Source organism: Drosophila albomicans, chromosome 2R (assembly GCF_009650485.2).
Source record: "Drosophila albomicans strain 15112-1751.03 chromosome 2R, ASM965048v2, whole genome shotgun sequence".
NCBI classification, from domain to species: domain Eukaryota; kingdom Metazoa; phylum Arthropoda; class Insecta; order Diptera; family Drosophilidae; genus Drosophila; species Drosophila albomicans.
The window spans coordinates 24,862,498-24,927,059 of NC_047631.2; the positions used below are offsets into that span (position 1 = coordinate 24,862,498).

At 39.3% G+C, this 64,562-nt stretch overlaps 17 protein-coding genes and 2 non-coding genes across 24 annotated transcripts; 11 read left to right on the forward strand and 8 right to left on the reverse strand.

The window, feature by feature from the left end:
- The first annotated feature begins 8,448 nt into the window (after positions 1–8,448).
- LOC117575027 (chitobiosyldiphosphodolichol beta-mannosyltransferase) lies at positions 8,449–10,261 on the forward strand. Its single transcript, XM_034259106.2, has 3 exons — positions 8,449–9,155; positions 9,216–9,785; positions 9,851–10,261. Exons 1-3 carry the CDS (start codon positions 8,593–8,595, stop codon positions 10,068–10,070), a joined length of 1,353 nt encoding a protein of 450 aa, XP_034114997.1. The 5' UTR covers positions 8,449–8,592; the 3' UTR covers positions 10,071–10,261.
- LOC117575028 (uncharacterized) lies at positions 10,096–11,049 on the reverse strand. The gene is made up of 2 exons (XM_034259107.2): positions 10,714–11,049; positions 10,096–10,640 (listed from the first exon to the last, which is right to left on the reverse strand). The coding sequence occupies exons 1-2, from the start codon at positions 10,911–10,913 to the stop codon at positions 10,325–10,327; spliced, it is 516 nt and encodes a 171-aa protein (XP_034114998.1). The 5' UTR covers positions 10,914–11,049; the 3' UTR covers positions 10,096–10,324.
- Positions 11,050–12,591: 1,542 nt separating this feature from the next.
- Positions 12,592–13,485, reverse strand: LOC117575014 (uncharacterized). Its single transcript, XM_034259091.2, has 2 exons — positions 13,020–13,485; positions 12,592–12,959 (listed from the first exon to the last, which is right to left on the reverse strand). The coding sequence occupies exons 1-2, from the start codon at positions 13,214–13,216 to the stop codon at positions 12,629–12,631; spliced, it is 528 nt and encodes a 175-aa protein (XP_034114982.1). The 5' UTR covers positions 13,217–13,485; the 3' UTR covers positions 12,592–12,628.
- Positions 13,486–13,615: 130 nt separating this feature from the next.
- Positions 13,616–16,016, forward strand: LOC117575012 (arfaptin-2). Its single transcript, XM_034259089.2, has 5 exons — positions 13,616–14,147; positions 14,449–14,968; positions 15,029–15,197; positions 15,260–15,367; positions 15,428–16,016. Exons 1-5 carry the CDS (start codon positions 13,943–13,945, stop codon positions 15,470–15,472), a joined length of 1,047 nt encoding a protein of 348 aa, XP_034114980.2. The 5' UTR covers positions 13,616–13,942; the 3' UTR covers positions 15,473–16,016.
- LOC117575015 (diphthamide biosynthesis protein 3) lies at positions 15,978–16,574 on the reverse strand. The gene is made up of 3 exons (XM_034259092.2): positions 16,366–16,574; positions 16,228–16,302; positions 15,978–16,159 (listed from the first exon to the last, which is right to left on the reverse strand). The coding sequence occupies exons 1-3, from the start codon at positions 16,471–16,473 to the stop codon at positions 16,082–16,084; spliced, it is 261 nt and encodes an 86-aa protein (XP_034114983.1). The 5' UTR covers positions 16,474–16,574; the 3' UTR covers positions 15,978–16,081.
- Positions 16,575–16,602: 28 nt separating this feature from the next.
- On the forward strand, positions 16,603–17,772 carry LOC117575013 (dnaJ homolog subfamily C member 17). Its single transcript, XM_034259090.2, has one exon. The coding sequence runs from the start codon at positions 16,693–16,695 to the stop codon at positions 17,608–17,610; it is 918 nt and encodes a 305-aa protein (XP_034114981.1). The 5' UTR covers positions 16,603–16,692; the 3' UTR covers positions 17,611–17,772.
- A 402-nt stretch (positions 17,773–18,174) lies between these two features.
- On the forward strand, positions 18,175–20,637 carry LOC117574544 (GRIP and coiled-coil domain-containing protein 1). The gene is made up of 3 exons (XM_034258414.2): positions 18,175–18,480; positions 18,535–20,341; positions 20,395–20,637. The coding sequence occupies exons 1-3, from the start codon at positions 18,399–18,401 to the stop codon at positions 20,573–20,575; spliced, it is 2,070 nt and encodes a 689-aa protein (XP_034114305.1). The 5' UTR covers positions 18,175–18,398; the 3' UTR covers positions 20,576–20,637.
- On the reverse strand, positions 20,578–22,133 carry LOC117574545 (protein arginine methyltransferase NDUFAF7 homolog, mitochondrial). The gene is made up of 2 exons (XM_034258415.2): positions 21,676–22,133; positions 20,578–21,621 (listed from the first exon to the last, which is right to left on the reverse strand). The coding sequence occupies exons 1-2, from the start codon at positions 22,009–22,011 to the stop codon at positions 20,629–20,631; spliced, it is 1,329 nt and encodes a 442-aa protein (XP_034114306.1). The 5' UTR covers positions 22,012–22,133; the 3' UTR covers positions 20,578–20,628.
- A 752-nt stretch (positions 22,134–22,885) lies between these two features.
- On the reverse strand, positions 22,886–23,907 carry LOC117574383 (antigen 5 like allergen Cul n 1-like). The gene is made up of 2 exons (XM_034258216.2): positions 23,733–23,907; positions 22,886–23,675 (listed from the first exon to the last, which is right to left on the reverse strand). The coding sequence occupies exons 1-2, from the start codon at positions 23,838–23,840 to the stop codon at positions 23,001–23,003; spliced, it is 783 nt and encodes a 260-aa protein (XP_034114107.2). The 5' UTR covers positions 23,841–23,907; the 3' UTR covers positions 22,886–23,000.
- Positions 23,908–24,112: 205 nt separating this feature from the next.
- LOC117573271 (antigen 5 like allergen Cul n 1-like) lies at positions 24,113–25,156 on the forward strand. The gene is made up of 2 exons (XM_034256352.2): positions 24,113–24,279; positions 24,338–25,156. The coding sequence occupies exons 1-2, from the start codon at positions 24,157–24,159 to the stop codon at positions 25,010–25,012; spliced, it is 798 nt and encodes a 265-aa protein (XP_034112243.1). The 5' UTR covers positions 24,113–24,156; the 3' UTR covers positions 25,013–25,156.
- Positions 25,157–25,336: 180 nt separating this feature from the next.
- On the reverse strand, positions 25,337–28,344 carry LOC117573269 (60S ribosomal protein L3). 2 transcript variants are annotated; one of them, XM_034256349.2, is made up of 6 exons: positions 28,233–28,342; positions 27,773–27,965; positions 27,407–27,575; positions 26,746–26,884; positions 26,041–26,430; positions 25,337–25,821 (listed from the first exon to the last, which is right to left on the reverse strand). In XM_034256349.2, exons 1-6 carry the CDS (start codon positions 28,233–28,235, stop codon positions 25,465–25,467), a joined length of 1,251 nt encoding a protein of 416 aa, XP_034112240.1. In that variant the 5' UTR covers positions 28,236–28,342; the 3' UTR covers positions 25,337–25,464. The 2 variants fall into 2 exon arrangements, with proteins under 2 accessions (XP_034112240.1, XP_034112241.1); XM_034256350.2 differs by lacking the exons at positions 25,337–25,821; positions 26,041–26,430 and having other exon boundaries at positions 26,849–27,146; positions 28,233–28,344.
- Positions 27,233–27,317, reverse strand: LOC117577009 (small nucleolar RNA U83). Its single transcript, XR_004573004.1, has one exon. It is a non-coding gene; the product is annotated as a small nucleolar RNA U83 (small nucleolar RNA).
- On the reverse strand, positions 27,646–27,725 carry LOC117577008 (small nucleolar RNA U43). The gene has a single exon (XR_004573003.1). It is a non-coding gene; the product is annotated as a small nucleolar RNA U43 (small nucleolar RNA).
- Positions 28,345–28,555: 211 nt separating the features above from the next.
- On the forward strand, positions 28,556–29,783 carry LOC117573270 (nucleoporin Nup37). The gene is made up of 3 exons (XM_034256351.2): positions 28,556–28,825; positions 28,885–29,293; positions 29,352–29,783. Exons 1-3 carry the CDS (start codon positions 28,682–28,684, stop codon positions 29,765–29,767), a joined length of 969 nt encoding a protein of 322 aa, XP_034112242.1. The 5' UTR covers positions 28,556–28,681; the 3' UTR covers positions 29,768–29,783.
- Positions 29,784–29,880: 97 nt separating this feature from the next.
- Positions 29,881–31,071, forward strand: LOC117573273 (mediator of RNA polymerase II transcription subunit 7). Of its 2 annotated transcripts, none has more exons than XM_034256353.2 (2): positions 29,881–30,319; positions 30,631–31,071. In XM_034256353.2, exons 1-2 carry the CDS (start codon positions 29,990–29,992, stop codon positions 30,958–30,960), a joined length of 660 nt encoding a protein of 219 aa, XP_034112244.1. In that variant the 5' UTR covers positions 29,881–29,989; the 3' UTR covers positions 30,961–31,071. The 2 variants fall into 2 exon arrangements, with proteins under 2 accessions (XP_034112244.1, XP_034112245.1); XM_034256354.2 differs by lacking the exon at positions 29,881–30,319 and adding an exon at positions 30,478–30,573.
- Positions 31,072–31,290: 219 nt separating this feature from the next.
- Positions 31,291–33,796, forward strand: LOC117573268 (synaptic vesicle glycoprotein 2C-like). Its single transcript, XM_034256348.2, has 9 exons — positions 31,291–31,417; positions 31,479–31,908; positions 31,965–32,146; positions 32,200–32,381; positions 32,445–32,828; positions 32,929–33,046; positions 33,107–33,266; positions 33,333–33,460; positions 33,531–33,796. The coding sequence occupies exons 1-9, from the start codon at positions 31,372–31,374 to the stop codon at positions 33,584–33,586; spliced, it is 1,686 nt and encodes a 561-aa protein (XP_034112239.1). The 5' UTR covers positions 31,291–31,371; the 3' UTR covers positions 33,587–33,796.
- Positions 33,797–34,883: 1,087 nt separating this feature from the next.
- Positions 34,884–37,968, forward strand: LOC117573267 (probable metabolite transport protein CsbC). The gene is made up of 9 exons (XM_034256347.2): positions 34,884–35,167; positions 35,703–36,132; positions 36,187–36,368; positions 36,429–36,610; positions 36,672–37,064; positions 37,136–37,253; positions 37,322–37,481; positions 37,548–37,675; positions 37,744–37,968. The coding sequence occupies exons 1-9, from the start codon at positions 35,122–35,124 to the stop codon at positions 37,797–37,799; spliced, it is 1,695 nt and encodes a 564-aa protein (XP_034112238.1). The 5' UTR covers positions 34,884–35,121; the 3' UTR covers positions 37,800–37,968.
- A 1,692-nt stretch (positions 37,969–39,660) lies between these two features.
- Positions 39,661–42,806, forward strand: LOC117576169 (synaptic vesicle glycoprotein 2B). 4 transcript variants are annotated; one of them, XM_034260749.2, is made up of 10 exons: positions 39,661–39,962; positions 40,038–40,200; positions 40,285–40,463; positions 40,524–40,705; positions 41,427–41,623; positions 41,839–41,989; positions 42,054–42,168; positions 42,233–42,392; positions 42,453–42,580; positions 42,642–42,806. In XM_034260749.2, exons 1-10 carry the CDS (start codon positions 39,734–39,736, stop codon positions 42,695–42,697), a joined length of 1,560 nt encoding a protein of 519 aa, XP_034116640.1. In that variant the 5' UTR covers positions 39,661–39,733; the 3' UTR covers positions 42,698–42,806. The 4 variants fall into 4 exon arrangements, 3 of the variants coding, with proteins under 3 accessions (XP_034116640.1, XP_034116641.1, XP_034116642.1); XM_034260750.2 differs by having other exon boundaries at positions 39,819–39,962; positions 40,022–40,200; XM_034260751.2 differs by lacking the exon at positions 39,661–39,962 and having other exon boundaries at positions 40,066–40,204.
- Positions 42,807–46,822: 4,016 nt separating this feature from the next.
- LOC117576085 (tachykinin-like peptides receptor 86C) lies at positions 46,823–63,043 on the forward strand. The gene is made up of 8 exons (XM_034260633.2): positions 46,823–47,286; positions 57,944–58,089; positions 58,409–58,622; positions 58,721–58,855; positions 60,606–60,686; positions 60,754–61,101; positions 61,808–61,926; positions 62,012–63,043. Exons 1-8 carry the CDS (start codon positions 47,105–47,107, stop codon positions 62,353–62,355), a joined length of 1,569 nt encoding a protein of 522 aa, XP_034116524.1. The 5' UTR covers positions 46,823–47,104; the 3' UTR covers positions 62,356–63,043.
- Positions 63,044–64,562: the final 1,519 nt, after the last annotated feature.

The following is a 64,562-nucleotide window of genomic DNA, read 5'->3' on the forward strand; positions in this document are numbered from 1 at the left end:
ATTTGGTTTTCATTATTCCAAACTGAAAATGATTTATTACAAAGCAAATTAGTTTTATTTAAATTTATGAAACATTTCTAACATATATTTCAATGCTTCTTTAATTACTTGAAATTAATTTATGGTAATTTGAGCAACAAAAATATGCAACTGAAAATCTATTACCATAAATAAATCTATTCTTTAAAATTGAAACATAAATTAAAACAACATTTTTGTACATTTAAAGCAACCGAAATACCCAACTGAAAATAGATTGCTCTAGTTAAAACTTTATCTAAAAATGCAAAGTTCACTGAACAAAGAATTTGTGTATTTTGTTTTCTACTTTACAAAGCACTGTTTCATTTTTTTTGAAAAGTATTGTTAAAGCCATTTTATTGAAGGGTATCTCCACAGTCCATTATATTCAATAATGGCTTAGTTAAAACTTCCGCTTCTGTTTTTTTGCGCGACGATTTGGTTGACAAATGTCACAGCAACAGCGTCCAACTATGCAACGCGCATTCTTCTCCTCCCTCCTCTCGCTTTGTCCCCTCTCTCGCTTGCAGCCTGTCAACTGCCAACAAATGTAAAACAGCATAAAACACTCGTCGCTCCAGCACAGAGAAGAGAGATGCAAAGCATCCCACAGACGACCCCCCGCATCTTGTGTACAGACAACATGAGTTGTTGTTCGTGAAAAACTTGACACTTAATTGTCTTCCTCCCCTTCCCTTCTCCGTCCCGTCCCTTCCCCTCCATTCACTGGCTGCTGTTGTTTTTCCTGCATAGTTGTTGTTATCTATGGGATCGTCTGGCGACTGTTTCTCTGCTGTTGTCAATTGTTGCACATTTGCCTGCCGCTGAAATTCTAAAACTCTCTTTCTCTCTATCTCTCTCTGGGCCAATGCCCGTTGCTTTATGAGGCGATACAAGTGGAGTGTGGAGCGTTAACACAGCCAACCAACTTCAACTCTAGCTCCAACTCTGCAGTTATTCAGCGTGCACATCAGGCAGTCAGTCATTCAGTCATTCAGTCAGTCCTGCCATTCAGGCAATAATAATAAGTAACAATAATGCATTACACTAACGGAAACAATGCGCAAAGAAAAAGCATTTCCGCTGCAGGTGCAACAGCAAGGAAGAAATAGATTGAATGAAATAAAGTTGCTTTTATGGTGGCTAAGGGAAAATGCTTTACTGAAAGCTAGTAAATAGTTTATGCTGGCAACGATAGTGAGGATTAACATATAAAATCATTAAATCAAAGGGAACCTAAACAACAAAGCAAAAGTCCGATGAGAGGAATTAGTCAGAGAAACTACAACCAAACATGTAAAGTAATTTTCCGAAAAATTAAATGAATTTAGAGTCTCAAACAATGACGATTATTAAATAATTGCTTAAGTAAACCACAACGAACAACTTATTTAAGACAAACCCTTTCAATTAAAGCAATAAAATGTAATGAAATCTCTTGAATTTATGCCTCGATTGAGAGCAATTAAAAGTATTTTAAAGACATTTTCCGGTCACGCTTAAGCGTAAAAGCTTAAAGGATTAAGCTCTTAGAGAAATATACAAAGGGAGTATATTAAATGATGACTGTGTTTGGTGTCCTTTGGGCATCATTTAGTTTTTGGCTTAATCGACGGGAATGGCGGGACTTAAATTGAAACCGAAAAATTGTGAATGGAGAAGGGAGAGTGGAGAATGAATGTGTCCTTTTTGTGTGTGTGTGACATCTAATCACATTTTAATAGTCCTGCCAAAGGACGTCAGGCCGTAGATCAAACGGCAGCAACAACTAAATATCCACATTAATGGATGCCGCCTGCCTCAAGAAACTTTTCCGCATTGCCGCACGGCCAAAAGACATAAAACACAAGAAGTTGACCCCTCCACCTCTGCGTGCCTCAAAAAGTTGCACGCAATAATGGCAAAACACCAACACAAAAAAAGGGGGGCTGCCAATCAAAAGGGAAAGAGAGACACACAGAGAGAGGACTCCAAGGAGCTCAGCTGGCGCTTGGGGCAATGTCACAGAGTGAAATGTTGAGAAATCCTGGGGAAACAAAATAAAACATAAAATAAAATGCCGAAAATTAACGACAAATTGCGCATCATTAAAAGCGAAATGTGAAGGGAACGGCAAGAATTTGAGAAGAAACAATAAGAGAGAGAGAGGGAACACAAAAGAGCAAAGCCAATAATGAAGACAAGGCAAAGCGCCAGCTGACAAGGGGCAACAAGGGGACAAGGGGAGAACGCACCTGGGTGCAGTCATTTATTTGATTACAAACCAGAACGCGACAATGGAGCCACCGCATCAGCCGAACAACAAACAAGGCAACAATGGGAGGTGGGATGAGGAGGAGGAGGAAAACTCAATTCCTTGAAGTGAACCGTAAATGAGACACAAAATATTTGCGATACATTTATTTTTTTTTGGCAAAAGTACGGAAAATCGAAACTCTGAACGCGAGTTGATTTAATAATGTCAGCGAAAATATCGAAAGCTTCTGTGTGTGAAACGCAAGCCTTAATTGTCAGACAACACAGCACAAACACTCCTCCCACTGGTGGCATATGCCACACACACACACACACACACACACACACACACACACAAGGCAAAGTCGACTACCCAAAAAAACTCAACTCTACACTCCAAATGACTCACTTTGCGGTGTTGTTGGTGGAGCTGCCTCGACTCGTGTCGTTGTCGTAGGTGCTTTCGGTTAACCTTCCTCCTCATCCTCTTTCCGTTCCCATTCCTCCCCACTCCCTCTGCATTCCCTACACATGCGCGACGCCCGCCAGACAAAATGACAAGCCGTCAAGGTGCACGTGAGCTTCACTTTGGGTACGCTTCCTTTCTCACTCTCCACTTCACCTCATCTCCGTCGCCTCCTTCATTTTTCACAATGTAATTTCTCGTGTTTCTCGTTAAACTTTAATATGAACATGTTTTTTACTCATTTTATATCGGTTCTCTTCGTCTCGCATCGTTTTCTTGACATTATTATGCATATTTTTAATTGGCTTCTTAAATTTTAGCATAATAACATGGGTAAGGGGCAGTAAATGCCTACGCTTAATGGCTTCAATTAATATTTAAACATTCCAGTACATACAAAGTAGAGCTGAGCCCAGAAATAACTAGATTAAAACTCTGTATTGGCATCAGCTCAACTTACAACACTTTCGCAACTAAGTCTGTAAATGAACTCCTTTTAATCCTATTTATGAAGTATAGGTTTTACGTTTAAATATATCGCAAATATACTTCTAAGTAGGTTATTAGCAAAATTTGACTTAGTGCAGCCAACTTAACAGGCAAAAAAAAGTTCAGGCGCAGCCAACTTAACAAATACTCATTTCACAGTGGAAAAGGTTTACAAAGTTAATAGTTTTATGACTTTCTTGACTGCAAAAAAGTACTTAGCTTCGCGCTCATTTTCTTTTTTTACACTCCCTCGCTTATGAACCATAATATTTTATCATGAAATCATCTTTTTTCGAGCATAGTCACCACATCTGTTAATTTCCATTTGCTGAGCATTTTAATCAGGCAAATTTTCCACTGGACTCCCAACAATCTTTCCAATCTTTTCACCTCCCCACACTTTGTAGCAACAACTTTTCTCCTCCTGTTTACGGCACCGTGTTATTTTCTATTTGCCTTTTTTGTCCAGGACTGCGGCTCGCTTTTAATCAAAACAAAATGCAAAGGATCCCCCCAAAAAAAAGAAAGCCAAATAAAGGAAGAATGGAGCTAAAAAACAAATGAGAAACAAAACCAAACCAAACCAAAACACACAGAAAAAGTGGCTGCCACTAACGGAGCCGCCTCTAGCAGCTTTTAGACCTCTGTCCTTTCTCTACTACTCCCCCACCCCCGTTCATAAAGTCCCTCTTTACCCAGCAAAGAGAGATCCCAAACAGCTCCATTCCCTTAGTGCTTGTTGCTCTAAAAAGTGTTTGCTTTGTTTCCACTGTAGTAGTTGTTGTTTGTAGTTGCTGTTGTTGTTATCCATTATTTAAAGCATAATGTCACAATAAACGTGAAAGGTGCAAAATGTTGCCCAAAGGCAGCTGCACCAACAACAACAACTACTATAGTGACAACAGCAACTGCAACAAGAACAACAACTCAACTTAATAACACTTTTGCAGTTGACGCCACTCGAGGCACTCACCCAGCACTACCCACATCTGTGTCCCCTCTGCGCCTCCTTCGGCTGGACTCTGCATAAATTCTGTCGCATGCAGTTGACAGTACTATCCCATTGCCCCTCCCCCTCCCCCTCCCCCCAGCTTTACACGTGCCAGGCAGAATAACGTCAATGGCCGTCGGCAACTCGGACACAACTCGCATCATTGCGAGACGCCTTCAATGTTGTTGCTGTCGCCTTTGGTCTTATGCCAGTCAATTTTGCTGTTGTTCTTGTTCTTTTTGTTGTTATTCTTGTTGTTGTTGTTACTGTCATTTATTCAGCATTTCTGCTTGCCGCGCCACACCCACCTGAGGCCATTTAGGGGGCCGCCTCTCAATTGTTTTCCAAGAAGCCAAATTTACTTGCAATGATTTTATTTGTCCCTCTTCGTTTACAGCTAATTATGGAAATAGCCAGTTTGAAAGACCAGTAAAATTGTTCACTGCGAGAAAAGCAGGCTAATTATTATTTTCATTATCAAAAATAATTTGATTAAACAAGAGTTTTCACAATATTGACATTCTTTTCAACGTGATTTTACTTTGAAATTCACAACATAGATTCTAGAAAGATTCTTTAGTTTAATTACAAACTTTAATATTTACTTAATTTGATTAAACAAGAGTTTTTTCAATATTTTCTTTCATCTAAATTGTTATTATGAAAAATTAATGTTACTTTAAAATATACTGCTCTATTTTATTAAAAGGTTTTGTTCTAATGAAATTGGAACTTTTCAAACGCCATATTTCCATAAATATAAAAATTAATAATAATAAATAATAATATAAAAATAATAAAATATAAATTCACATAAAAACTGCAAATTAACTGCATATTTTTCTCAGTGCAACTTTGACCTCGACTGTCTTTCAAACTGAGAAAAGACGTTGAAGTTTTGAGGTTCTCGAATAACAGTTCTTGAAGACTGGAATAGAGAGCAAATGTTTGTCACGTGTGTGCCACACACACGCACACTCACACACACTTACACACACATGTGAGTACACACACGCACACTCTTCAAGGCAGTGACCGACAACATCCGTTGCTAAATTTGTACTCAGAGAGTGTTGAATCCCTAGTGCAACTGATAGAACTCTCACTCTACCTATCTCTCTCCCTCTGTCTTCCTTTCTTTCTATTTATATATCTCCCTCTCTATCTGTATATCTATCTATATAGTTAGATCTAAGCGCACATGTGTCGTTTGACTTGATTTGGGCAAATGTCAAAGGCACTTGGCGCCAATTGTTAGCTCAGCGTCGCCTGACAAACAACAAAAATAACCGCAAAGAACTGGGCACTGCACTTGTCGCTCCCAATCTCTATTGCTCTCTCTGTCTTGCCTTCTCTTTCGCTCTCTTGGTATTCCCTAATTATAGACAAGCTATTTGGTATCTGCACCGCTGAGGCGGAAGTTTGTTTAGGATGCACGAGCATTTGTCATTGTGTGTGTGTGTGTGTGTGGATGCCGCTCACCCAGCTGCACACAGCAGTGTCGCCTCAAGCGACTCCCGCCTGTCTTCCTGCCCTCTGAGTCACTCTCTTTCGCTATTCGTCGCATTGTTCGGAGTCGCGTCTAGACACACGCCCAATTCTGCACACGCATTATTCAAATGAATCTCTGCAACGTGGCATGCAACGCACACAAGTTGCACACACACACACACACATTGATGCCGCATTAATCGACTATAAACTTACCCGTTTGCCGTTATGTCAAAACGCATCCACTCCAATTAGTCGACCCAGACGATTTTATTGCTGTGCGTAATTCACAGTTCAGATAAACACTTTCTTGAGCTGATTTTCCTCAGTCTCTGTGGCTGTAAAAGAAATAACACTTTAGTTGACATTTACGAGCACACACACACACACAATGAGACATTTAAAGTGTGGTTGGTTGAAGGATTTTACGGGTGTTAGGATACCACAATTTATTTACTGCTGAATTTATAATTAAGTCACAGACTATTCTAGTGAAATTGATCCTATTAAGCTTTCGTTTTTGGGATGCAAACACTTTTGTTTCCTCCCCAAGAACTAAGCTTATTCGGAGATGCTCAACAGAAACTATTCTATAAAGGAAGACTATAGAATAACTTGCATATGACTAAATTGGTCAAAAGTTTTTCATTTGTAATTTTAAACAACTTTCATTGTTTCTTTATCTAAGAAATTTGCTTTTGTTTCGGAATTTCTACATTTATATTTCTGTTAAGATTTCTGTTCTTCAATATGTACATTAACAAGGAAGTTAAGATCTAAACTTGTTTTTTGTTACATACGTAAAATATTTTAAATATGTGAAAATAAAAGGTTCGATATAAGAAAAAAAATAGAATTTCATATTATATTTCATGGTTAATATTTGTTAAATATAGATATAAATTGTATCAATCATTTTATAGTTATCTAATAACTGTTCTATTATTTTCCTTATTTTCATATTTTCAACTCAAATTCCTACAGTGACAGCAATCGTGTAGTTGACATTCAATTTGGCTATGAAACACACAACGCATACAATTACAGTTACAATTGAAGGACTCCTGTGTATCGCTGTTACGTTGTGTCTAAAGAGTCTAGAGTCTAGACCGGCGACGACGGTCGAGGTAACTTTTGTATGCCGCATGTGGCAACAAAACGAGGCGCACAGAGAACTTTGCCCACGCAATAAAAAGCCGCACAGAAATCAAAAATCAACGGCGTAAAGTTGCACGCCAACCCCAGCAGCAAGCAACTACCCACCAAACCACCCACCGCCTGGTCACACAGTCAGTTCGTTGCTGTTGGGGTGGCTCTGCGTCTCTGGGCGGCTTTTGGGCTATTTGCCTTCGCTGCGCCTGAGCGAGCGGCAAGTGGTGGGGAAGTGAGGAAGTGCTATAGGGGGGGAGGGAAAGGAGGCGCGTCTCTGTGCTTGTGTCTCGTCTGGCGACGCAGACGCTGCAGACAGTATTTCTAATGGGATAAACTATGTACACACACATACATATACACTGCAGTATGCATGTGTGCGTGTACTCGCTCGTAACATGGCGCGTATATCCCGTTATACGATACACACACAAACAGCTGCAACATGACGGTTGACAAAATTTTGTACCTTATGCGGAAATTGTTGAAAAAAAAACATAGTACTGCATTCTTTATTGGTCAGAAATAACCGATGGCAAATATGGAAAAATTTATATTCGAAATTGCACACACTCATACATACATATTCTAGTAGACGCAGTAAATTGTAATTTTTGTGCTACGTCTAACAGAATTTCGACACAGACACTTTCGCACACACATACTCCCACGCACACACACACACAGCGACGGCGCCAACCTGTACTCTTGTGGATGGAAGGAGTGAACGGGTGGGGGGCTAATGGTGGTGGAATTGTTGTTGTGATTTAGGCGGCAGCTTTTTGTTTTGCCGGCGAAAATGCAGATAAGGCAGAATACCAAAACAAAATGCGTATTTATGGTCCATTCACTTACCGGCAAATTTGCCGCATACAAAATACAGTAACAAATACTGTCTGTGTGTTTTTAGCAGACAGATCCAACCTGCCGCCTAAGCACTTGTCTTATTTATTTTATTTTTTTTTTAACCACACACTTGACACTTTTGCATTTCTTGAGCATTGGTTTTGCTGTGCATTTTTATAGGGTATTCAGTAAATAATATTCACCACGCACACACTTGCAACACACAGTTGGGACACCTTATTAAACACACACGCACAATACAATCAACGGTTAAACGATTTGCCGCGAAACGTCCGAGCGTGTCAACATTGAACCAACATTTGAAGTATTGAAGGAAATGCTCTTAACATTCAACTGCATGCATTTCTGTTAACGGTTAACAGACTGTAAACGGCTCACTACCGACTGGTTTGGCTCATCTGAACTGTTAACCTAATGTTAAAAAGAAAGGTCACACAATTTGTAGCCAACAGCTGTTGCTCGTTCAATTTCTATAGCTTTTACAGTTTCATTGGTTCACAATAAAGGGATAATTATGCCGAAAATTTAATTTGTGTTAAGTAACTACCCTATTTATTAAATAAGATCTGTAATTTCATATGAAATCGATGCAATAGAACATGAGTTCAAGAAGTGGCGCCATTGGTCACGAATGTTTGCAACACTGTCCCACACCTAACAAAATATGACCAAAGCAAGCTTGGTATATTTGCCTCAAAAATTAGTATTTTTTGAAAATGCAAGCCGCGGTCACGCTGTTGCCCAGCAACAAAAAAAGGTTGCAACGGAGATTTAACGACTCAATCAATGTACACATCACACGGCTACCACTATATTGAGAAACAAGTGCGGAATATAATCAAAATACATTAGGCACTCAAAGAAACACACACCGCGCACAGGCATGGCGGAGCGTCAGCTGAAGAAACGCAACGCTTGCGTCATTGTACTGGGCGACATTGGACGCAGTCCACGTATGCAATACCATACCCAAAGTCTGCTTGAAGACAATTACAATGTGGACATTATTGGCTACCTGGAGACACGTCCCCTTGACGCCCTAACAGTCGCCCAGCCCAAGTGCAAAATACACGAGCTACCCGCGGTGCCAGTGACAAATCTAACGCCAAAACTCAAGCTGCTCTTCAAGGCGATCTGGCAAACGTTGAGTCTGCTCATTGCATTGATCTCCATACCGCGTCCCAATTTTCTGCTTGTCCAGAATCCACCCGGCATTCCCACACTAGTCGTTTGCTACTTGTACTGCGCTCTGACCCGTACCAAACTTGCCATCGATTGGCACAATTACACATACACTGTGCTCGCTATGGGCATGGCTGGTGGCGAACAGAGTCGTCTCAGCCGGCTGACGAAGCGTCTGGAGCGCTACTTTGGCTCGAAGGCGCACACACACTTCTGTGTCACAAAGGCTATGAAGGAGGATTTGCAGCGCAACTGGAATATTGGGTAAGCGGTGCCCAATTCTCTCCTTGCTCTCTAACTAATCTTATTTAAGTTTCCTTGCAGGCCAGTTACTGTGCTTTATGATCGTGCACCTACCCAATTCCATCCCATTGAGCTCGCCCAAAAGCACGACCTGTTCATGAAGCTATCCAAAGATTATGCGCAGTTCATGCCCCAATGCTATGCGGATCTCAAGCAGTCCGGCGTACTCGAGTCCACAGCACTCACCCAAAAGATGGCCAATGGCAGCGTGCTGTATAAGCCACAAAGGCAAGCCGTTCTTGTCTCCAGCACCAGCTGGACACCCGACGAGGATTTTGGCATACTGTTACAAGCTCTTGAGTCGTATGAGCGCATTGCGCTGGAACAGCCGCAGCTCTATCCCACATTGTTGTGCATCATCACGGGCAAGGGCCCGCAGAAGGCGCATTACGAGGCCCAGATAGCAAAGTTGCAGTGGCAAAAGGTGTCTATTGTGACGCCCTGGCTGGAGCCCGAAGATTATCCCAGCATTTTAGCTAGTGCTGATCTGGGTGTCTGTCTGCACTGGAGCACAAGTGGCTTGGATCTGCCCATGAAGGTGGTGGACATGTTTGGCAGTGGACTACCAGTCTGCGCCTACAATTTCAAGTGGTAAGCAGTAATTCGTCCGTTTCGATTGCCTGCATTTTGATATTAATCTCGCTCTCTTTTTGCAGTTTGGATGAGTTGGTGAAACATGGCGAGAATGGCTTTGTGTTCAGCGATCATCAGGAACTTGCCGAGCAGCTGCGCATTTGGTTCGAGAACTTCCCCAACAATCCGAGCATCATCGAGACACGCAGTCGTTTTGGACGCAGTTTGCAAGAGTTCCAAGAGCTGCGTTGGCGCGAGAATTGGAAACAACACGCGGCTCCCGTTCTGGAAGCATTTCTTTAAGGATTTAACGAGACGACAGACAACATGAAGTAAAAACTGTGGCTGCATTTTATTGATAAACTCTACTACAAGAAGGCACTTAACCTATTGCTGTTTATAGTTTCTATATGTATAGTATATTCTATGAATCAAATTTGTGCCGCTTCATCTAGTAGCTTAATAATAAATGTTTGTTTTTATAGTACTCAGAATTACAATGATATATCATTTAATTTATCGATATTGCTTCAATTGTCATTGTTTTCAGATCCTTTTTACAATTGCCTGACGCACACAGGACATGTCGTGTAGTTATTCTTTTTATAGTTGCTCAAGCAACTGCTGTGCAAGGCGTGCTCACACTTCAGATACTCCATGGTATCCTCCTGCATTGGTTCACAGCAAATCGCGCAATCCTCGCCTGGCAAATCGATGCGTATCACCAACTGATTGCAATACGGACACTGACGACGCCACGTGCGATACTCCTGGAAACAGGGAGACTCGTGCAGAGCGTGACCACAATGCATGCGGCGCATCGTCTCGTTAGTCATCACTTCGAGACACAAGATGCACTTGTCGCCGGTTCGGCTAAGAATAATAGATAAATCAAACATTTGGAAACACTCTTCGAAATGCATTGACTACAAGTTTGTTTGCTCACTTTTCACGCAGACGCTTTCTATTGCGTATATCCCCCTTCAGGCCATTGGGATCGAAGTTTGTGTTATCTTCATCGTCGTCTTGCCGTCTTCCTCTGTGTGTTTGATGGGGAGGCACGGGACTGGACATAGAAAAATAAACAGCTGCGGCTGCAGCAACGACTACGCAGCCAATGCCCACGACTAATTGTAAATAAACCATTTTCACAGTTCTATATTACTAATTAAGTGAAAGCGATATATGTATAATTTGTATTTTTGCACACAACACACAAAGAGCTGCAGATCTTTTGCCGAAAGTCCCCAATAAAGATATTGCGTTTGATGTTTTTGCCATTCACAATAAGTGTTGCCACTCCGTTACATTATCGCAGACATCAGTGTTGCCTTGTTTGTTTTTAATTCTAATCGAGTGCAGTGTGACCAAATGTTTGCTTTTGAACTGAAATGTTTTAAACAGCTTTTAACCTTCCAAGAAAATTTAAAAACAATTTTCTCTGAAAATATTTGATAGTCGCCTTTTGATGACTCCATGCTGAACACCAAAGTGATTTAACAAATTGCAATTCATATGCTTTACAATAAGAATTATATTGGTTTGTGAATATCAGACTCAAGCCGCCGATTGTTTATAACTGCCTAGCACACACAGGACATTTTCTGTAATAATTCCTTTTGTATTCGCTCAAACATTTGGCGTGCAGGGCGTGCTCACATTTTAAATATTCCATGGTATCCTTCTTCATTGGTTCACAACAAATGGCGCAAGCATCGCCTGGTAAATCTATGCGTAGCACAAACTGCTTGCAATAGGGACAGAAACGCCGCAATTCACGATACTCATCAAAGCATGAAATATGAAGTGCATGGCCACAATTCATGGTTCGCATCGTCTCATTGGTCATCACTTTTAGGCAGAAGATGCACTTATCACCGGCATGACTAAAATAAATCGTGCATAAGAAATACTTTAAAATGCATTGGTAACAAGTTTTATCTCACTGTAAAGGCAGTTGATTCCCGTTGTCCATATCTCCCATAAAGCCATACGGGTCTATATCTGTGTTATCGTCGTCTTCATCATGTGTGCAATGTGTCATACGGTGCGCGTTAGACATAGCAAAATAAATTACTGTAACTGCAACTACAGCTACAATACCGAATCCGACTCCGACCGTAACTAAGAAGCAAACCATTTTCACACTTCCTAGCTCACAAGATTACCAGTTAAAAGGAACATTAATTTATAACTGTGAAACTCAGGAACACTACGATTGAGGATCGCTTTTTGAAAGTGCACATTCAATTGCGTTTCTTTTTTTCGCTATTCAAGGTGCGAGTGGCGATCGCAGAGTTGCTTTTTCCCATTTGCACTTATCACTGGCATGACTAAACTAGATCGTACATTAGAAGCACTTTAAAATGCATTGGTAGCAAGTCTTATCTCTCTATATATGCAGTTGATTTAAGTTGTTCATATCTCCCACAAAGCCACACGGGTCTACATATGTCTTTGTTATCGTCGACTTCATCATCATAGTCTTGTTTACCAATGTGTCATAGAAAAATAAAAAAAATTGTATCTGTAACATCCGACTTCGACCGTAACAAAGAAGCAAACCATTTTCACACTTTCTAGCTCACAAGATTATCAGTTAAAAGGAACATATATGTAAACCTGTGAGACTCAGGAACACTACGATTGCGGATGCTTTTTGAAAATACACACTAATATTAAAGATTTGAACACACACTGTTTCAATCGACGTTTTATCATTAAAAATAACGCGTTACAGCTAAAATTTGATGAAAACAGTTTATTATATGCATTTCACTTAATAATAATGGATATATATTATTAGAATTTTATAGTACTTAGTATCACAATTTTAATTTACTGATATTGTCAATATAATTTTAAGCATTGCGAGGGATTATTTGAATGGAGCATCGGGGACACTTGTCGGTGATGCTAATGTTGTTTGTTATCAGACAATGTAAGTGAAAGGCATGCTCGCATTTGACATACTTCATATCATACTCCTCCATTGGCTGATTACAAATAGCGCAGTTATCCCCTGGTAAATCAAGACGTAGAACATATTTTCCGCAATAGGAACAGTCACGTCGCGTCCGGCGATAGGCCTCAAAGCAGTCACCATTATGAACTGCATGGCCACAATTCATGAAACTCATTGTCTCCCTAGTCATCACTTGGAGACATATCCTACACTTATCACCGGGACGACTTAAATAAACGGTAAATTAGCAATACTCCAAAGTGCCTTCTCAACAAGTAATCTCTTACCTTGGACAATTTTTCTTGCGGTTATCATTCCTGATGACTTGGTTTTGGTTTTGATTATCATTATCGTCATTGTTTTGAAGTCGTCTTTCGCTACGATTTCGTAGGCCGTTATTGCGATCTATCAGACAAATTATGGTAATTGCAGTTGCAGCTAAAGATACGAAGCTCATTGTAATCATAACAGTCCAGAAAACCATTTTTCACAGTTGTGTCACTATTTTTCGCCCTTTAAAGTGGTATTTATAATGATTGGCGCACCCCAGTTCCGAGACGTGAAGATCGTTCAGAAATCCCCTAAAAACTAATGCTTTGTTGCTTTGCCATTCGCAATTAGTGTTGCCACGCTGTTGCATTATCACTGTGCTCAATGTTGCTTGCTTTTGAGTATCTTAATTAATTTCAGTGTGGCCAAACGTTCTATTTTGTAATATAAATTGTTTAAAAAGGTTTTAAGCTTAATTATGAATTTATATGCCGTCATTTATGGTTGACCTTAATTTATGAAATTCAAGTGCATTATTAAAACTTAATTGCAATGCAATAATGAATATTACATCTAATAACAAAAAAAATGGTATTTTCAATAGACGTTTCATCGGCCACACTAGACACTTTTAATTCGATGCTTTTTCTCTGCTCAAAATAACTTTAATTTGCAATTACGGCTACACACTGCACCGTGCCACTTACATACATTGAAGTGCATAATAAATAAATAAACACAAAATAATACCAAACGCGGTATCTAAATTCTGATATTGCGAGTGTAGAGAAGCGTACAAAGTGCTCGCCAAGTTGTCGCCAACCCCCTTTGCAGACCGACCGCAAGGAAAGCAAAAGTAATCAAACGATTTTTCTGCTGAAATTAAAGTGTATATTACTCACTCATCGATAAGATTCAAACGGTTGACGATAAAATAAAAATGACCGAACGCGAGCGCAGCATACATGAAATGCTCAAAGACACGCCATCCATGAATGACAGTTGCGGTGCCGTTCACACCGGCACCGAGGGCGTAAGCCTCGGTGGGGCCATCGGAGGGTTGAGCGGCAGCAGCAGCAGTCACAGTATTGGCGCTGCTATTCCATTGAATACGTCCAGCAATTTGCCATTGCGAAATCATTCAGGTAAGCAATTAATCAAATATCAATTTGCCTGTTTAAGTCGCAACTCAGTTTAAAACTACAACTACAATTGACTAAACTTAATATGTCGTTTGTGAGCCTTGTGTCTTCAATAAACATTAGTTGCAGAAATACCCTGTTTCATTCCCGTTCTATTGTTAATATACGCTTTTTAAAAATTGAGATTTGAAATTTTAAGCAATTCCTTTTAATTGTCCAAATCTTGACGCGTCACTCAAAAAATTTTTTTATTTTTTATATATATATATCCTTCTATATTGAATTGCAAATCTATTTATTGCAGCGCCTACGACGCCCATGACAGCGACCACATCACAAACTGGCAACGGCTATCTAACATCCACAGACGGCAGCAGCAGCCTTATACGGACAAGCGCTTCCAAAATCGATAGCATCAAGAACTGGAGCATATCCACGTACAAGTGTACACGGCAAATAATGCTCGAGAAATTGGGTAAATCACAGCGAACCGTCGACTCGGAGCTGGAGGCGCAAATTGAACAATTGCGAGAGACTCAACGGAAATATTTGTCCATTTTACGCTTGACACGCGCGTTTAGTTCGCATTTTCAACATGTTGTGGTCACCCAACAATCGCTAGCCGATGCCTTTGCCGATCTGGCACAAAAGAATCCAGAATTACAAAAGGAGTTCATTTGCAATTCGGAGACACAACGAAATCTGACCAAAAATGGTGAACTACTCTTGAATGCATTGAACTTTTTCATCTCGTCGGTGAATACGCTGTGCAACAAGACCATTGATGACACCCTGCTGACGATACGACAATACGAAACGGCCAGGTAAATGTTTAAGTTGAAGTATATTATATATTGTTTACTAATTTTTCTGGTTTTATGTAGAATCGAATTCGATGCCTATCGCATGGACTTGGAGAATACGAAACCAGAGTTAACTCAAGCGGCGTCGACGCTGGAAGAAACGCAACGCAGCTATGCACATCATAAGGATCTCTACGAGAAGTTGCGAGGCGATGTTGCCATTAAAATGCAATTTCTCGACGAGAATCGCGTAAGTTGCTGACTCCTTATGGATGACGGAAACATGATTAATTATGCATTATTTCTACATAGATCAAAGTGATGCACAAGCAGCTCATCTTGTTGCACAATGCGATTGCCGCTTATTTCTCGGGCAATGCCATGGCACTGGAGAGCACTTTGAAACAGTTCAACATCAAGGTAAACTACAACTGCAATTAACTGTAAAGATTGCTTCTAATATTTCCAATTTGTCAACAGCTTAAATCACCGAATAACGTGAGCGGATCCTGGCTGGAACAGTAGTAGAAGAACATGCACATGACCCACAAAACACCAAGTATTATCCCCTGTAGCACATAAACCCCAATTTTTTCACCTACATGCCGGCATTTATGCATAATATTCCAAAACAAAACAAGCTGAATGAGCACGCTCTCTAAAAAAAAAGATAAACAAATGCATGACTCGTAACAATATTAAAAAAAAAAAAAAATTGCTTATGTTTAAGTCGAATTCCTAATCTATAAGCAGAAAGTCAATATGAATTTAGAGATATGTATTTGTACTTATCGTTTTCACACTCTACTTCACAATAGTTCCTTGTGTTTCCAAAATTAACTAAACGAAATTTATCGTAATGGTCATTACTTAAACGATTCCTTAGTTTACAAATGCTGAGTGCAATATTATACATATACACATATATATATATATTTTAATGTAATCCAATAGAGAAGCATATACACATATGGTTTCTCCTTCTAATCATTTTGTACATTTCACAAACAGAAACAAACTCGAAATAATGTATCATTTAAATTAATTGTTTACTAGTCAACGTATTATTTACATTAAAGGGAATTATACAAATAAAAGAAAAACTATTTAATTACACGAAATTAAATCGATAGCTTAGTTCTTCTCCAGCTTTAAATCGCTAAGTTTTTCGTTTAGCGCCGCTGACTCATCCTCCTCCGCCTTAAACATGTCCTGCAGCCAAAAAGGATCGACATTTAATGAATTAAACTTGTGCTGGGAAATTTAATCTCTTCACTTACCGGATCATAAATGACCTTAACAATTAGAGAACAACTGGGACAAGTGGCAACCTCCTCGCCCTCCATCAGTTCCTCCTACCAAATACCAACAAGATAAATAAAAAATACAAATTTTAGCTAACGTCTCGTTCAGTTTACCTTGGATATTTGAAATCGATCGCCACACGGACAGGGATAATAATACATCTCCTCCTCTTCGTCGTACTCGAAATCCTCAATCTCCACTTCGTCGTGATATATGCTCATATTATATCGCTTAATTTCAACTGTGCATAATATAATGCGCGATTTAATCGTATCACAATGAACAACTCACGCCAATTGCGAGACACACACGTTGTGGACAAATGGGGTTGCCAACCCGCTGCAATGAACAGCTGATCAGGCAGCCAACCGACGCCGCACATTGTAAACAAATCGCTAAACGTTTGTTAGTCTATTCGCGATTTCATATCATTTGGAAATATGGCCAACAATACCAAGAAGTTTAGTGATGTGAATCTCTACGAACTGCTCGGCGTTTCCATTGAAGCTGAGCAGTCGGAAATACGCAAAGCGTATCGCAAACGTGCCCTCGACTGTCATCCGGATAAGAATCCCGATAATCCGCAGGCAGCCGAACGTTTCCATGAGCTGTCCAAGGCATTGGAAATCCTCAGCGATGCCACAGCTCGAGCCGCCTACGACAAAGTGCTAAAGGCGAAAAAAGCCGCCGAGTTGCGCACCAAACAGTTGGATAGCAAGCGTCAAAAGCTCAAGGAGGAACTGGAGCAACGTGAGCGTGCGGCGTTGCACAAACTGCAGGCAGGACAGCCGTATAGCACAGTGCGGAAGAGTGATGAGGAAGTGCTGCAGGAGCAGATCGATCGACTGCGACGCGAGGGCTCCAAGCTGCTCGAGGAGGAACAACTGGCGATGCGGGAGCAGCTGAAGCGCAGCTACAACGAGCAACAACAGCGTCAACAAGCGCCAGCTGTATTTGATTCAGCGCAGCATCGCATTAAGATCAAGTGGAAGGCGGACAAGACAAAGGAAGACAAGGACAATGGCGGCTATACGGAGCAGCAATTGATGCAATACCTCAAGAAATATGGCGACGTTGTGGCGCTGGTGATGAACACCAAAATACCTGGACGCGCCATGGTCGAGCTCAAGACACGCGAAGCCTGCGACATGGTATTGGCCTACGAGAAGGGAAATCCCGCGAATCCGCTGCACTTCAAATGGGTCACGCCGCCGGCGGAAGAAAAGGCGAAGGGAGCGGGAACAACAACCACATCGACATCCCGGGACTATGAGGATTTGGTAATGAGGAAACTGCGTCAGGCGGAGGAGCGCAAGCGTTTAATTGCCCAAATGATGCAGGACGAGGGGGATGAGTAATCATCGTAGCTAGTCTATAATTTAATTTAAATGTAGCATACGTTTGTAGTAAATAATTCAATAAAAACAAGTTGGCAGCACTGCCAACAGCTGACTGGCTGCTAGTACAAAACAAGAGAGTTGTATGTGCTGCAAGTGTAGTTTGTAACACCAAATTAAAGCAATTAACTTGATTGAATTTTAAAATAAATTTTTATGATTATTTAATTAAAAAATCATTTTCTAAAACATTAAGCTGAATTACTTCATACTATTTCAATTTATTTTTTAATAGTATTAAATATTATTAATTTCCAAATTTTTGAGCTGCTTAGCTGTGTATTAAAATAACCCAAATGCTGCAAAATTGTTCTGTATAATACAACTTATCCTCATTTCAATTAAATTGCCAATAATTGCATTTTAAACTAAATAACTAATTTCGCTTTATATGATTACTTATTTTATAATTAAAATATTTCTAAAAAACTAAAATCAAATTGGAAGCTTTCTAAATAAGGGGTGTTTAATTTTCGATAATAATAAAAACAAAGACAAGGAATACTGATACTAACAAAATTCAAAATTTATTATTTACATTTTCGATCAAATTGAGTTGCCTATTAAAATGACGCATAGCCCACGCTTCGACCAATTATAGGGTATTTGGATGTCATTGCGAACCAGCTGTTTTTGCTGTTCGTCACTTTGTTAATTGAGTGTGCAAAAATGCCACGAGCGAAGAATTAAAAATAATTCAACATTGTCACCAAATTGTCGCAATATTTTGAAGTCAGGATCGAGGCGAAATGGAGAAACGACAGCGAGAGCTGGAGGCGCTCGTGACCACACAGAAGGAGCAGCTATCGCGCTACGAGAAACGACTCAAAGGTACTTTCTAAATGCATAATCAACTGATTTAATTAAATGCAATTCAAATTGCAGACGTGGTCACCGCCTACAAGGGACTTTTGAAAGAGAAGGAAGCACTCGAAACGAGCCTGGCAGCTCATGCCGAGGCCACCTCCAGTGTCGTCAAGGATGCCACTCAACCCAGTGAAGACAGCGATGCTTCCGGTGCTGCTGCAACCGAAGCAGATGCTGCTGATGGCAGCGGTAGCGATGTCAATGTTGACAAGGGACAGCTGCAGACACAGATCATCACGCTGATGAACTCGCTGGCCACGCTCTCGGCGGAAAAGTCACGCATGGAAGCCTCATTCCAGGCGGACAAGAAGCAGCTGCGCTCCCAGATTGCCCAAAAGGAGCAGAGCATACAGGAGCTGGTGGCCAAGGCGAAGGAACAGTCGCAGCGCGCCAAGAGCGATGTGGACGAGGTGAAGGCCAAGTGGATCATTGAGCGACAGGAGCGCGAAAAGGAGACCAACAATCAAATGATTATGTTGCGTGAACTGCAAAAACTCTACGCGGACGAACGGCATCTCAAGGAGAACATCGAGATGCAGCTGAACAACTTCAAGACGCAATTCGCCAGCAACGAGGCAGAGAACAGTCGTCTACGTGAACTGCAGTTGCAGCTGAAGGAGGCGCGTGCCCAGCTCAAGCAATTCCAGGTGAAGTCGGAGCAATCTTTGGCCGCTGCCACCGCCGCGGATAACAGCGCCCTGTTGCAACAGGTGCGCCAGGAGATGCAACAGCTGCAGGAACAGCATGCGGTGGCCATCAAGCAGGAGCAGCGTCGCGTGCTGCGCGCCGAGGAGCAGAGTCGTCGCCAAGCGGCGCTGCACGAGGATCGTGTGGCCAATTTGGAGGCACGTCTCGCCGAACTGAGCAGCTCGGTGGGCAACTACGATCGTCTGCGACAGCAGGATCAGGAGAACATTCATGCACTCAAGCAGCAGCTCCACGAATTGGAGCAATCGCATTCCCGCCAAGCGCCTGCGGTAGCTTTACTAAGCGACAGCGATGCCGACATGGCCGGACTGGTGGATGAAATTGTGCGTCTCAAGCAGCTGCTAATCAAAGCCAATGCCCGCTCCGCACATCCACTCGATCTTAGCCATGTGCTGGGCAGCAATTCGACTGCCGCCACAGCCGACAGTCATGTGCATTGTGAGCAGCAGCTGCAGAGCTTGCAACAGTCGCTGGACTCGGCCAAGCAGCAGCGTCAGCAGCTGGAGCAGAAGACGCAGTTGCAGCAGACACACATCCAAACGCTGCAGGATAAGGTGCAAGTGCTCAATCGCAACATAGACGAGGCGGAGCAGGAGCTGAAGCAGCAAGGCGACAAAATGCGGCAAGCCCTGAAGCAGGAGCGTGCCAAGTGGCAGGAAGCGAAGGCAGAGCTTGAGAATGAGACGCGTTGCAAGCTGAATGAGCTGGAGCAACTGTTGCAGAAGCAGCGCCAGAGATCGCTGCAGTTGCTCGACGAGAAGGAGCAGGAGATTAAGACACTGCAAACATCGTTTGAGGTCTTTCACAAACCGACTGCAACAACGCCACTCGAGGGTAACGAGCAGTTCAACTATTCGTCGGATGCCGACAGTGTTGAGGTGGAAGCTGCTGGTGAGTTGCGACAGCACAAGGTAAAGCCCAAAAAGTTGTCGATCAGTGAGAACTGCCATATGCTGCACTATGCCAACGAATTGGCGCGCAAGGACATCGAGATTACAACGCTGCGCAAGTCCAAATACACGGCGGAGTCGACGCTTCGCAAGGCCATCCAGGACAAGGTGACAGCGCAGCAGGAGATGCACGAGAAGATCGAGTGCTTGGAGGAGCAAGTGGATAGGTGGGTTGACCACCCGAAAAGTGTCATTAAATCAATTGTTATTTCTATTGCAGACTGGAGCGCTGCAAGACCCGCGAAGGCGCCAATTTGGAGTACCTGAAGAACGTCATCATCAGCTTCATTGTGACCCGCGATGCGGAGGGCAAACGTCACATGCTGAATGCAATCAGCGCTGTGCTGCAGTTCACCAATTCGGAGATGACAACCATTAATGCCGCATTCCAAAAGAAATAGCGAAACACATTCAATTCAATCCGTGTATAACAATGAAATCAATATATTGTAGCTTAACTGAATCCTGCCACAGGATATTTCTTTAGATAATCGTTGAGCACAGAGGGAAACATGGACAGAAACTTGAAGCGTGCGCCCATCTGCTTGGGATCTGTTAGCATCTCGTAACCCGACTTAATGAGCTCCTTGTTCTCGGGCAGTGCATTCGCTAGTAGCTGCTCCAATCTAACTTTTCCCTGCATGCGCTCCAGAAATTCGCCCTGCTCCACCGGTCCATAACACTGGATGTGACCACGCGACTCGGCCACATGTTGTAAGTGCTTAAAGTCCACATCCGCTGTCAGGTCAGCGGTGCCCGGCTCCAGCAGTGGTTCGTGCAGCGCATGCTGCTTGAAGCCACGAAACGTGTCCGTCTTCTCGCCCAAATGTCCGTAGTCCATGATGAGACCTACGCCGCCATGCTCCGCCAAACGTTGCGCCAGCAAATCTACATGACGTTCCGCTTCCAAAGAGTATTCCAAGCAGGTGCGTGTTTCATTCGGCAGTGGTTTAAACAAGCGTGAGACGGGTGTCTGTGACTTGGATATCACGTATCGAAACTCGGGCAGCAGCTTGGACTCTGGCTGCTCCACCACATCGATGAGCACCTCCTGCCACAACCCCTCGATCAGCTGCAACTTGTGGATAGGAAGCGCATCAAAGAACTCGTGCGCCAGCACCAGCGAGAAACCCGGCGGCACATCCTCCAACCGACTATGCCAATACGCCTTGATGCCCGTCGCTGTGGTGCCCACTTGATAGTGTGGCAACTGGGCATCCTCTGGCAGCTTCTGGTGCGTGTAGCAGAAACGTTGCGCCTGCTGCAGACTCAGATACGGACTTATCTCGACCATATGCATGCTGAACTCGGCGCCCTGTTTGAATTTGGTCAACACCTTAAGTACATCACGTGCCAAAGTGCCGCGTCCCGGACCTAATTCAATCAGCTGAAAGGGCGACGGACTTCCAAGTTTGCGCCATTCACTTGCCAACCACACGCCCACCAGCTGCGAATATGGATTCAGTTACGATTCCTTGAATGCTGTGGAAACTTCTCTCACCTCTCCAAAGATTTGTGATATTTCAGGGGATGTGATAAAGTCACCTTCACGTCCAAATACATCACGATTCATATAGTAACCGCCTTGGGGATTTGTGAGCACTTCACGCATATATTCGGCCACTGTGATGGGTCCCGTGGCCAGAATTCGGGCTCTCAGCTGTTTGCTGAGACTGATCTCGCCATGTGCGGGGGATTCATTCGCCGCCGGCTTTGGCTGCGGTGTCTGCAACTCTTGACTCTTGGCCGCGGAAACAGCGCTCAAGTTTGGGCGCCGTACAGACTTGTAGCTGTAGCTGCGTCGGCTTCCAATTCGCAGCAGCGCTTCGCGTAACATTTTTTTGTTATCAAAAGTTGAACGGGAGCTGCCAAGCTGATGGTAAAAGAAGGCAACAGTGCAGCCAATTACAAAAGTCTGAAAGTGCTGCCCTGCTCCCTCAAAGTATTTTACAGTGCTGCCCAGTTGACAGAAAAAGAATATATACTTGCAGCACTGCCAACTGGTATTAGCATGTTTTGCATGTTTTATTTGAGTAAAAAATATAAAAACCTTAATTGCCAACTGTTACGCCGAATCAAAAATGCGTAATCGGAATTCATATTATTATATTTCTTATGTGTATGTAAAATCGAAATTAGCTAAAACGACCCAATCAGCAACAGTGCAACAAGTTTTCAAAATCTTTTTATCTTTTAAACTCAACTTAAACTTAAACATAAAATGCAGTTTGGAAAAAAAACTTACCGGTGCCGCTCGTTAGATTTTCATCACACTTCACTTAGCATTTACTTATGCTTCTATTTCTCTCGCACTCACTGCACTTTAAAGGCAAAACTCTTTTTCCAGAAAATTTGCCGGCCACATAAAAAAAAATTTAATTCTCACTTCACTTGGCTGCTCTGCATATATTTTATATAAACTATATCACTTTTGCACGCCTATTAATTAAGTAGTAGATCTTAGATTACCGAACATTTATTAATTAAAAAAAAAAAACACTTCGCGTTTTGCGACTACAATTTTTTCAACCGCGCGTAGTCATTGTTAAAAGGAAACTAAGAAGCTTTAAGCTCAGTGCTCAGAACCAATCGAAGCTCAGCTTTAATCTGCGCTCTGCCTGCTAGTGTAGGTTATCGATAAATTAAGATTGCGCGCTTCAGTTTAAATTTGAATATAACAATCGTTAAAGAGGAATAAAGTGGGAGTTATATTTAATTTAGTCATTGCCACTGGCAAATAAATGTTTGCATTCTTTATTATAATTAATTGGGCTTCAATATTACATAATCGGTGACCATCATTATTCCACAGTTAAATGACATCCATTAGAACAACCTGATGTCGGCCACAACCTTATCGTTGTCGTAGATCTCCTTGGCATAGCACAGATTGGGAAAATCGAAGGCGGCGCCATAGCGATTCCTGCATCCAGTGGTGGCCTTATCGCCAGGAGTGTACACAGGCTGTCCAATCACATTGGTGGTGGCAAAGTTGCAAGTGAACACAAAGTGGTTGTAGAAATCTCTAGAGAAACGCACAGCGGCACAGCCCAAATGGGTGTTCTTCTCAGCAACTGCAATGGTAAACTTGGCCACATTCTTGTTGGTCAACTCCTCGGGGAAACTAGCCAGGATCTCGGGGGAAGCATTCGCACGCTCAGCAAACCATTTCTCAATCTGCTCCTTGATGATCTCCGCATCTGTGTACTCCGACTCGGCGCCACTATAACTGAAGATGGCATTGTTCTGGCCAGCATAGGCAAAGCGTTCCGTGCTGCGACACTTGTCGGGCAACGACTGGCAAGTCTTCACATTGAAGAGGGCCAGATGGGTGAGTTCCTCGCACCAAGTCATCTTGGCCATACGGACAGCTTTAGGAAGTCCCTCAATCTTGCCACCAGCTACGTTGTTGCGCAGTTCATTAAAGAGAGTCAGGATGAGCTTCTCATGTGGCTGAATGTTCACTTCTCGCACATCCTTGGGGCAGTCTTCGCTAAAGTTCTAAGAGGGGATTCGATGGGATGGCGTTACTTGGTTATTAATGGGATTAATACTCACTCCTTTATTGTTGCAGGCAATATGCTTATCTAAGCAAGTAGGCAAGGCACAATAATCGATTGCGGAGGCGATTCCAGCCAAGGCAGCCAACAGAAGAAACACTTTCATTGTAAAGAGGATGTTGTGGCTTTCACTACAGTTCACAATCAACTGCTGACTTGGCTGGTAGAGGAGTTTTTATTTATATAGGCCGGTTAGTGCCTGGCTCCAAAACGCAGCTTGCAACAATTGTTTACATACAACTTCAGCTAAAACTTTCCACAGCTGAGTCGAGTTCTGGGCAAAGTCTGTTTTCTAATCCGCTGGAACACTTGCGTATTGAGTCACTTCTGGGCAAAAAGTGTGCCTCAGTTTGGGGTATAAATGAAGGCACTTTGAAACTCTTCATCAGTTACAACTTGGAAAGCAACAAGCAAGTTTCAACATGAGCTTCAAGATAACTGCCTTTTTCCTGCTGACCACAGCATTGGTTGGTTTCGTCGCCTCCATTGACTACTGTGCCTTGCCCACTTGCCTGGACAAGCATATTGCCTGCAACAACAAAGGAGTAAGTAGGAATCCCGTATATAACACATCCATTCCACCCTATCATATGCCTTGTTCAGAACTTTAGCGAAGACTGCCCCAAGGATGTGCGAGAAGTGAACATTCAGCCCCATGAGAAGCTCATCCTGACCCTTTTCAATGAACTGCGCAACAACGTAGCTGGTGGCAACATTGAGGGACTGCCTAAAGCTGTCCGTATGGCCAAGATGACTTGGTGCGAGGAACTCACCCATCTGGCCCTCTTTAATGTGAAGACTTGCCAGTCGTTGCCCGACAAGTGTCGCAGCACGGAACGCTTTGCCTATGCTGGCCAGAACAATGCCATCTTCAGTTACAGTGGCGCCGAGTCGGAGTACACAGATGCGGAGATCATCAAGGAGCAGATTGAGAAATGGTTTGCTGAGCGTGCGAATGCTTCCCCCGAGATCTTGGCTAGTTTCCCCGAGGAGTTGACCAACAAGAATGTGGCCAAGTTTACCATTGCCGTTGCTGAGAAGAACACCCATTTGGGCTGTGCCGCTGTGCGTTTCTCTAGGGATTTCTATAACCACTTTGTGTTCACTTGCAACTTTGCCACCACAAATGTGATTGGACAGCCTGTGTACACTCCTGGCGATAAGGCCACCACTGGATGCAGGAATCGCTATGGCGCCGCCTTCGATTTTCCCAATTTGTGCTATGCCAAGGAGATCTACGACAACGAGAAGGTTGTATCCGACATCAGGTTGTTCTAGAGATATGAAATGAACTTTCTTTAGACGGGCAATGATACAATGATGCGAAAAACGTTTGAAATGTAATACAAAGACTTGGATAATAATAAAATTGCAACAACAGATTCCATATGAATTGTTTAATGAAACAATTTTTTGAGCAAAGCCAACAACACCGAACCACAAAATTAATATGCATAAATCATTTAGCAAATAATTAGTAGCTCCGTCTGGAAGATTAGTTAATCTTCCCAAGAATTTCTAATTAAGGCGAGATTTTCGTACTAGTTCAACTTTTAAAACCCAACTACAAGCATAGTGAACTTTTATCCACATAAAAAGACATTTGTTAAGTTGTTATTAGCTTATTCAAAACCACATTTATTGATTACATTGACCATACCGCGATGGAAGCGGTAGAAAAGCCAACGAAACACCAAACAAGATTGTGTATTTTATGAAATTTTCGCCATTTAGGCGGTGGTTGCTGCGGTAGCAGCAGCGCTGGCGGTGGCAGCAGCCTCCTCCCTGAGGCGATCCTTCTTGAGGGGACCCATGAAGGCCAGTTTGTCGGCAGGAGTCTGGAAGCGACCATGACCCATCTTGGACGAGGTGTCGATGAACTTGAGCTTGATCTGTTCCAGAGCCGAACGCTTGGTGTGACGCAGCAGCGACTTGCGCAGAGTAATGACGCGCTTCTTGGAGCCAATGCAGCAGCCCTTGATCATGACGAAGTCGTTGTTGACCTCACCGTAGTGGGGGAAGCCACCCATGGGGGTGATGCTCTTGTCGGTCAGATCGTACTCAGTGGAGGCGTTGTTCTTGATGACCTGCAAAAGGAGAGTTGTCATTGATTAGTTGATTGAACAGCAAGAAAATCTATTGTAAATATGGGAGGTTTAAACTGCTTTGTCAGTCCTATCATTATAAATATCACGGTTCATCAAGTTTTTTTATTTTTTCGATGTCGTTATATTAAATGGTTTTTATCATCACTGAGCAGTAAATAGGGAATAGTTAAAAAACGGGATATGATGACGTTTGTTTACCTTGCCGTCCTTGGTATGGATGCCAGCACCGATGCGGTAGATCTTCTTGTTGATCTCGGTACGGTGGTGGTAACCCTTCTGACCAGCACGTGCCACAGTGGTGGACACACGAGATGGATGCCAAGCTCCAATACAGGCGACCTTGCGCAGACCCTTGTGCGTCTTGCGGGGCAGCTTCTTGGTGTGCCAACGCGAGGTGACACCCTTGAAACCCTTACCCTTGGTCACACCAACGCAATCGATCATCTCATCCTGGCCGAACACATTGCTGACCTGGATGGGCTTCTCGAGGTGCTCACGAGCCCACTTGACCTTATCTTCGATGGAGCCACCGTTCAGCTGGATCTCCATGATGTGGGCCTTCTTTTGGCGTTGCTTGATCAAACGGATCTGTTTGAAATAAATAAGATAATAGCATTTGATTAGCAAACCAAGTTATTAAGTAATAATGTTGGGACTGTGCGTGATATGGTTTAACCGAGCGATCATCGCCTGAGCGGCTGCGCACCGTTACTGGAATATATCAAACATCGCCACCCGAAGGGCAATTTGATCTGCGACGTTGCATCCATGAACCGTGCATTGAGGGCACAGCGCGAATGCTTTTTAGGCCAGGCGCACCGATCACACCGAGGTGCAATCGGCGCAACAAGTCCAAGGACGTCGCGCGGTGAAATATAATGAAAGATCAAAATGAGAAATTACCTGCGAGTGGGCAATGATGCGGATGACCTTGCAGTAACGCAGCATCTTACGGAAATCGTTCTCGATGCTCTTCTTGCCGAGATCATCGGTCCACTTCTTGCTGGCCTTGGTGAAAGCCTTCTTCTTCTCGCTGTTACACCTGATTAATTGAACGAGTTGTGTTTTTTTGATTTGTAATTAATATACAGCATCACTCTGAAGTCCAATCGAAGCCAAGCTAAAGTCTGTGCGGGGCGAGATAAAAACGGGAAGCGCACCTCATCGCAACATATCTTTCGAATGGCGAGCGGAGATGGCATCTTCCATGACGTGATCACTCATCAATTGGCTACAAACGTGCCAAAGCAGCTCACACGACTTGCATTGATTTTAAAAGCTCTCTCAGCGAACTGATCCAAGAACTTTATAGTTTTCGATTGTCATATTTAGTAAAAATGTCACATGAATTTCATGAGCGGCACACACACGTGGTTTGCTGGCATAAACTGTGATCAGAAGGAAGGCAGCAGAGATGGTAAAAGGCTTTTCAACAGTGTTTTTTGCTCATTCAGATACCATCTTATCATCATCCAGCAGTTATGCAGCAGCCAATCAAAATCGACTTCAAACCACGTGCGCGCCCTCGACCAAAAAACAAAATGGCGTCTCATAGGATACATACCAGTTCTTATAGAAGCGACGACGGCACTCCTCGGACAGATGCTGAGCCCAAACATTGACCAGAGCACGTAGACCGAATGGAGTCTCGATGTAGCCGACGGCACCAACAACAATCATGGGTGGCGTCTCCAAGACGGTAACGGCCTCAACGACCTCCTTCTTGTTGATCTCTGTAAAATGCAATTAAGGTTAGGTTAGCACGTGTTTTACAAACATTACAAATCTTTTTTTTTTTAATGGCATATCAGTCCGCCCTAGTAAGTATTAATCACGGTTGATCATTGTGTTCTAACCATAAAATTTTACTTTTTTCTCATCATGAAAATTAACAAGTCTTATTTTGATATATAGAAATGTGGATACTCACTTGAACCAGGACGATCCGCCTCACGCACAACGTGGGTCATACCGGCCTTGTAGCCGATGAAGCAAGTCATATGGACAGGCTTGGTGGCATCATCCTTGGGGAAAGCCTTAACCTTACCACGGTGGCGAGCTGAGCGCTTCTTGGGGTAGAAGGCCATGGAGCCATGACGGGGTGCTGAGAATTTACGATGAGACTGTAATTAAACAAATGTGAAAGCTGCATTATTAATCTGACAATCTCGTATTTCGTTGCACATTTTTTTTAGGTTATGTTGAATTTTACTTTTGAATTGCATTACACGTGAGCGATATGAAAAAATTATTAATCTGCTTTAGCACCAAGTTTAATACTTTCGTTTACTTTTTTAATGTATTGCACTTTGATTTTGTTATTATATTTTAAACACCAATGCACAAAATAAATTTTGGATATTTTAACTATCTCGCGGAGAGAAACTTACCATGACGTCCGTTCGCTTCAGACGTTGAAACAAAAAGAAAGGAAGTGACTGCGTAAAACGTGAAGTCGGCTTCGTTGCCGACGTATAGGGCTGCCAACCTACTACAATTGCTTAAAGTTGACACCGCTTTTGGAAAATTAGTGTTGTAAAATCGGAATAGACGGGATGACATCGTGACCAATTATTTATGTTACTTAATTTTATATATAGAAAATAGAAATGAATGTATTTTATGCAAATATAAATAATTTAAAATTATTTATTTATTCCGACTGTACAAAGCAATTGATGAAGTATTTATAGTATTTTAAACCTTTCAGTTATTAGTATGCTATTTATTGTTCAAAAGTATCGGTGTTTTTATCGCCGTGTGGTAACGCTGTAAACAACATATTGGCGCCCGGCGTTTGTTGCGTTTTTGCAATTTGTTATTAAAAAAGTAAATTAAAATGCGCACATCTACAGAACCGGACCACACGGTCTTGATGAATGAGTCTATCAGTTGCTATGAAATATGTTCCAATGACTTTGCATACAACCTACTTTGCGTGGCTCAAAAAGAGCATCTCTCGCTGATTCTGATAAGTTTGCCGGTGAGTTATAAATTCTAAATTAAACAAAATCACATATTAACAAGTGGTACAACACATAGGAGGAGAGTGGCGAGTTTATGTGGAACCATGTGCAAGATCTAGAGATCATGGAGAAGGATCCACGTTGCCATGCGATCGCCTTCTCACCAGATACCTCGCTGAACACCACGCCAAACAAAGTCTCGATTTGCGCTGCTCTCGGCAACTGTGACATCAAACTGTTCCACACCGACCTGAATCAGTACAGCAGTGTCCACAATCTGAAGGGACACACCGATTACGTCAATGATATTGCCTGGGTTTGTGATGGTGAGCTGCTTGCTTCTGTCAGCGATGATTACTCCTGCAGGTTTTGGAATATTTCATCTGATTTGGAAAACATCATCACATACTATCTGACATCGGCGGGCATGTCCGTGAAAACGCATCCTGAGGATCCCAACAAAGTGCTCATAGCTGAAAAACGTGGTATGTTTATGCTAATAATGCAAACTAACAATACCCAAGCACTGCTTTTGTCTTTCAGGTGTTGTCCATTTATATAATGTGCGCAGCAAGCAGACAGTTGTGTCTGTCGAATCCCCAAAGTTTCCATTGATGTCTGCCGATTGGGCCAACAGCAATCGTTTGTTTGTCACCGCAATTGCAGGAGGAGACATTGTCAGTTGGGATCTGAGTCGCCCATTTATGCCCGTTGATGTGAAGCAGGTGCACGAGGATGGTGGACGCATTGTGCGTTTCTCACCCGGCAGCTCTGAGATTGCCATGGCCAGCATCGGACGTCCGGATCTTACTTTGAAAGTGTTTTTGGCCAAATCGACAGTTCCGCTGATCGAGGCGGCTCTTAAAACATATGGCGGTCTCGCTTGGCATCATCGCTTGCCGTATATAAGTGCGGCATCGGATAGAAAATTGTATTTCTGGAAGGTGCAAATCAAATAAGCTATTTAAATATTTGTATTATTTCTAATAAACGATTTTGTTTGTAACTGCTGCATTTCATTATTTTCTTCAAGTGTTTGGTATATTTACTTCGGGTATATTTTAATTCGACCAGTAACGGTCACACTTGGAACAGTTGCCATTTGTTGCGGACCACAAACAAAACAAAAGTCGCAAATATTGCAAGTTAACAAGGATTTATATAAACGCTAAAGCCAAATCATGTCGAATGCAGAGACTCAAGTGTCCAGTTTGCCGATGCCACCAGAGCGTTACATCAGCAACTACACTGAGGAGAATATACGACGCAATCGAGCACCGCGTCCGCCGCCGCCACCTTCCCAACATGAAGTTTATAGCATGTTTGGCATACAGTATAACAACGACGAGATGATACGCTCTCTGGAGTCTCAAAACATTAAGCGTTTAATACCCATACATTTCGATCGGCGCAAGGAACTAAAGAAACTCAATCATTCGCTGCTTGTCAACTTTTTGGATCTCATAGACTTTCTCATACTGAATCCCGACAGTCCAAGGCGGACAGAGAAGGTAAAGTGAGCCCTACTTTTTGTTTACCCTTCACTGTTAGCTATCATTGGTAGCTAACAGGAAATGCGTATAACAGACCGACGCAGTGCTACATTTAACAGCACTGTTATTTAGCATTCTACTGCGTCGCCATGTTAATGTTAATGTACTGCTAACAATAGTTTTCGACTTCTGAAAGTGCAGCAGCATAGAATTGGGCATTTTTTTTTACTAAAATGATTTCTGAAAATGGAAAGCGCGTATATCACAATAATGTAGACTGTAGTTTTCTTGATTGTTTATAAAAAATAACAAAGTTTGTTTTTCTGCAGATTGACGATCTGAGTTTGCTGTTTGTCAACATGCATCATCTGCTCAATGAGTTCAGACCACATCAAGCGCGTGAAACATTACGAGTCATGATGGAAATGCAGAAGCGTCAACGTGTCGAGACAGCCTCGCGTTTTCAGAAGCATTTGGAGAAAGTGCGTGAGATCGTTAACACTGCATTTTCTGCGTTGCCAACACTTTTCGACGAGGACGATGGCTCAGCCAAGATCAAAATGGAAGTGGATCCCTTGGAATCGAATGCAGCGGCCAAAAATGATCCCAGCTATCAGCATGATCGTGTAATGTGCAAACTCGTGGATGTCCTCGACTAGACAGAATATCCGAAATATTTGCAGAATTATGATTAGTCTACCAACTATTATATACCATTATTCTAACTAAATATATTATAAGCAATAAATTTGTAAACATTTTATAACATACGTTACGCATGTCAGCATGTCATTTAAGATTAACTGAGGAACTCCTAAAGATTATGACGATACTTGTTGGTATATAGTATCTATCATGGAAAACGTTTAACACGTTGTTAATCTTTACAATTGTGTCCATGTTGTCTCTATGATAAGCCATTGTGATATCTGAATGAATCTTCACTTTTTTGCAATTTGATAAAAACTCTGTGGCGTTTGAGAGAAAAGATCATTTGCAAGTTGAAGATCGAGGAGTTCGCAGAAAAACGTAACAAGAAATTTGACAATTGATTGAACTATACTAGGATAATGGCTGACAAAAGTGATGAAATTTCCACTACTCCTAAAGTGAAAGGTAGCTAAACTAATAAATGTATATAGAAAGAATGAATGGAATTCACTTCATAACATTTTAGACATCGAAACAGATACAGATGGTCATTCTAATAGCACAGTTGAGGCAAGCGTTGGCTCTCCAGAGAATGCTCCAGCGGATTTCGATAAGGCCATTGATGCCTCTGGCTTTGGACGTTTCAATCTAATACTTTTCTTTGTGGCAATATTTGCCACTTGTGCCAATATGTTTGAGTCTACCACGATGTCATACATTCTGCCCATAGCTGAGTGTGATCTGCATTTAACACTGACGGATAAAGGAGTCCTCAATGCTTGCGCTTATGCTGGCATGATCATCTCGGCGATTCCCTGGGGATATTTGTCCGATACAAAGGGACGTCGCAAAGTGCTTGTCTGTGGCTATCTTTTGACTTCAATTTGCGTTTTTGGCAGTGCTCTGAGTCAGAATTTTATAATGCTAGTGACATTCAAGTTTCTCGGTGGTCTTATGTAAGTATTTATCTTTTGCACACTTTTTGCAATGTTAACATCTTGTGAATTTGTAGGGTAAATGGTCCAGCTGCTGTGCTTTTCACATATTTGACAGAGCTGCATGGTCCCAAATATCGCTCTAATGTGCTGATGGTTGTTGGCATGGTAACTTCCGGATGTCTGTTGCTTTTGCCCGTGCTGGCTTGGGCCATATTTCCTAGAGACTGGGACTTTGTGCTTTTTGAGAGTCTTGCCAGTAAGTAAATTGGTTCTTGCTTTCCTTCTTCCATTAATAATTTTGCTTCATAGTTCATAGTTGGCAAATCTTTTTGTTTGTCTGCGCGTTGCCCAGTTTGATAAGTGGATTTGTGCTATGGACAATGCCAGAGAGTCCCAAATTTCTAATGTCGCAAGGTCGCAATGCAGAGGCTTTGCAGATGCTACAAAAGATCTATCACATTAACACTGGCAAGCCAAAGGATACCTATCCAGTAAGTTTAATTGTCTCTCACAAATTGTATGTACTTTAAAATAAATTCAATTCTTTTTCATAGATCAAATCGCTTGTTCTTGAGGTGCCCAGTCGTGATGCACAAAAGAATGAAGCCATCTACACCATTGATGACAAATCAGAGTCTAAAACGGAGCCAGTAAAGCGTGAGTCTCGAACTGTTCTAGAAAGTCTACGTGCTGGCATGCAGCAGATGAAACCCATGTTCCATAAGCCACTTCTCGGTTTGGCGCTGCAAATTTATACCATGCAATTTGCCATGTTCTTGGGATTGAATACAATTCGCCTGTGGCTGCCTCAGTTATTCTCTTCGATGGCCGACTTTGAGGCGGAATTCGATGAATCCGCCGAGATGTGCACAATTCTGGAGTACAGCATTAATAAAACAGCTGAGACATTGACGAATCATGAGAATGCTTGCGCCGAGGTACGTGATAATATCCCGATAAGATTTCAGATCTTCATTTTTGCTGCATCATTCTGACGTTGTGCAAACAGAGACTTAATGCTTCTTCTCGTTGTCTTAGCCGAAAGTTGTCTCAATGGATATGTATATCAACAATATCATCGTGTCGGCTTGTGGTCTGGTGGGATACTTTTTTGCCGGATCAATCATACGCCTCGTTGGCACCAAGCGTTTGTTGAGTAAGTTAATTTTTATGATCACAGCTATCAAAGCATTTAATATCTTTTTCTTTTTTGCAGCTTATGGGCTGTTTATATCGAGTATTCTTGGCCTAGCCCTCTACTGGTCTGTTAATAGCCTGATGACTCTTTGTCTCGCCTCGGCTTTTCTTACTGTTGCTGGTGTCTCATTTTCCTCTCTTCTGAGTGCAGTTGTTTCGCTTTTTCCCACGCAGTTGCGGTATGACCAAATATAATAAATTATAAATATCCTCAAGTTGACGCTTGATTTAAATATTCTTTGCAGTTCCATTGTGGTTGCCATTACCATGATGTGTGGTCGTCTAGGAGCACTCTCGGGTAATTTACTTTTCCCCGTGTTTATTCAGATCGGTTGTCTGCCTCCCTTTGTGATGGTTGCTGCCGTCATGATAAGTGAGTTTTCGCATTAACTTTTAAAGACCACTCATTTATTAAATGTTTTGAAAATGTTCTTTTATTTCAGTTGCTGGCGTGCTTTCCATTTTCGTCCCCAATCCCAAAAAGGCAACATTTACATAATTAAACTTTTGCGCATTTCGGATTGCATTTCGTTTTGTAACTAGAATTGTAAAAACTGTTGTCGACAGGCTTTAATTGCTGTCATTCGTTCATAATTGTGTGCAACGTGTAAAAAGTTTTTTCTTTTAGTACAAAAAATGAACAATGACATTTATTATACTTTTATTCCTTTGGCTATAAATAAAAACTAATATTTATACACTGATTAACAAATTCAATGGCGTATTGTCTGATAAAAATGGACATTTTTCTAGAAATAGTAGTTTTTCTTATTTATATTTATTTTATTTATATTTCATCATTCAAGATTTTATTTATTATCTTATAAGAATGGACATTTTTCTAGTAATTGTAATTGTCTTTATTTATTTTTATATCGTCATTCATGCTTTCGTTTTATTCTGAAACTCATTCATGAAAGATAGAGAGAAAAGTTTACTCAGCATGACGACGTTGTGATGCTCTTGCATAATATATATAATATACTTTACATACACGAATGTGATACTATCCACATTATATAATCTGTTTAAATAATATTTCGAATTCTATGTGATATTGAAACAAGGAAACCAATAAAGTAATTTAATATAGCGATTCTTAAATTTTCATTAGGATAGGATTTAAATTAAGAGATTTTTCTAAATATGATTCAGTATATGTTATATAGATGAGAGTTTCTGCTGAGTTGCACACCTCTTTTCACATTTTGTGACGTAATTAAGATCGTGACGTAGAATATTCGTAGACTAACGAGATTTGTCATGCCGTGTGAACTATGATAAGGTTCGAGAAAGATATGTCCAAAGCTGCATTTCACCATGAAGATTACGTAGAAGATAATAAAGAATACAGCTGCTAATTGGATTTTAGTATAATTAATTCAAAGCTACGATATATGCTTTAGGTAAATATGTAAACAAATCGTACAATTATCAAGTGATTACAAAGTGAGCACACGCCGTGCACAAAACGTGTTAAAAAGTCAACAATCTTTTCTTATCTCAAAATCATCAACGTGGTTGCTACCTCAAGCTGATGAGCTATCATCATTTTTGGGGCGATTGCCTTGTCGTTTGTTGAGGAACCCCGTAGGATGATGAGTGCTCCCAAGAAAGAAATGTTTGTCTTCGTAAAGTTAGTCAAACAGATTTTTTTTTTAATTCATTCACTATCTTTATAGCATCGTTGCCACGATAAGAAAGTGTTATATGTGAGTGAATCTACACATTTTCCAGTTCGCCAAGATGATATAAACCTCGTGTCATTCACAAGAATGCATCATTCAGCATCTGAATCGCGAAGAAAACGGCAGCCTGGCGAATAATACTTAAATAAAATCCCGAACCGAACTCGGAAGCTGTGGAACCAACTGTGATAAATTGATATATGATATATAGTATATTAAATATTCAACTATAAAGTGTTTTCTCACTGCGCTTTTAATTAAGCAGCGTGCGCATTTTAATTGAGTGGCCAATAAATATTTCAATTAAAACAATTTGTGATAACCATAACTCGAATAGTGCGAAACTATGGCCGAGAATAGTGCGGAAAATGTGAATCGTGAAAAAGCGAAAGGTAATTGTGAAATTACAAATTGAAGAACAACAATTTGTATGCATATTTAAATGGAATATGAATGTGAAATGTGAAGCCAGGAGCAGCCAAGTAAAGTCCTGGAAAAAAACTGAAATGGCTTTAAGCGATATAATTTATTTTCGTTTACACTGGTTTATTTAAGTGGCTTTCTATTATAATCTCACGCTGTTAAATAATGTTATCTTAAATGAGTCTGATACAATAATAATGTGTGTTATAAACATCTTTTATTCAAAAGTGCTATTGTGACAAATAATAAAAGAAAAGGTGTAAAGCAATTATTTATATTTTTAATATTTATTTGTGGATTAGAATTTTAGTTCGCAGTTAAAATAAATTTCTACTTGAGCGTAGTTTGGAAATCATGTTTCATTCTGTGAATAACGAATTTAAAGTGTGCACTTAAAATTAAAATGATGAAGATGGAATATAACAAAGTTTCATACATTGTTAATCTTAAACTTACAAGGAAGCGCAAATGGAAACTACATCATTTATTTCATACACTTTATAGAAAGCGAAACAGATACGGATGGCAACTCAAACAGCACAGCTGTCGCCTCCTCCGGCTCTCCCGATGATGCTCCTGCGGACTTCGACAAGGCCATTGTTGCCTCTGGCTTCGGACGTTTCAATCTCATTCTGCTGCTCGTCACTGTACCTGCCACTTGTGCCAATATGTTTGAGTCGACCACAATGTCATACATTTTGCCCATAGCAGAGTGCGATTTGCATTTAACACTGACGGATAAAGGAGTGCTCAATGCTTGTGCATATGCTGGCATGATCATCTCAGCGATTCCTTGGGGATATCTGGCCGATACAAAGGGACGTCGCAAAGTGCTCGTTTATGGCTATCTGCTCACTTGCATTTGTGTCTTGGGTAGCGCGTTGAGTCAGAATTTTATTATGTTGGTGACATTCAAGTTCTTCGGTGGACTTATGTAAGTGTCAAAAGTCTCTTTGCTCTGGCAACGCATTAACTCTTCAACTTATAGGGTGAATGGCCCAGCAGCTGTGCTGTTTACATATCTGACTGAGATGCATGGTCCCAAGTACAGACCCAATGTGCTCATGGTGGTTGGCATGATAACTTCCACATCTACGCTGTTGCTGCCCATGCTGGCTTGGGGCATCTTCCCCAGACCCTGGGACTTTCTGCTCTTTGGCAGTCTCGATAGTAAGTTAAATAGACTTTGGGATGGAGTTGTTAAATATTTATGTTTGTGCTTTTAAACAGTTCACAGCTGGCAGATCTTTTTGTTTGTCTGTGCGTTGCCCAGTTTGGTTAGTGGATTGGTGCTCTATTTCATGCCCGAGAGTCCTCGCTTCCTGATGAGTCAGGGACGCAATGAAGAGGCTTTGGAGATGCTGAAAATGATCTATCACGTTAACACGGGCAAGCCAAAGGACACTTATCCAGTAAGCAGAATTACTTGCCATATTCCTTTGGATACTTTTTATTGGAGTGCTTCTCTTGCAGATCAAATCTCTTATTCTTGAGGTGCCCAGTCGTGATGCACAAAAGGATGAAGCCATTTACACCATTGAGAATAAGTCGGAGGATAAAGTGGAGCCTGTCAAGCGTCAGTCTCGCACCCTCATCGAAAGTCTACGCGCTGGCATGCAACAGATGAAGCCCATGTTCCATAAGCCACTCTTGGGTCTTGCACTCCATTGCTATACGATGCAGTTCTGCATCTTTCTGGGCATGAATACCATACGTCTCTGGTTGCCACAGCTGTTCGCCTCGATGGCCGAGTATGAGGCTGAGCACGCGAACGAAGATGACTCAGCAACGATGTGCACGATTCTCGAGTACAGTGTGAATAAAACAGCTGAGACTTTGACAAATCATGATAATGCTTGCGCCGTGGTACGTGATAAGGAGATAAGATTAATTTAAACCCCTTTCTTGCTGACGTATTTCGTGCAACTATCTTGCAGCCAAAAACCATCTCAATGGATATGTACATCAACAATATAATTGTGTCGTTTTGTGGACTTGTGGGTTATTTCTTTGCCGGAGCCATAATCCGTTTAATTGGTGCCAAACGCTTGTTGAGTAAGTCATTTATCATTATCATTTAGAGTCCGCACTTTCTAGTTTCTAATTTGCATCTTTTGCTACAGCTTATGGTCTGCTCGTGTCTGGCGTACTTGGCATTGCGCTCTACTGGTCCATTAACAGTCTGACCACAATTATCATCTCCTCCGCTTTTGTGACTGTCTCTGGCGTCGCGGTTTCCTCTCTTCTCGGCGCTGTCGTCGCCCTCTTTCCCACCCAATTGCGGTAAAGTTCAAATAAATGATAAATACGAGAAGTTCTCGAGGTCTGACAACATTTTGCTCTTTGCAGCTCGCTGGTGGTGGCCATTGCCATGATGTTTGGACGTCTTGGAGCGCTCTCGGGGAATCTACTCTTCCCCGTGTTCGTACAGATCGGATGTGTGCCGCCCTTCGTGATGGTCGCTTCAGTTATGCTGCGTAGGTTTCTCGATTTTCAATTATTAATAAGTGTTTATTTTTCATTTTTCTGTTTTTTCTATTTCCAGTTGCTGCGGTTCTCTCGTATTTTGTGCCCAATCCCAAGAAGGCGGCATTTACGTAACAAATCTTTTGCTTATCTTTAGTTAAATACTATTGCGAATTCAGTTGTAAAAATATTTGTTGACAAACTTTTATTGATAGTTGCTTAGTTTAGTTTAGTTTACTCTGGCTGACAAGCCTCTTAAATAACATCTCAAAACTTGAATAAATGCCATCTGACATAAAGTTTGTTAAATCATTAATTTAGCAACGTGTTGCAAATTAAATAGTTGCTTGTTAAGCTTGCTCCTGAGTGCATTTCGAGTTCAGTTCAACTATAAATTAAGAGCTGTGAATCTCGTTATCACCAATTAAATCCGTCTGCATGCGGTTGAGGTTATCTGTTGCTGCTTTTGACAAGACATAAATCAACGGAAATTATTTATCAATTGAGAGAAGAGTTCAAGTGTCCTTTTTCGGCAGCACTTAATTGAATAGTGTTGTGTTCTTCTTGTATTCTTATCAATTGAAATTATGTGTTTATGAATGTTTTTGATGGACACTCCATAACATGATTGATAAATAAGTTTGTCAAAGTGTTATGCCTAATTGAATTCGGTTGTCTTGTACAATTGTTAAGTTGTTTATAATAGATACTTAAATGTTAAGCATTATAAACAATTTTGTTACAACACACTTTATGATTAAAATTTCCTGTTCTTAACATGCAACATAAACTCCGAGGGCGGTAAGAAATCAGATCGATTATAAATAAATTATAATTTGGTGGATATTGCCATTCGTTAGGCTAAAAATCTGGTATATGTTGCACTCTTTAGTATATTGTAATATATTATATCAATATACCATATATAGTCTTCGGTATATCTTAGTATTTTTGTAGTATGTAAATTTAGTATATCTTATCATACTGTATAGCTTTCGGCTGTAGCTTTTTTACTTGTTATAAATTTTTTTGGTCTGACAACCTTTCAAGGTTCGTCCAAATTGGCAACATATACAACGAAGACCGTTTGATAAGTGATCGGGTTAAGAAATCAGATATATTATGAATAAGTTATAATTTAGCTTTGCAACATATTTGGTCACACTATTTGTTCTATCTTTTTAAGTCCAACCATTCAGGTAAGCTAATTTGGAATTTATATTTTCGAGTATTTATCTATTTATACCCGCTACCCATAGGGTAGAAGGGTATTATAACTTTGTGCAGGCAGGAAATGTATGTAACAGGTAGAAGGAGGCATCTCCGACCCTATAAAGTATATATATTCTTGATCAGCGTCAACAGCCGAGACGATCTGGCTATGTCCGTCCGTCCGTATGAACACCTAGATCTCAGAGACTATAAGAGATAGAGCTATAATTTTTTTTCGACAGCATTTGTTATGTTTGCACGCAGATCAAGTTTGTTTCAAATTTTTGCCACGCCCACTTCCGCCCCCGTAAATCAAAAAAATCGAATAACAAGCGTAATTGTAAAAAATTTTGGTATATACAATAATAAGTATAGTATTTATGATTCCTGAAAATTTGGTTGCGATCAGATAAAAATTGTCGAAGTTATTAAAGAAATACTTTTGTATGGCCGACAATCTGGAATATTGTGCCGTCTATGGTATATTTTGAGTGCGGTACTATATCGATATACCAAATATACCATTTGGTATTTTTTAATGTTTTTAGTATATTTGTTATATTTTAATAATAATACCCCAAAATACGTTTTTAGTATTTTTGTAGTATAATTGGTATGTTTTGAGAATAATACCGCAGAATATATTGCTTTTATTCAAAATGGGTAGCGGTATCTCACAGTCGAGCACACTTGACTGTAGCTTTCTTACTTGTTTTGAATTTATTTAAAGATAATTAATTTGTAGTTGAAATCTGTCGATTACATAGAAGGCTGAAAATAGTTTTCACAATTTCAAATTAATAGTATATGGTTTATCAAATTGGTGTTTACAGTTGTGGTTCTATTACAATATTCAGATGGCCGAAGCTGCTGCTGGGTCGAAAGGTCAAACCGCTGACTTTGAGACGGCGATTGCTGAATGCGGTTTTGGCCTCTTCAACGTGTATATTCTGTTCTGTGCGATGCCCTGCCTGGCGGCCATGGTCTTTTCGGCATCGGCCATGTCTTATGTGATGCCCATGACCGAGTGCGAGCTGAAGTTATCTCTGCTGGACAAGGGCATAATGCATGCTGTGACCTATGCTGGTAAATGCAAAAAAGACTGTTTTCATCTGCACCAAAGACATTCAACTAATTATGCTCAGTGTGTATGCGAAACAGGTATGATCATCTCGGCCATACCCTGGGGTTTTGTGGCTGACACGATGGGGCGTCGCTTGGTGTTGATTAGTGGTGGCTGGATGGATGGTCTCTGTGTGCTGTGTGCGGCCTTGAGTCAGACTTCCACCCAGTTGATGGTCTTTAAGTTCTTTGATGGCTTTATGTAGGTACACATATGATTGCTTGCCAACTTTCACTGTGTGTGTGTGCCTTTTGGCTTGCTTATTTGCTTCCCTATTCTCTGCAGTGTTTGTGGACCCTTTGCCGTGGTCGTTAGCAATCTGGTCGAGTTTCATGGCAAAAAGCATCGGGCTTTCATCATGCTGTTTATCGGTTTCAGTGTTGCCCTTGGTGCACTCATTCTCACCATTGTGGCCTACTTCTTGTTGCCAGTGCATATTTCCTTCGACGTTGGCACCCTCCACTGTAGGTGTATGACTTTTACTACTTTGATTTGTTGTTTTAACTTACCCTTTCTATTTGCAGTTCACACCTGGCAGATCTTTTTGGTGCTGACGGCATTGCCAAGTCTGACGAGCGGTTTTCTGCACATCTTTTTGCCCGAGAGTCCGAGGTTCCTTATGTCCCAGGGCAACTACCGCAAGGCCTTGAAGTCCTTGCAGCGCATCTATGCGATGAACAAGCGCAAGAGTCGCGATTCCTATCCGGTAAGTAAACACTATTAAACAAGTAAGAAAGCTACAGTCGAGTGTACTCGACTGTGAGATACCCGCTACCCATTTTGAATAAAAGCAATATATTTTGTGGTATTATTTTCAAAATATACCAAATATGCTGCAAAAATACCAAAAATATACCAAATGATATATATGGTATATCGATTAAATACCGCATTAAAAATATACCATAGACGGCACAATATACCAGATTGTCAGCTTAAGTAACTAAGAGGCGGTTTTGCCCATACAAAATTATTTCTTTAATAACTTCGACAATCGCAACCAAATTTTCAGGAATCATAACCACTATAGTTGTTATTGTATATACAAAAATTCGTAACTCTAGCTTTAAAATTACGCTTGTTATTCGATTTTTTTGATTTGCGGGCGCGGAAGTGGGCGTGGCAAAAATTTGAAACAAACTTGATCTGCGTGCAAACATAACAAATGCTGTCCAAAAAAAATTATAGCTCTATCTCTTATAGTCTCTGAGATCCAGTGATTCATACGGACGGACGGACAGACGGACAGACACACAGACGGACATGGCTAGATCGTCTCGGATGTTGACGCTGATCAAGAATATATATACTTTATAGGGTCGGAGATGCCTCCTTCTACCTGCCTGTCGGCACAAAGTTATAATACCCTTTGGGTAGCGGGTATAAAAATACTATAATTAAGTTATATAATTAATTTCAAACCTTAGATCACCACTTTAACTGATGCCACACCAGAGCGAGACACAACACACGATCCGAGTGGCCATCAATCATTGCGCGAACGCTTTGCCAGAACCAACAAAAAGTTTGTCGAGGGTCTCCAACAGCTGAAGCCCATGTTTTCCAGTCCATACCTGGCATTATCCGGACGCATTTATTGCCTGCACTTTTGCCAGGTTATGTGGTAATTATATTTCTTAACTAATTAATTTCAATTTCTATTTATCTACTACTTTTGATAGCGTCTTTGGTTGCCACAAATCTTTGAAATCTTAACTAATATTTTTAATTATATTTATCTTTTACTTTTTACAGTGTAATTTTTTTACTTTTTTGGCTGCCACAAATCTTTGCCAAATCTTAACTAATGTGTTTCTAATTATATTTATCTTTTGATAGCGTAAATTCAATACGTCTTTGGCTGCCACAAATCTTTGCCACAATGCACACACTCGAGGTGCATGGCGTTCGGGATAAGAGCATGTGTGCGCTCTTGGATCACAATTCGAAGCGTGGACCAACGAAATCCTTAAAGGTGGAATGCGACATAGTAGGTAGGCGCTCCTTTTGCATCACACTTCATGGCTCTAAAGTAATGAACCTGTAACGTGTAGCATCAGCAACCGGAATCCTTTATGAATAACATTATTGTGGCCGGCATTGGTCTTGTCGGTTTTCTTATCTTCTTTCCCATATTGCGCATACGCGGCGTTGTTAACCATATACTGAGTGAGTTGTACCATATTTCAAAAGTACTAAAAATACTTCATTAAACATTATTTTGTTTTTATAGAGATCTGTCTTTTTGTATGCACCTTTCTGGTTGGTGGTCTTTACTTCTCACGAACATCGGTTACGATTCTGATAGTTGCTTCGCTTTATTTGACCATCATGGGCGTTTGTGCTTCAACCATAATTGGCATGTGTGTTGTGGTCTTTCCCACGTTAATGAGGTGTGTCTCTGATAGTCTAATGATTTATAATTATATTGTATTCGTTACTTTCTTTTTCAGAACAATGGTTTTATTGCTAATCATGACGTTTGGTCGCTTGGGTTCGGTTGCAGGAAACCTTTTGCTGCCCCTCTTCATACAGATAACCTGCTGGGCGCCTTTTGCTTGGCTTGTTTTTCTAATGAGCAGTGAGAAATTACCTTAATATGCTTAAAAAACATTTAACATTTTCTATGCTTTATTTTTCAGTTGCCTTTCTCATGTCGTTGTTCTTGAAAGTGGACTTCCAGCAGCCGCTAAATTAACCTTTGTACCGGTAGTATTTCTTTTTTTTTTTTTTAAATTTAGATCTGTGTAGAATGTATATGTTACGTGTATGTGTGTGAATATATAGCATCATTACTTCATATCAGACTAAGCGTAATTGGGGCAAACGCCTCTTTATCTCATTGTGTGCCCATTCAGTATTCTTTTTGCCTCTGCTCAATCCGCACTCAGCAGCGAGTACAATCAACGCTTTAAAGATATAAGATATATAAATAAACGCAATTTCGACAAGCTCTACTTTAACTTAAACACTTGTGAATTTCACTTTTATATTTCAAATTTTGAATTAAAGCATTATACGTAAAAATTAGAAATTAAATATTTTGTGAAGTTGAAAATGTGATTAGCTTAAATCAAGAAATCGGTTTTGATTCATTTCTAAATTTAAGCCGCAACTTTTTACTTTCTTCAATGCATTTGCATATTCATATCAAATTCATATTTTCCATATCTATTCCTCACATTATCTTCACTTAACGCCCACTCAAATAGTGGAAAAAGTTGAAAATCATATTTATAATTCAGTGCACTAATCAAGAGCAAGTTGACTGTGCTGCGGTTAATTCAAGCTAATTACATTTTAATCATGCCAAAGCAAATGTTGATTAATTTCTATTGTGGCTAACGCTGCTAACCGGACCAAAAAAAAACCCCCCTCTAAATGAAGCCAAGCCACATTTCACAGTGGTTGGTTGGATTCATTGTGTGTTCGTTGCAGCTTTTGTAGCATGTTAATTATTCTTTTGCGGTCATCAATTAATTAGCAGTTGCAGAAAACGAATTCAATGTGCACTTCAATGGCTTTCAAAGTGATTTTTCACATCGAACACAAGGGGGAAACTTTTCTTTGTGCCAAAGAGGAAAACCGTGTGTCACATAAATCAAACAAAGTGGTCAAGAAGAAGTTTTGGAAAGACAATCGTCCCCATCCACGAGTTTGTTGTTCTTGTTCCTAGTTCAATACGTGTATCAGGCTCTATCTAAATGTGTGTATCCTGTGTGGAAAATAGCCTTATCCTTTTAACTGACATCGAATCCGGAAGTGTTGCTGTCTCTACTTCTGCCTCTGCTGCTGCTGCTGCTGTCGTCGCCTTGCAACCCATTTCTCATGCTGTCAAAACAAAGTCAAGCGGTAATTGACACATGTTGACTTGTGGAAGCTCTCTCAAGTGTTATGTGGCACATCCGCCGTCTCGCCGTGATACGAAATCTAAATTAATAGTTTGCCGTTGTTCACCATATAGGAAAAGTGGCAAAAGGACCACTTAATTACAGATTCACATCTAATACAATAGAAAGCTTTTAACATCATCGCAGACGGGAAGAACAATGGCTAAGATTGTTTTCCAACTATGCGCAAAGCATATGAACACAAATGTTTGTCTATTGGATGTGGGGAAAAAAGCTTGAAGGCATCAATGTGATAATTGCCGCAACAAATTAATTATAATGGCTGTCTGAAGGTCATTCCAATAAAATCAGAAAAATCAATTAGTAAATTACTACAATATTCAATCGAATCAATCGTATGTTGCTATCGATAGATATTTCTGTTAAGTTGAAAAACTATATATTTCAGTTAAATTGTATATGCTTCAAAAACTTGTTGCTTAATATAATTTGTCAATTTCTGTAAATATTTAAACTTACCCAATTTGTTTTCTATTTTAGATAAAAAGATGAAGTTGTTAAATTTTAATAAAAATTAAAATATTTGATCATTAAGATAAAGTTTAATACGACTTTACAATTTAAATAAAGTTTAAAATTTATTATCATTAAGATAATATTCTAACATTTATTCAAATTTAAGATTCAAATTAAACTAAAATTTTTTTTAGTTAAGTGAAAATACTTCAATGCTTAGTAATTTTATGACGTTGAAGTAAAACTTTTCAATTAAAAAACTTGCATAATTTGTAGAATAAAATTTGTCCCATTGGACAACAGTTTAAAGAGAATTTTGGGGTTTCAATTTCCGACAAACACTTAAAAGCATTTTTAGTAAATGCTTAGCATTTCTGTTTTCATTTTTTCGACATCATACTTGGCTAAAAGGATAAAGCAGGAGAGGAATAAGCAGGGAAGAGGGAACGACAGTGCATCATTAAGTGTGTTCCCAGACTGTGTTCCATAAAATCCGAATACAACAAACTCGCATAAATTTAACATAATAAACATGTGGGAAATCGCGTTGAATATAAACAAGACAGCGCCTACTTCGTTCTCCTCTTCACTTTTCCCCCCAGCTAAATGTGCAAATATGTTTGTGGATGGGGCGTTGATGATGGCAGAGTGTGTTGTAGAGTAGGGGCGTGGAGGCGTGGCCTGGTGAGACATGTAATGTATGCCATAAACTAAACGCAGCAACGGCATAAAAAACCAACAGAACATGGATGCATATTCCTATAGTGATCAAAGAGAGGATGAGAAGAGATGTGTGTTGTTGGGGGGCTAGTTTGGCGATGGGGCGTGTTCAAATATGCCTAAATGGGCAGTCATAATCTGAAATGTGCAAATACGTGAGAGAGCACACACACACACGCAGACAGACAAGCCAACGAGGCCTACACATAAAGGCATTTGCAGACTTTGCCTAACACAAATACAGAGACAAAGACAACGACAACGACAACGACAACAATGAGACAAACAAACGCGTAAACACAGTTACACTAACACACTTGGACACACACACACACACACATAAATATGCACGTCCTACGCATTTACAGTTGGACTACTGCCCGTTGTCCTTGTCCATGTCCTCTATAATGATTTACAGGTCATTCATCATATCAACACGCAGAGCGCAGAAATTTATTTGCCGCAGTCGCCGCCACAGCCTAAACAAAAACCGAAGGCAATAAGTGCAAAAACAGCAATAACAATGCTCCCAGCAAATTAGAGAGCGCTAAGCACACACACACACACACACATTCGCACTCATACTCACACTTACACTCGCATCCACAGACTCTTTCAGTCTGTCTCGCTCTAGCGTTTGCATTGTCGGTCTGCCTATTGTGTTGCTATAAATGTTGCCGTGGCGCAGCTTAGCAACATGTTGCCAACAGTCAATTACCGCGTCTTCTCTCAACAGGTTGTGCAAATGTTGCCAGCTGCCTATGAAATGTTGCTGCCTCCCTATTCGCAGGACAACTTGTAGTCACATTGTAAAGCTCGCAGTCGTCGGCAGCACTCGAAGCAGCAAAGTTCACGCGATACGCTCGAATACGAAAAAAGAAAACAAAACCGTGCTGTTAAAAAATATTTACAGTTGTGTTGTGTCTGCAGTGATGTTGTTCCTAAGCCAAAGGCAACAGAAAGCCCAAAAGTAAAAGTCAATGTAAATGAAAACAAAAGATTTGTTGGTTCATGAATTGTTTTCAAATTTGAATTAAATTTAAAATACAAGTTTATTAATCAAATTTCGTGTTTAAATATATAATAAACTTGTTAAATAATTAAAAGTGAAAACCCAATTCGATTGTTTACAAATCAATACAAAATGAAATTGTGAATTCTGTTCTTCAATATTAAAAGTCTATTTATATAAAAAGTAAATTAATATTAAATTTAAATTGGTTAATAACAAGTGAAAGAAATTTATGATTAATAAAGAAAGAAAAGAATTGTAAATGAAATAAATTTATGTTTAATACAAATGAAATAAAAAATTGAATGAAATAATGATAATTAAAAAATAAAAATAATAATAAAAGTGTATGAAGTATGTTTGACATATTAAATTAATTCTTAAATTAATGTGATACAACATAAAAGTGCATAATTAAAATAAAATAATAATTACTACGTATACGCAATATTTCTAGTGGGTGAAAGTGTTAAAATGCGTGTGTATTTTTTTCGGTGCATATCATGCAACTTGTTGTACGCCCCCGAACTGTGGCACAGCAAGCAACTTCCGTTTAAATATTCATAAAAGACGCCTCCACTTCCCCTTCCCCTTTGTTGGCCACCATCGTGCATACTCGTTTAATCCTTAAACTACGAGCATAACGGATAAGACTACAGCGCGTAATTAAAGCGCAGCAATTTGTAATGTGCATCTCGGGACGTTGCTGTTGCTGCCTCAGTTGCCTCAGCTGCACCGCTAAAAGCATGTGCAACACCAGCAGTGATGCTGCTGGCTGCATCATGGTCAGCCACAATGAATTCTATGGCATTACCGTGAAATAAGTTGCCGCCAACCGCACGTGTTCATTACGCAACCGAGCGACCAAGCGGAGTGCTTAACGTCTATTTCCGCGTTCCCTCCCGAAAACCTCCTCGAAAATTACGTATCCCATAGGAACAACGCCCCGAAAATACAAAAGCAACACATAACACAAAAAGGGAGAAGAAAAAAAAACGAACACAATATGTCGGAGCTGGTGGATACGGAACTGCTGGTGAACTGCACAATTCTTGCCGTGCGTCGCTTCGAGTTGAACAGCATTGTGAACACAACTCTATTGAATAGCCTCAACCGCACCGAAGTGGTCAGCCTGCTCTCTGGCATTATCGATAATCGTGATAATCTCGAGAGCATCGACGAGGCAAAGTAAGTGTAAATGCGAAAGGCAGCACTCGAGAGCATCTCCCGTTGTGTCCACTTTCTCTCACTTTATGCTCAAATTTCTCGGAAGTTTAGCTTTCTTTATTGTCTCTTTTGGGGCGGAGGCGAAGTTCATTCAATTTGCGTGCTTCTGGCGTCTTTAATTTACGTCAATTTTCACAGAAAACTTGCAGTTAAAGCACGTCCTTAAAATGCACTCGATAAGCAGAGCGAGACAGAGAATTCTAAAATATAAAGGAAGAAAGTTATGCAAATTATTAGCTCGAGTTAAGCTTCATTTCCGCGAATGTCGCACGAAAACAGACAGAAGGAAGGAGGAGGAGGAGGAAACGGAGGTTTCGATGGCAAACGCAGATAATTTTGTCGAAAAGTTTTCTGGTGAAATGCGAAAGGATAATTGGCAGCAGTTGAGTAGGCAAATAAATTGAGCGTTTGATAGAGCTGCAGAAAAACATTTCATTCAACTGCTAAACTTTTTTTTATCAAATTGCATTATTCATAAATCACACAATTTGCAAGATAGTATTTAATTTATTTAATAAAATGCAATTTGAAATTGAAACGAAAGTGAATTAAATATTCACAAGCAGTACTCAGTAAATTAATGATTCTATCAACATTTTTTATCTATTGCAATTAATTATTTTGTAATTTGTTTAACTACTGTTTAATGAAAATCTCATTAATTATATTTCACACACACAGAGAGTGAATGAGCTGCACTTTGTGGCATATTTCGATTGTGTGATTAACCGATACTTAATACCCGTTATCTATGGTAATTATTTTGCGGTCATCTGGCGTTTATAATATGCTTGGCACGCAAAATTAATGTGCGGCTTTTGTAACGCTTTATTGTGCAATAAGTTAGAGTATTTATTGTGCCCAAAAACAAGTCTTATGGGATTGAAAACCTTTCACTCCACTTAAATATTTCAACTATCATTAATGTTTATGTTGCGGTCGAGGATGTTATCAATAATTCAAGTGCTGGCAAATGAATTTTCCAAAAGCTGTTCTTATAATAGATGGCAACTCAATAAACGATAATGATAATGAGCGTCCATTAAATGCGGGTGAAACAGATGAATTCTGGGAATTGTTTATTGCTTTGGTTTTCAAGGAAATCGAATTGATTGCGTTGTAAATTGTTTCTTTTTTTTGTGCTTGTAGAGAACTAACAGCAACGTAATCGTTATCGATATTGTTGAGGGTAAGAGAGATGTAGAGAATTTTTTTTGCTTGTTGTCTGGCAATAAAAAGTCGTTGTAAAACTCATTTGCTCATCACTTGGGCACGTAGTCAAGAGTGCAAACAACATGAAAACATGGGACTATCGATGCCAAGTTGTAGGTAAACAAAATGCAGAAAACTCTTCACAAGACTGAACATATTGAAGGATGTTTTAAAGTCGAAAGTTTACGTTTGATATTTCACATTTTTAGCACAACTTTAAATGTTAGTTTGAAATTGTCAAGTCTCTTGGCTTGCAGCTAAATTGCTACTTAATCCCAAATGATCAAAATTCAATTACAATCTGATATCAAATTCCGCCACAAAGTCTTTTAAAAGCGCGACTAAACAATTCACTTTTGCTGTTTTGGCTGCAATCAACTGCAGTTGATAGTTGCCATTGCCACAAAACTTTTTCGATTATGCTCTTTGTGCTTTTGGTGTGCGGGAAACAACGAAATTAACAAGTGCAATTGTTGCAATTCTTGTCAACAAGACAGAAGCAAATACGCTTTTAGCTATTGTGCCAACAATTTTGTAAGTCTTTCAGACAGTTGTTAAATATTCTCTTTTTGCGCTAAGAAGTAGAAATTCTTTTTGCATTAAAGAGCATATATAATTATATACACATAAAATTCTACAAGCAACTATTTTTATTTCTACGAATTTCACAAGGTGTTAATGCTAAACATTAGCTGAAATTTTTGGGTATTTTTGGACCTTGACAATTATATATTCCCAGTTGATTATAGAGGACAAAACTGGCTGATTGATATTCCTTTTTTTGACTTTGCTTAATACCTCTGCGGATGATTACAGGGTATTAAAACAATGGAGGTGTCGACAACAAAGGCACGCAACTGGAAGTAAATATAAGCCTCGGCTTTATTGTATACAGAATACGGAATACGAAATACGGGAAATTTGCAAATTGCTTTTTTAGTTGTCACACGAACAACAACTCAGAAAGCGCGCGAGGACAAATAATGAAATTCAGAGCGAAATTCTATGCGACAAATCCCAAGCAGAACTTTGACAAACAGACCAGTTAACAACAACAGCAACAACAATCGCAGTAACAACGACCAGCGACAAGCGATGACGACAACAAACTACAAGTTGTAGTTGGGCAAATGGCAAGGGGAAAACTTTTGTGACACAACATGCGCAGGTTGCCAAAAATCTTTAGGTTTTATTTGGCCAGCTTTGCACTTTTTGCTTTATATGCGTTTGTGTGTTCGCAAAGTAAATTGGCGTTCTTTATGTGGGCTCTGGTCAGCTTAGAGCTCAGGTGGAATACTTAGTTCATGCATATGTATGTTATGCGTGTGTGTGTGTGTGTTTGTGTGTTGCCACTTGACCGTGTGCGAGTTAAGCTCATTATGAGGCCTGCGGCATGCGGCTTTGACGCAATCAGCGCAAATACCACAACATTGCTGCGACCTCCCTTTCCTGTGGGTTTGACCAACCACCAACCCCCCTCCCCCCACAATCCACGACAATCGACACATCAACATGTCTAGAACTCGTTGACTGCGCTTTTATGTGTCTGAAGTAACTTTATGAGAGGCGTCTCGCTTAAGTAGCGTGTGGGAGTCGCACGTTGCGTATACGTATTTTCAAAGCGACATTTTCTAAGTGCACATACTTAACACTAGGCAACAAATGTGGATAACACGCGTGTGTTGAAAATACTAACAGTACTTATGTTTATATATATTTAACTGCTATTTATAATTATATTCACAATATATGAAAAAAGGTTACCTTAAAGTTATTTGAACTTATATTCATTTACTCAAGTTAATTGGAATTAAAAAATTAAAATTTATGAATGGGAAACTCTTAAAAATATTTTAGAAAGTATCATCAATATAAGCAAAAAGTAAACTAAAGTAAACTATTATAAAAATACAAAATTTAAACTTATATTTAGTTTTACATTTAAATTTAATCTAAAAGGCTGAATTAAGAGTTCTCAAATTTACCAATTAAGTAAATATATTTCTTTAAATAAAATAAAGCAATGATAAACTACAATATTTGCAATCACATTCACTTTTGATTTACAAATTTTATAATGAATTGAAAGTTCTTAAAACAAATTTTTAAAACTTTAACAAATTAAGACAAAAATTATTCTTGGAGTAAAATTAGAGTGGAGACTTATTGAAATAAGCATACTAATATATTTTATTGTTATTAAAGACAAGATATTTCCTATCTGAGCTGAATATCTATACTTTTGAAACTAAGCTTAAAGTTTGATTTAAAAAAAAATTTTATTTATTAGTAATTTTTTTTTTATGATTGCTTGATTGATGTTTGTCTGCACTCAATGGTGTATTTTTAGAATTTGTACAATATATTGATTTAATATATTTTAAAATAAATACCAAACTGATTTGCTTTTATTAGTGAGTATCTCAGAGTCGAGCTCACTTGTCTGCCGCTTTTTTACTTATTTTCTATCAATCTTAAAACTTAATTTTTAATATATTTATTAAGCATTTTTCTTTCTATCAAACTTTTAAGTTAGTCTCAGAAATATTCGCTTGCAGCTCAGTGTTTTAAACGAGAAACGCCAACATCTTGCGCTTAAAGTAAGCAAAATTGTCTTTGGCATTTTTATGTTTATGACATTTCATACGCTTATTGATTTTGAAGCGCATCCAATGACAAGGACAAAAACAAGGAAAAAAAGGGAACATTCCTTGTCGAATGGTCCTCATCATTGGGGGCGGCCCATTGGTATTTTTATAGCCCGGTCGCTTTCTCAAATCCAATCACAATTTCTATGTGCGCATAAAAATAATTTAAAGCACTTGAAGCAGAACGAGCCGAAAGTAAAAGCTAAACGAAATTGTTTTGGCTTAGCTTTAGACAATAACAAAGGCATTGAGGCAAAAGCAAATAAAGAACTAATCCTTTTTCACACAACTGTACTGTATGTATGTGTGTGTGTGAGTATGTGTGTATATGTGTGCGTGCGAATGTTTGGTCTTAAAGTGAAAAATGTTGTAATTATGGTGACCACTTCAAGGCCCATAAAGTGTGTTGTGTGCGCTCTGTGGGACTTCGACTACATTTGCATATGACAAATTTTTCAATTAAGTTTTTATTTTGTTGGTTGGTTTTTCTGGTGCAGCACATTGGCCGGCAAGTGGCCATAAAACAAATCCCATGTTGAGTGGGGGTGGTGGCAATTATTGTTGCAAGGACAATGCAGCAAACTGATGCCGACAAATGGGCGAACAAAACAGATCCAGTTACAGCCCACACACACACACACACACAGACAGCTACTGTGATGCACATAAAAACTTTATGACAATGCCTGACGCAGATGCTTCGGAAATGTGTGTAAATAAAATATTTAATGAAAACTGAAACTTGTTATGGATATTGACATCAAATAAACATTACTTACGAGTAATATACAAATACAAATAATTTACTTTAAATCATAGTCTAAAGCGCATCTGTAAGTCGACTAATGTTTGTGGATTTATGTTGTTGCCCCAAAAGCCTGTCTGATAAATGGCAATTGTGTAGATATCTTTTGTTTATGCAGGATATAAATACACGAAAGTCCACTCGATGTGAAACCGAGTGCAGAATTTGGTTATTTTTGTTGCATTGTTCAGTTTACTGTGGCAACACTTCCGCTTTGGCTTCCACAAAGCGCAAATAGATAAAGACAATGGGATGAGAAGTAGGGAACGAAAACGAGGAAGAAATAAACAATGAACTGTGACAATCTGTGCTCATAAATCTAAATTGAAATGGTTCACATTTGCGTTGTGCATGTGAAGCGAACGTGCCTCAAATATGTATGTGTTTCTCCTTGGGTCATTGTTTTTGGGATCTCTCTACGTTTCTCTGCTTCTGTCTATCTGCCTGTCAATGATAATGAGCCTGATGATGCGACTGAGTGGCCCTGATTCTGACAGCGGAACATCCAGCGTCATGACCATTAGTCAGGCTTCGATGGCCATAAAGGGATTTTGTGCAAAAAAAAAAAAAACAAAAAGTTTTAAGCAAGCTGAAAAAGGATTACAGCCAAATGGATTGCAAATGTCTGATATCGATTTCTTCTTATGATGATTTTTTTTCGCTTTTTAAATTATTAATCAAGCAATTTTTGAGCTACTTTTAAACACCCACGCTTTGATTGTATATATTTTAATATTCCAATCACATGTTGATTTCAGATTAGATTGCTGCTGCTTTCGTCGTTTCGCACAGCTCGCACTTAAATTTCTGGCTAACTAATGAACTTCTTAAATACGTGACTCTCAACTTTCATAACTTGTTTCAGTCGAGAAAAACTTTTCACTAACTTTTCGTGAGAGAAAGCATCATAAGTTAGCTAGCGACTTTACTTAGCAACAGCCACAAATTTTGCAGTTCACCTAGCTAGTTGCAGGCACCTTCCCCACAGAGTTGAGGCACAATTTGCTTACCGCAGTGCTCAACTGCGACCTGCAATAGTGCAACATCGACAAAGGCAACACAGCCGCAAAAAAAAAAAGACTCTCAGTTTGGGATTGCAATGCGCAGCTGTTCGGCATTCATGAAATATGAAATATTCAGTGAGACTCGCATAATAAGCGAAACCAAGCGAACAGTCACGATTCACGCACTGCCATTCAACTTGATTTTAAATGCAACCACAAACCATTTTCCCGCTGACTTTTTAAAAAGCGAATTCCTCACTTTCCAAAGGTAAAAACAGCAATGCGAAATTGAACAGTGTCCACGAATATTGTGGGCCAAGTGCTGCAGGTATTAATAACGTTTACCGTCGCCCTTGAGAAACCATTTAATTGGATAATTTGTGGCACACTAAATGACGGCAATTTGTTGCAGGTTGCAAACGCACTTACCCACATACAAATTATTGTTGTGGATACATATGTGTGAGTGTGTGTGCGTCCACATCAAGCTGTGAGGCAAATTGCCGCCAGCAAAACTATGATTGATGTTAATACCTTGATTGTTTGCAATTAGTGTGTGCCTCCATTCGAACGCTGAAAAGTCGGCAACATTATTCCAAGTGCGATCTAATTGTGCATTCAATATTTTATGTGTGTGAGTGCGAGTTAATTGTTAACAATACAAATGCCACTTGACTCGCCTTTGAAATTGTTTGAAATTGATTTTTAATTATATGACTAGAGGTAGTATTGTAAAAATTAAAAGCTTGTGAATATTTAACTTTAATATCTATTTGTCTTTTAATTTAGATTATTTTCAAGGTTACTTAAATATACAACAAAAGTTGAGTTTGATTAAGGAGCTATGGAATACAATTTCTATTGTTATTAATAGGATATGCTATTTTTTGGTATATATTTGGTATATTTGCATACATGTACCACGAAATTGAGGTTGATTAAAAGTGCTATAGAAAATATTTTTGAGGTATATTTGGTATATTTCCTAAAAAGTCTTATAGAAAATAATTTCTATAGACATTAAAGAGGTTTGGTATATAAAAAGTACCTTCAAACACATTTATGGAAATAGTATACGAAATATACACCAAATTATACTAGAACTCATTAATGTCTATAGAAATTATTTTCTATAAGACTTTTTTGGAAATATACCAAATAGACCTCAAAAATACCGTCAACCGTATCAATATCTATAAAAAATATTTTCTTTAGCATTCATTATCTATCACAATTTTGTTGTGCATTTATTAAATTATTTAATTTATTGAAATTTTAAGTCAACTCAACTCTTATTCTACATTGATGGAAATATACCAACATATACTCCAATAATAACTATAGAAATTTTTTTGAATAGCTCCTTAATCCCTCTCAACTGTTCTTGCAAATTTAATTGAAGTTGTAAATAATAAGCGCAAAATTTATTCCACTTTTAAACGAGTTTCTGCTGTGTCCCAACTTTAACTTTTGATCAAAAACAAAACTTTACTATATTCGTATATTATTTCCCAATCAGAAATTGCCATAGTTTGAATTAGTTTTAAAGTGAATTTTGCTAAAAATATTCCCGAAATTGTTAGCGTGCCAAGGAAGTTTCGTTTGCTGCAATTTAGCGTTGCCAAAGTCCAAAACAGTCGCAAATTAAAATAATTATAATAACAACAACAACAGCGACAACAACAAAAGGAAGTAAACGGGCTGTCATTTGATTTTTGGCCAGGCCAAGGACAACAGCACAAAGGAAGCTTACAAAACGTGTTGGCCAAACGGAAATAATTAGTCCACGTTATTTTTTTCGTTTTTTGTGTTCAACCTAAACTTAAACAAGATTATTATGATTATTACAGCAATTATTTACTTCTTACGTTTTGTGCCTAGCTTAGGATACATAATAATAACTGTAAAGCTAATTGGACTATTCCAAAAAAAGGAAATGTAATTTTGCTTAAAATTAGACGTGTACTAAGTTGAACTCTGCGTCTTAAAGATAAGGAGCGAAGCTTTTACACTCTTGGCCTGCATTTAAAAAGGGCACACATAAATTTTCCATGTTATTTATAGCCTTCAACTTGTTTTTCACACACTTGGCAAAGAAAATTGCAATTATCATAATTAAAAGCAGGCGAAAGCGAAAGATGCATTGCATTCCCAGCTCCGCAAAGTAGGCAACACTAATTGCCGGTCTTCTCATGTGCAGACAATAACGAAGAGTTTCCGCTTCCGCTCTCTTTGCGGCCATTTGACAGCTCAATTTCGAGAATGCTTGCATCGTAGATAGCCTTCAAAACATTTGAAACTATATTTTAAACTGTATTTACAAATAAACACCCATCTCAATCTTCTTTTTCATGCAGGGTAGGAAATGTGTTGAGTTTGTCGCCTGGCAGCGGCCACAGAATGCAATTATATCAAATGAATGGCAACTATTTTGAATTTTCAATTTATTATGCAATGAGCACTCGTGTGCGCAAAATACTCATTTACATTTAAACTGCATGATAATAAGCCAAATAATTTGCATTGCACTCAATTGCAAATAACATTAACTGCCGCCCGAAAAATGAGAATTTAATTTCGAGTGTTCTTTAAACGCAGTTTCAAGCATAGCCCAATTAGCCGATTTTGGGAGGGTTTATTTTGGCCAGCGAGTTGGCCAAGTTCCCCGACTCCTGGCGCACACACAAACACAATTTGTTGGCAACAAAAATATTTACCATCCGCAGAGTTATCCTTGCCGAAGTCGTAAACGTAGTTGCGTTACGTTAATTGTCCTTCATTGTGTGCGTGTGTGTGCGTGTGTGGCAAAAGGACGAGAGAACTTGATCACGATTTCAGTGAGATAATCAAATCGATATTGTTGTTTTTGGCCTCACACTAATTGAGTAAATTACGGGTATGTGCGGCTTGCTAAACATCTAATTAAATGTGAAATTAATAGCACGACCGTAAAGTAATTAAATAAGAGATAGACAAGCAAAACTTGTAGACACTTGATGGACTTTTATTTAGTCAGAGTAATGGCTAAGCTTAAAGCTTTGCAAGAAGTGAGAAATTCGTTTGAAGAAGGATTTGCAATGAAGTATAAATAATAATAATACGAACATAATCTGTCTATTGCTTTTTATGAATAATCCTTCTTAAAATTCTAAGAAATAAATGCACAGAAAAAATTCCTACTGAAATATAAGCAAACAGTATTATAAATTTTGATTTCCATTTGTTTGCCTTGCGTAAAAGAGATAAGATTTGATTTCAATTATTGTCCATGGACTCCATAAAGCCTATTAAAGGATTAACTACAAATGTCCAACGAGGCGAACAACGTTTGTCCTCGTCGTTCAGCTTTCATTCTCGCTCTTTGAATTTAAAATATGTCAAGGGAAACAAACTCAACTGCGAAATGTAGTTAAACTTGAACAGACGCCATACTAAATGTGGCAAACGACACACAATTTAATGGTAATGACAGGCATCTAATTTATTTAGCTGTGGCTGCTGTTTTGTGGTTGCTAAAGTCAAATTGATTAATTCATTTGAAATTAATTATGATGCGTCAGCCGCAGACAAAACAAACAAAAAGCTGTAATTAGCACAACTTATGTGTATTTCTAATTGTATGGTTTTTATTTGTAATAGCATAAAAACACATATTGATTAATTGAAAAAAGCAGTTGAATTTGAGCCTTCGACAAGCGATAGCAATTGATAGTCGATTGTAGAGGAAGCTCTCAAAAATTACTATCATAATATTTATTTGCTACCAATCAATGAAAGAGTAAAGCATTCATCTCTGCCTTTCAACAACTAAATGCCATTTTAAAGTCTTTATTCATTTAACTACAGAGTTGAGTTGTTCTCTTCTATACGCAAGTGATGCTTCAATCAATTACTGCTGTTCATTGTGCGTAAAAGGTTCGAGTAGGTTGCAGTTTAAGCTGACATATTGCATGCCCAATAGATTACGTATACGTACCGCTGCACACAGGTGAAAGGGAAAACTTCATGAGTATAAGTGTCAATTAATAAACTGTGTGTTGAGTTGAATTTTGCAATAATCAGCAGGCAAACTTGGCCAGTCAGCTGGAAGTCTCTCAACCTCCACACTAATTAACAAAATATCTACACACATAGTGAATTGGCAATGTGTCTTATGTAGTTATCAGAGCAGAATAACTGGGATAGCTACATAGTGTAGATCTGCCAATAAATATGCCAGTCAAGCGTAGCTAACATGTGGAGTTGTTACATGTTTTCATACACAGAACAAAAACGGATGCAGCTTAAATGAAATCACTTCAAATTCGAGATTCAATTTGCTGCATTATTGTGTTGTTGCCTTATAAGAAGTTTCCGTTTTCAATTTGCTTTAATACGAAGCTTCATTGATTTTCTATTGTCAGTTGGCTAAAGCAAGTCGTCGGATACATGTGGCTTCGGTTTGGATAAGTACAATGCTCAAGGCATCTGCCAAAAATCAGAGCCAATGCTCGATATAGAAAATTGAAGCTGTGCAATTGAATTGCTTGTTCGCTTTAAGAGTGAAATAAAATATATAAAGAAAAGACATTCAATTACTAAAACTCAAATAATAATAGTAATACATTTAAGTTGAATTAAAGTCAACCGCATTTTGTGTTCTCTGCGGTTTGTCGCTAAAGCCAAACCAATCTGTTGAATTGCAAATCCCCTGAATATAGCATACTATATATAGTATATTCTATGTATGTGCGCAGTTTTATTGAAGTCACTCGAGCGTAAATTGATTTGTGTGTTTTCACAACAAACTGACATGCCGCATACACACGAGTATATCGCATTCAAAGGATTGTCGGCGTATGTTGTTTGTTGTTTTAGTGCGCATATTGAACAATAGTTTATAGTCTTTTTTTCCTTTACTTTCTTTTTTTTTTTGAATATGCTTTCAACATTTCCATCTCTCTACTTAGGGACTTTCTCACCGAGTGCTTGTTTCCATCACCGACGCGTCCGTATGAGTTGCCGTGGGAACAGAAAACGATTTGGGCTATCGTATTTGGACTGATGATGTTTGTGGCGATTGCGGGCAATGGAATTGTGCTCTGGATTGTTACAGGTAAGCTCTACGCACCCAACAAAATGAATGTTAGCTAGCCAGCTGGCTAGCACCGGCTTTAAATTGCTCCAATTCGAACAGTTAATGGTGCATTAAACTGGATTTACGAGTTGAGAGAGAGAGTTGAAATCGCGTATACGCAGTGGTGTGCGACGGGCAGCATCGATTTGCTGGCGTTCGCTTGTCAAGGACGAGATGAGGCACACAAGTGAACTAATATCCGGTGCTTTTGTCTTTGCTGTCACGTTTCACGTTTTGACCAATTGCTTGTTTCTTCTCGCTTCTCGTTTCTTGGCGCTGTTCGTTTTTTCACCCGCAGGACATCGCAGCATGCGCACGGTCACAAATTATTTCCTGCTCAACCTAAGCATCGCTGACCTGCTCATGTCCTCACTGAACTGTGTCTTCAACTTTATATTCATGGTGAATTCGGATTGGCCATTCGGCTCGATTTATTGCACCATCAATAATTTCGTTGCCAATGTTACGGTCTCCACATCGGTCTTCACCTTGGTCGCCATCTCCTTCGACAGGTAAATAGAATGTCTCATTGCCCATTAGCTTGATCCAATGGGACTTATTCAAACGCCTCATGTTAATCCTTATCCTTGTGCTTGTTTCCCTTTTGCAGATATATCGCCATTGTGCATCCGTTAAAGCGTCGTACGTCACGGCGAAAAGTGCGATTCATTCTGGTGTTGATCTGGGCCCTGAGCTGTGTTCTCTCAGCACCCTGTTTGCTCTACTCCAGCATCATGACAAAGCAGTAAGTGAAGTGCCTGAATAATGTATATGTATAGTATAAGTATAACCGACGAGCCATCTTTTTGGTCTGCTTTGGCTTCTTCCACCAAGCAGAAGGCAGCCGCATATTTTGTTTATTTTCAACGTGTTCCAGCTGCCAGCCAAAGTAATAAACATAAAGAACTTTGTAAGCCGAGCCACAAGATACGCTCGTGTTTGCCACACGAGATAGCACTCTTGGTCCTTGACTGTTGGCTCTTGCCACTTGCTACTTGCTACTTGCTGCTTGCCACCTGCAGTGCAGTCGCCCCTGCTGTGCTAACGGAAAACACACTCTGTCTGTATCTATATCGATTCAACTCTGGACCCAGTCAACAACAAGATATGCTGCCACACGAACAGCCATTAGTTTCCCTACTTTCGCTTTGAAGGCGTCGATCTAAGCACCTAAATCTGAGAGTCGCTTCACTTTCATTTGAATTTTACGCAAATTGGCATGCTTGAATGAGCCAAATGGCGCATTCACTTAATAGAATTCAAGCATTTTTTATTTAGCCTCGTCGCCAGGCACAAAACACTCTTCACATGAAACGTTGCCAAGGGTAATAGACTATGTTAGCAGGCAGCACAACTTGAACTCGGACTGGGGACTTAATACACAGCCAATATCAAAATATACTATATATAGTATGTACACTTCACAACTCAGGTGCTGTGTGTGGTTGTAAAGCTGTTAAAACTTTAACGTTCAAGTTTAAATATACTTGTTGACTTTTTAGATAGTCACAGCTACAGCACATACACGAAAACTTGCTAATGAAGTTTTAACTATAACAAATTTGTTTGTGTTTAGACATTTTAAACTACAATTGAAGTTTGTACAAAGGCCAAACATAGTTTTTGTTTCTTTGTCTTTTTATCACGAGCAATTAATTAGTTAGCAACTCAATTTGTACTATGATTAAAAATTTGGTTTTCTTAAAATTGTATTGCTTAAAAATAACAATATTTTAGTTGCCAAGATTGAACTACAGATTTTTATATTCATATTTATTTATATAGCTAGCTTGCTTTAAAATTTCCATATCAAACTCTTTAAGCTACTTTAAAACATTTGCATTCAAAGTTGTTATGTGAATTGCTCTCAAAGTTATTTCTATTCTCTGCACAATTTTCCAGAAGTTTGACCAATTTCTGTTGGTCACACGACATCGAAATTGTGCGCTCGTTTAGCAAGAAAACCCTTGAAGTCAATAGAGCTGTCAATGCTGGATGGCTATGACAGGTAACCACAGCAATTTCAATGAGTTGAAGCAGTTATTACCTCTCTGCCCATTACATGTACTACATTCTTAATGGCCACCCACAACAAATTGTCGACTAATGTGACGTTGCTTTTAAGTACTTCAGCTACGACGCATAAAATTTTGTGATAATTTTGAAAATTAGGTTTTCAATTTGCCATCAAACAGGCATAAATAAATTTCACATTAAAAGCGTGTAAAGCGGAAAAAAGAGGCGAAGCAACCTTGTCCTGCACAACTTTTGGCTTTCTTGTTTAACTTTTTGCATACTTTAACAACCCCTTTTTGGGTTTAGGCACTCGGCTCGGTAATTAAATGATGCTAAAAGTGTTAGGAGCTGGGGTTCCAGCCAAGGCCATTAACACCTTTTCCGCAAAAACTTTTGTTTACCATAATAGCCAACGCAATTAACGACAGTCGGCGCATTAATGGACAGTGAATAATGATTTACAATAATTATACTTACAGCTACTACAATGGCAAATCGCGAACAGTTTGCTTTATGATGTGGCCTGATGGACGTTATCCCACTTCGATGACGGATTATGTGTAAGTCTTCGCATTGATTTTGTCAGTCAATTCAACTGGCTAACATTGTGTTTGTGTTTGCCAACAGCTATAATCTAACCATATTGATATTGACCTACGGCATACCGATGATTATAATGCTCATTTGCTATACGCTAATGGGTCGCGTATTGTGGGGCAGTCGGTCAATTGGTGAGAACACGGATCGTCAAATGGAATCGATGAAATCGAAACGCAAAGTTGTTCGCATGTTCATTGCGATAGTCTCCATATTTGCCATTTGTTGGCTGCCCTATCATCTGTTCTTCATCTATGCCTATCACAACAATCAGGTGGCGTCCACAAAGTACGTGCAGCACATGTATCTCGGGTTTTACTGGCTGGCCATGTCCAATGCAATGGTCAATCCGATTATCTATTACTGGATGAACAAAAGGTAAGGAGACAAAAAATCTTGGCAAAGAAAAACAAGTAAGAGAGTTACTGTGGAGTGAGCTCGACTAACAGATACTGGGTATATTCGTTAAAATAAAATATCAAATTAATATACCGAAAAAATACATAAATATACCGAAATGTATATTTGGTATATTGATAATATACCAGTAAGATACCATTTGAAATATACTAAATTGATAATGTGAAATAATAAAATATACCGAAAGTTTTTTTTGGACGGAAATCTGGTATATTTTGTACTTTATGGTATATTTTCATACTGTATTTAATACTGTATATTTTTATACCATATTCAGCAAATGCTAAGATTTTTAAAATCTGGTAAATTCTGTACTTTGTGGTATATTTTGATACTGTACTTAATCTGGTATATTTTTATACAATATTCCGTTGATAACCTGCTAAGATTTTTATTCTATCGCAACCAAAGTTTTACCAATTATAAATACTGTAGATGTTATTATTATTCTTCCGTTGGCACAAAGATATAATTCCCTTCTACTCTATTGGTAGCGGGTATGAAAAGGGACTGGCAAAACAGAAATTGGGAAAGTTGTCAAGAATGCTTGACACTACTACTCGGAAGATATTGTCTCGTAGAACAAAAGAGAACAAAACATTAATTATCTCTCTCAATACAGTAACTGTGCAATGTACTACAAGCAAATCCTTGTCTTTAACAGATTTCGCATGTATTTCCAACGCATTATTTGCTGCTGTTGCCTGGGCCTTACACGCTATCGTTTCGATTCGCCCAAGAGTCGAACAGCCAACAAGAATAGTTCAAATCGACACACAAGAGGTGAGTATCATGTTAAGCTAACTCCTTTCAATTGTTGACATTATGTTGTGGGCATGTATATTTGAATGCCTGTTAAATTGTGCAGCGGAAACCAAGAGCCAAAACCAGTGGAAACGCAGCACAATGGAAACACAAATCCAACAGGCACCCACAACATCATCAAGAGAGAGGCCACCAGCGTTGCAAGGGCTCAACCACATGGCCGTTGAGTGCATCATGGAGCGACCAACCGATGACAATAGCTCGCCCCTTTGCCTGTCCATTCAAAATAGTGCGGGTGAGCGGCAGCGCGTGAAAATCAAATACATCTCTTGCGATGAGGACAATAATCCCATCGAGCACGAGCAGAGTCACGGTCACGGTCACGCCCACAAGCACAATCACGGTCACGGTATTGGTAACAATGTGACGGCAATACAACAACTGTGATGGGAGGATGGCTTTTAAATTGCTCAGCGGTTTCGTTTCAAATGGGGAGCCAATCGAAAGCCAAAGGAATTTTCTTGTAAATACGAATAATCGAATTTGTGGTTGTCAGCAGCAAGTAAAAAAATAAAAAAAAAATAAAAAACACACACACAGACAAAACAAAAACAAAAGTGAAAACGAAATACAATACAATATGCGAAATATTCGTAATAAGAAAATATCTAGAAAGTAATTGTGGTATTCACGGCATTTGCTTAAACAGATTGGCTGAGAAATATTTGAAATATAATCCAACATTCTCTGGCCGACTGGCACAATTTATTGACCCTGAGGATTGAAAAGAAAAAGAAGAGCTTATGTCGCTTGCCAAATCTGTTTGCAAGAATTTGCATATAAAGTACTGCAATTTTTTGCTCCAAATAATTAGCTACTAACTACTTAATGTTCTTAACAGTTGATCAAGTTTATTTCGTGCCGTGAAGTTCGGCAAAAGTTCTTATTGTACAAATAGCAAATATACAAATTGTATTGATATCATCGTCGAGCTGTAAGTTTTAACTGTTGTGTAAAATAGTTCTAAGTAAAAATATTCTTACGAGTATTTGTATTTATTGTATAATGCTCTACTTTATAGTCTAATTGCAAACCCGATTTGTTTCTATTCAATTACTGTCAATATTCAATAGGTAATTCAATAATTGTATAAATCAGAATTTAAGCTAAAATACTCGTAATTATTATTATGATTTATTTAACACAATAATATTACAAAAATAATTGTATAAAGAAATGCGAAAATCGTTGACTATTATATTTTTGTTTTTATTATAATTATTGTTGTTGACAGGGAAAAAGAACAAATTGTGCAATGAGTTGCGAAAATTCAACAATTTGGCTGATAAATATGATGTGTTAATTTTATTGTTCTTGTGCATATTTCTGTAAAATGAAAGTGACATTTGACATTTTAAATTACGCAAAACACATACGTTACATGTGTATGTATCTTGTGTATATTGTAAATAAATTGTAAAAAACTTTATGCAATTTTAAACCGATGTTTAATTGGACACAATATTAACATTTCAAATGCTTTCAATGATGTTTACATTTTCGGGTAATTTTTGGGTAAGTAATCATCGAATAATCTAGGAAAAATAAATTTGGTAAACAGCGCCGCTTTTGAATATTTATTTTCATTGAAATTAGTTCTTTGATATCTCCCTTTGGGGATAACATAAATTGAATTTGTAATGTATTTTGTTTTAATTCTTTGCCCCAACGTTAATACGCATCGATAATAACGCAAAACCTTTATACGCTTGCCAAAATATTAATGCTCGATTAACTAGATAAATAGCCAGCAGCTAGATACACTTAATATAATTGTTGAATAATTTTTGGTTGGTAGGCATAGAATACTATGGTGGTGAATATATTGAAAATTAATGAAAATTTAATTTGAAATACAAGAAAAATCAACTCGAGGCTATGCACGAGTTTGCCCGAGTAAATTAAAATGCGTTGGAGCATTCGATGAATGCAAATGAGTTCGTTTGGCCAAAGAGTCAAAGTGAATACCTTGAGCTTTTTGAGTGCACTCGGACGTGGACATGAAATCAGCATTAAGAGATTTTCAATACACAAAAAGCACATACAAAAGATTGAGAGCTGAAAAACTTGCATATTTAAGGTTCAATAAAAAAGGTCACAACAAATTCAGTGAAGAAAAAAACGTTAGTAAATTACTTAAGATTTCTCAAAGATTTGCAGCTAAACGAAAAGGTTTCCCTTAGCGATGAAAAGCTTCAATGGCACAAAGTTTTCTGTGTCTCGACAATTTCCATATAAAATCTTAGTCAAGGGCAATAATTTGCCGGCTCCTTTGATAAGCTTCATCTAAACAATATTGAATTTATTTACATTTGCAAATTTATGAAGACAAACTTACAGTGTAAAATGGTTTTAAAATTTGTATTACATGATTGGCAACAAGTGAGAATTTCTGTACTGTGACTGCGGAAGTAACTGCGTTTGTTTTACTGCCAGCAATTCACATTTGAATAATCAAATTTAATCACAGTAATGATTTCAAGGTCAAAGCAATTTACACGACAGTTGAAGTTGAAGGCTCTTCCAGCATTTGCAGCATTTTGAGCCCCATCTTCGCAATATTAATGCGCACAAATTGCTTGTTGCGTTAACTT

Excerpts from the sequence above, each read along its gene's own strand:
- LOC117575027 (XM_034259106.2), top strand. The coding sequence starts at position 8,593 with ATGGCGGAGCGTCAGCTGAAGAAACGCAACGCTTGCGTCATTGTACTG. Across the intron at positions 9,156-9,215 it reads CAGCGCAACTGGAATATTGG|GCCAGTTACTGTGCTTTATG; the intron begins GTAAGCGGTGCC and ends GTTTCCTTGCAG. Across the intron at positions 9,786-9,850 it reads TGCGCCTACAATTTCAAGTG|TTTGGATGAGTTGGTGAAAC; the intron begins GTAAGCAGTAAT and ends CTCTTTTTGCAG.
- LOC117575028 (XM_034259107.2), bottom strand. The coding sequence starts at position 10,913 with ATGGTTTATTTACAATTAGTCGTGGGCATTGGCTGCGTAGTCGTTGCT. Across the intron at positions 10,641-10,713 it reads AGAAAGCGTCTGCGTGAAAA|CCGAACCGGCGACAAGTGCA; the intron begins GTGAGCAAACAA and ends TATTATTCTTAG.
- LOC117575014 (XM_034259091.2), bottom strand. The coding sequence starts at position 13,216 with ATGGTTTTCTGGACTGTTATGATTACAATGAGCTTCGTATCTTTAGCT. Across the intron at positions 12,960-13,019 it reads CGCAAGAAAAATTGTCCAAG|TCGTCCCGGTGATAAGTGTA; the intron begins GTAAGAGATTAC and ends CGTTTATTTAAG.
- LOC117575012 (XM_034259089.2), top strand. The coding sequence starts at position 13,943 with ATGACCGAACGCGAGCGCAGCATACATGAAATGCTCAAAGACACGCCA. Across the intron at positions 14,148-14,448 it reads GCCATTGCGAAATCATTCAG|CGCCTACGACGCCCATGACA; the intron begins GTAAGCAATTAA and ends TATTTATTGCAG. Across the intron at positions 14,969-15,028 it reads CGACAATACGAAACGGCCAG|AATCGAATTCGATGCCTATC; the intron begins GTAAATGTTTAA and ends GGTTTTATGTAG.
- LOC117575015 (XM_034259092.2), bottom strand. The coding sequence starts at position 16,473 with ATGAGCATATATCACGACGAAGTGGAGATTGAGGATTTCGAGTACGAC. Across the intron at positions 16,303-16,365 it reads ATCGATTTCAAATATCCAAG|GAGGAACTGATGGAGGGCGA; the intron begins GTAAACTGAACG and ends GGTATTTGGTAG. Across the intron at positions 16,160-16,227 it reads TTAAGGTCATTTATGATCCG|GACATGTTTAAGGCGGAGGA; the intron begins GTAAGTGAAGAG and ends TTTTGGCTGCAG.
- LOC117575013 (XM_034259090.2), top strand. The coding sequence starts at position 16,693 with ATGGCCAACAATACCAAGAAGTTTAGTGATGTGAATCTCTACGAACTG.
- LOC117574544 (XM_034258414.2), top strand. The coding sequence starts at position 18,399 with ATGGAGAAACGACAGCGAGAGCTGGAGGCGCTCGTGACCACACAGAAG. Across the intron at positions 18,481-18,534 it reads CTACGAGAAACGACTCAAAG|ACGTGGTCACCGCCTACAAG; the intron begins GTACTTTCTAAA and ends TTCAAATTGCAG. Across the intron at positions 20,342-20,394 it reads TTGGAGGAGCAAGTGGATAG|ACTGGAGCGCTGCAAGACCC; the intron begins GTGGGTTGACCA and ends TTTCTATTGCAG.
- LOC117574545 (XM_034258415.2), bottom strand. The coding sequence starts at position 22,011 with ATGTTACGCGAAGCGCTGCTGCGAATTGGAAGCCGACGCAGCTACAGC. Across the intron at positions 21,622-21,675 it reads TATCACAAATCTTTGGAGAG|CTGGTGGGCGTGTGGTTGGC; the intron begins GTGAGAGAAGTT and ends CCATATTCGCAG.
- LOC117574383 (XM_034258216.2), bottom strand. The coding sequence starts at position 23,840 with ATGAAAGTGTTTCTTCTGTTGGCTGCCTTGGCTGGAATCGCCTCCGCA. Across the intron at positions 23,676-23,732 it reads TTGCCTGCAACAATAAAGGA|AACTTTAGCGAAGACTGCCC; the intron begins GTGAGTATTAAT and ends ATCCCCTCTTAG.
- LOC117573271 (XM_034256352.2), top strand. The coding sequence starts at position 24,157 with ATGAGCTTCAAGATAACTGCCTTTTTCCTGCTGACCACAGCATTGGTT. Across the intron at positions 24,280-24,337 it reads TTGCCTGCAACAACAAAGGA|AACTTTAGCGAAGACTGCCC; the intron begins GTAAGTAGGAAT and ends TGCCTTGTTCAG.
- LOC117573269 (XM_034256349.2), bottom strand. Across the intron at positions 26,885-27,406 it reads CGTCGCTTCTATAAGAACTG|GTGTAACAGCGAGAAGAAGA; the intron begins GTATGTATCCTA and ends TCAATTAATCAG. Across the intron at positions 26,431-26,745 it reads GCATCATTGCCCACTCGCAG|ATCCGTTTGATCAAGCAACG; the intron begins GTAATTTCTCAT and ends TATTTCAAACAG.
- LOC117573270 (XM_034256351.2), top strand. The coding sequence starts at position 28,682 with ATGCGCACATCTACAGAACCGGACCACACGGTCTTGATGAATGAGTCT. Across the intron at positions 28,826-28,884 it reads TGATTCTGATAAGTTTGCCG|GAGGAGAGTGGCGAGTTTAT; the intron begins GTGAGTTATAAA and ends TACAACACATAG. Across the intron at positions 29,294-29,351 it reads GCTCATAGCTGAAAAACGTG|GTGTTGTCCATTTATATAAT; the intron begins GTATGTTTATGC and ends TTTGTCTTTCAG.
- LOC117573273 (XM_034256353.2), top strand. The coding sequence starts at position 29,990 with ATGTCGAATGCAGAGACTCAAGTGTCCAGTTTGCCGATGCCACCAGAG. Across the intron at positions 30,320-30,630 it reads GTCCAAGGCGGACAGAGAAG|ATTGACGATCTGAGTTTGCT; the intron begins GTAAAGTGAGCC and ends GTTTTTCTGCAG.
- LOC117573268 (XM_034256348.2), top strand. The coding sequence starts at position 31,372 with ATGGCTGACAAAAGTGATGAAATTTCCACTACTCCTAAAGTGAAAG. Across the intron at positions 32,147-32,199 it reads GCTTTTTGAGAGTCTTGCCA|TTCATAGTTGGCAAATCTTT; the intron begins GTAAGTAAATTG and ends TTTGCTTCATAG. Across the intron at positions 32,829-32,928 it reads ATGAGAATGCTTGCGCCGAG|CCGAAAGTTGTCTCAATGGA; the intron begins GTACGTGATAAT and ends TCGTTGTCTTAG.
- LOC117573267 (XM_034256347.2), top strand. The coding sequence starts at position 35,122 with ATGGCCGAGAATAGTGCGGAAAATGTGAATCGTGAAAAAGCGAAAG. Across the intron at positions 37,065-37,135 it reads ATGATAATGCTTGCGCCGTG|CCAAAAACCATCTCAATGGA; the intron begins GTACGTGATAAG and ends ACTATCTTGCAG. Across the intron at positions 37,482-37,547 it reads CTCTTTCCCACCCAATTGCG|CTCGCTGGTGGTGGCCATTG; the intron begins GTAAAGTTCAAA and ends TGCTCTTTGCAG.
- LOC117576169 (XM_034260749.2), top strand. The coding sequence starts at position 39,734 with ATGGCCGAAGCTGCTGCTGGGTCGAAAGGTCAAACCGCTGACTTTGAG. Across the intron at positions 40,464-40,523 it reads CGACGTTGGCACCCTCCACT|TTCACACCTGGCAGATCTTT; the intron begins GTAGGTGTATGA and ends TTCTATTTGCAG. Across the intron at positions 40,706-41,426 it reads AGAGTCGCGATTCCTATCCG|ATCACCACTTTAACTGATGC; the intron begins GTAAGTAAACAC and ends TTCAAACCTTAG.
- LOC117576085 (XM_034260633.2), top strand. The coding sequence starts at position 47,105 with ATGTCGGAGCTGGTGGATACGGAACTGCTGGTGAACTGCACAATTCTT. Across the intron at positions 60,687-60,753 it reads ACTTCGATGACGGATTATGT|CTATAATCTAACCATATTGA; the intron begins GTAAGTCTTCGC and ends GTTTGCCAACAG. Across the intron at positions 61,102-61,807 it reads TATTACTGGATGAACAAAAG|ATTTCGCATGTATTTCCAAC; the intron begins GTAAGGAGACAA and ends TGTCTTTAACAG.